Raw genomic sequence first — 72,089 nt, 5'->3', positions numbered from 1 at the left:
TGTACAGTTCCAGTGCTGGGAGGACTAAGGAGAGTGCAGCTGATTTGGAAACTTGGGACTCTTCAAGTGTGGAGCCGCAGGCTGGGAGCTTGGCCCAAAGCACAGAGTCTGAGAGCCGGTGGAGACTGCAGGGTCCAGTAGCAGAGAAAGTACAGAGCACTGCAAGCAAAAAGAGTTTTTCTTTGAAGACACTGATGTGCCCCTGGAAACTCAAGGAAAATCTGGGGGAGACTTTGCAGGGGGCATAAGTCCCAGCTGAGTAGATGCGGGGACGCTGAATCATGGAAACTTGTTTAAACGGTAAAGGGGTCACATGTGACCTCCCCAGGCTAGACAGGCCTGGGAACATTTAAACTACATCTGAAATTAAAATGTGACTCAATAAGAAAATACATTTTTTTTGTAGATAAATAGTAAGGTCTGATTAAACAGAAATGTGGGAGTATAGATGTTTATATGAAGCTCTTACTGTAATAGATACAGATGTGTACTTTTGTCTTTAAGTAAGAAGCAAAGTTAGAATTTTTAAAAAATACTCCCTACTACAGCTACTACCTTTCTCTGAATAAAACTAAAACTCATCTTGTCATTCTCGCCTTTTCTACACCCTACTATAATGGGCACGCATACACACACACACACACACACACACACACACACACCCATGGTAGCCTCTGGTACGCTCCTTCGACACACCTGGGAGTTCACATTCCACCTCCCACGGTCCACATCGCCCCACTTCCCTCTCTAGAGTCTTCAGGGGCACAGGTCCAGAAAAACAAAATCACCATGTCACACTCCTTTCCTGTTCCCTCTCATCCAGAGGCCACTTCTTCCTCCTTTGAATCCCCATGCTGTTCCATCTGTACCTCTCATGGGGTTTATGGCTTTCTGGCTTGTGTTATCATTGTTTACGTGTATTAGACATCACAGTCCAGTGGAAAGAACGACTGTCGGCTTTCGAGTCAATCCGTCTGCAGATGGATCCCAGGTCCATCCCTCACTAGGTGGGTGGTCTTGGGAAAATTCCAAAGTCTTGGGAGCCTCCTTGTTTTGTGTTTTTTTGGCAAGTATATATAAATGATATTGTCACTCCTAATTGTTTCAAAGGGTGGAGACAACATACGTAAAACACAGGGCTCAGTAAAATATCAAAAAAGCCCATCATCATTATTATTATCCTCATTTATGATATTATTTTTGTGATTTCTTAGGTCCCCTTTGGAGTATTTATTTATCCACACATTCAACAGATATTTATGGAGGACAAACTCTGTGTCAGGGGATACACAGAGAAAAGGCCAGAAGGTTTGGGGCTGGGGGTGGGTAAAGACAGTGAATAAACAAGCAGACGAATAAATGCAGAGACCGTTGCCGATGAACATAGTGCTGTGAAGAAAACAAAACAACATATACAACAGAGAGTGACAGAAGCAGGGGGAAATAAGCAAAGGCCACGCTGGGAAGAGAGCTACTGGACTAAGAGCAGGATAAGACGCAAGGACCTACAAGAAGTCCCAAAGCCAGAGCTTTTCAGGAGGGGACCGTGAATGTGAAGCCTCTGAGTGGGGACCGACCTGGTAGCAGAGTGAGCAAAGGAAAGCATGGTAGAGAGTGGACAGGAAGAGACAGGAGACGCCAGTCTGGTGGGACCTGTTGGCTCTGATTAAAGAACATGGATTTTATTCCCAGTGGGATTGGAACCTCCCTGAAGACATGGTTCACTGGCTTGAACTCAGTGTTACATCTGCCACTGGAGAGCTGTTTGTCTCCTGGAGAGCTGTTCCCCAGCGACCAGTCCACAGATGTTTGCAAAAGGTAGAGATGAAAGGAAGGAAGGAAGACAGGAGGGGAGAGAAAGGAGGAGGAAGAGAAGACCACAGTAGACGTCCATACAGACGAATCTGATCATTCTCACCATTGTCAGGGATTCAAGGACAGGCTGAGGCCAGCCTTGGTGGGTGGAGAAATTTTCCATCCTCCCATGAACATTTGGTGTCACACTGGTGTCTTTGCTCGGGTGGTCCCAGATGGTGGTTGGGGCTGGGGAGCTGGGAGGTCTGCGAGAAGAACAGCTCATCGCTGCCTCTGGCTCTCATCTCTGGCAGTTCTGTCTCTCAGGTCGCAGATAACAACTGTCAGATGGTCTTACTGTGAAGCAATGAGCTTCCCCAAAACAAAGAGGCCGGCCCTGCTCCAGAAAAGCTGCAGCCTGGACAAAACACACAAGCCTGGAAAAAATTAAAAGTTCATGAACAACTTGAACAAAGCACCACGGGGAGATGCAAGGGGTTAAACACAAGCACACAATGTTCCCGACGCCCTTGAATGCACAGGCAGAAAAATAATCGCACATCCTTGGTAAAGAGAAAAAAACCGTGTGAGCAACAAGTCAGGGCTTCCCTATGAGAACTAAAAATAATGCCAGGAAGGTTGGCCCAACCCAAAAATGGAGGGAAAGGAAAATGAAAGGCAGTAAGAGAAAGAAAGAAACAAGATAAGAAGAGGGGCCGGGGAACGGAGCTGCTGAGCACAGCCTACCTCCTGTTTTCCAGAGATGACTCCCAAACGGCATCAGGGTGTCTGACCTGCCTTGGCCAGGTCGGGGTCCCCTGGACACCCTCCTCTCTAAGAGCGTTATGGTGACGAGAAGCTAGACTGCTCATGAAGGAGAAACCACAGCCTCCTCTTAAATATTTTTTAAAATTAATTTTGGTTTTTCATATAAAAAGAATTGAACCCAAGTTTGGCCAACCCCACTGGCCAAATGGTGCCGGGGCGATTTGCTAACAGACGCACATCTGCAAAAGAAGGCTGTGGCTGAAACAAAACAGCAGCATTTGGAAAAGCAAGAAGTGTGAGAGTGTGAGATTCGGGGACCATATCTGAATCCAACTTGAAGGTTACCAAGCCTGGATTGGATGAGAGTTGCGAGTCTCGGCTCATATCTTGAGGAAAGTAATGCAGTAGTTGAAATTCAAGGTAGAACTAGCTAATATAGTCATCATTCTTAACGACCAGTTCCTTCATGGGTGCCAATTCTATGCTCAGAAAGCTGCACGAGTGTCTTTCTGAGAAGTGGTGCCATGATGGCAGAATTCCCTCTGTGGCTTCATCATAAAGATTTCTAGGGACACAGGCCTATTTCACCAGAGAGATCGGTGGGAGACTTCAAGTGAGGAAGGACTCCTTGTGTCTAAGGCCTTTTAAACTTCTCATTTGTAAAAAGGTAAACCAACCAGTTTGAGCACGAAGGAACAGATTTTGCCCCAAAGTTGTAAAGATGTTTAGAGTTTAAATTACCGTACTATGTCTACCATGCACAGGGCGCCAGCTTTGGGCAAAGCACTATTGCAAATGCTGTGCATATGACAGACGGCCTTTAGTGCCGACCAAACCGCTGCCAAGTAAATATCGCCATCCCCCTCGTTACACATGGTAAAACTATGGCTCTGAGAAGTGAAGCAGTTTTCCCATGGTCTCCTAGCTAGTAAATGGGATGTCCAGGTTGGCCTAGGACTGTCTAATTCCAATACTAGAATAAAAACTCACGACCACAATAGGAAAAATTATATAGCAGGTTTTAACTGCCTGGCCATCCTGGGTGAAAATCTTTTCTCGTTAATTCTTTTCATTGGGGTAGGGGCCCAACATTTTTATGGAACCAGCGCAGTGGGCATATAGTCTTCTCACCTGAAAGACTGTAGTGTAGTTTCTGAGAGAAGAAATTTTGAGTTTAGAATCTCCGAAGAGAAATGCTCTTTTTAGATTTTTGGCTGGAGGTGTCTTTGTGTCATAGAGAGCAACTCCATTGCTGGGCACGGAAGAGTAAAAATAGATTTCCCATCAGTAGCAACAAGTAGGAGTTGTTTGTCAGCCAGAAGGAAATTCCTTCATTCTTTTCCTGCTTTAGTTCTTTGTCTGCCAACAATTAAGCCAGGTTCGTTGTGGAGTGGGAAAGAGCCCACTTCACGTATGAGTGGAGGAGGAGGTCACCTACAAAAGATAATTTTAGAGAGGTGAGGAGAAGCGGGGCAGAACCCGGTCAGGATTGAGAGCACCAGCCAAGCAGGGACCCTACCCCCCAAAACAAAGGAGAAAATAAGTTTAGCTTTGCTGAACATATTCAGAAAATCTAGAAAAAAGTGTTTTAATTTATTAAACATACAAGTTTTATGCCACTGTTAAAGTTTTGTTTTTAATTACATCTAAGGGAAAGAGACCACCATATCATACTCCTTTTTAAGACTTAGTGCCTACAAAGTGTTCAATCTGCCCCAACCAAACTAAACATCTCCCCACATGGAAGATTTTTACCAGTAAGTTCCGGTTTGCAAAAGTGTTCTCTTCCTTCTGGGTAGGTTTTCTTTTTTGAGGCAAATGCCCTGAGAGCTAATACTCTAATTTCATATAGCTCTGGGGAAAAAGAGTTTATCAGATGTGTTTTCTCCGCTCCAGAAAAATCCTGGGTCCCATGAAAGCATCTGGCAAAGGCCAATACCTAACCTCAACTAATGTGTAGAAAAGTTGGGACAAAGCTTGCTGACCTAATGTTTTGGCCCTAGGCCATTCTCTAATTCTATAAAATTTGCTCTTAAATCATAAAAATTGTGAAATTCTATTACTGTAAGAAGTCATCTCTGCTTTGAACCTTTGGTCGATCCACTGGAAGTCACAGTCCCTTCTCCCTGGGGGGGTAGGGGGGTGGAGGAAGGGGAAATGCACACAACCATACCCACGAAAAACACTGCATTAGATTTTAGTGTTGTCAAACTTCTGAACCCCAGGTTCAGATCAGATGACCCTCGTATTTTATAAACAAAGAAGCAGAGGGCCAGAGAGGAGTGCTTTGCTCAAAGTCAGTCAGTCAGTGACAAGGCAGATGAGAACTGAAGTATTCACACGATCATTCAAAGAAATACCCACCATCAGATCCCATCTGTCAAACATTTCAGCAAACACCAATAGTAGGGTTACTCTATTCAGGAAGAAGTTTGTTTAGCTCAGCCAAACTTATTTTATTTTTCAACAGTTGAAGTAAACCAGACTCAAAACTCTACATATTTTTCACATAGGGGGGGCATGGGACGCTGCTAACTGGAATAGTTAGTGTGTGCTGGGGATGAGAGGAGGATGCAAAATTAAATGAACAATTTGAATTTAACCCAGAAACGTGCTGCTGATGTGAAAAATAAGTTGGCTGTTTTAGATGCATCATTAACATTTCCTCCCTGAATTCTGTGTGCACGGGGTGTGTGGTGTGGTTGCAAATATGTACGGGTGTGCGTGTGTGTCTGTGTGTATGGGTGGTGTGGTGTGTGTGTGTGCGTGTCTGTGTGTATGGGTGGTGTGGTGTGTGTGCGTCCGTGTCTGTGTGTATGGGTGGTGTGGTGTGTGTGCGTGTGTATCTGTGTGTATGGGTGGTGTGTGTGCGTGCGTGTCTGTGTGTATGGGTGGTGTGGTGTGTGTGTGTGTGTGTGTATGGATGGTGTGGTGTCTGTGTATGTGTGTGGGGGTTGGTGGTATGGTGTGCATTGTGCATATGTATGTGTGGTATGCACGTATGTGTGTGTACATGTAGCATGGTGTGTGTGTACGTGTATGAGTGTGTGTATGGGCGGTGTGGTGTGGATGTACATGTGTGTATGTGTGTGTATTTGGCTGCCATCTTCTGTGAAAAGCAAATGGGAAGTTGCATTTACCCAAGTGAGGAAAAGCCCTTGAGGAAAAGCCCTTAATTAGCAGTTGAGCTTCAATGAGACAGCCCAGCAGTCTTTTCACCAGCTTCCCAAGAAGTTCTCAGAAGCACCAGAGAAGGAAGTTGGACTGGGGAGGTGCCCACAGGGGAGGGGGTACAGCTGGTGTCAGGAGTATTGAAACTGCAAATCAAGAACTTTCACTGGCATTTCCTGACAACCCAGAGCCATAAATGTATATCAGCATTTCAAAGAACAGGGATTTTTTTTCCAGTTTGCATGTCTTTCCATTATTGAAACTTCCAAAGTAAAGCTCTGGAGTTTGATGGAACTGAGTTGAAATCCCCGATGTACATGGACCCACCGAGTGACTTTAGACAAGTTCCCTTTTAGGCCTTAGTTTATTTTACTGTCAAATGGTGTTATAGGTAGTATATACAAACCTTTGGGATGAAGGGTTATATGGGCACAAGAGCTGATCCGTGACCAGTGAGGGGGCACCTAGCAAAACAGTTGATAAACGTGAGCTGTGGATATTACTTGGGTCTTCACCATACCTGGTCCAGGAGGAGTTCTGAACTTATCGGCAGGATACTGGGGACCTTGGTTTCTTGACTTTACCAGAAAATGAGAAGATGTATCAGATGATAAATAAAGGTTTCCACCCTGCAGTAATCCTTTGCGATTCTACAATCTTTTCTGGCCTCTTTGGAAGTCTACTGGGGGAGCCTTCTCCCTGCTGCCTGCCCCGATTCTCCTCATTCCAACCTTCTGGCCCTTCTTGTTGTCCCTTTTCAGCACTCTTCCTGTCCCCCACTCTCCACCTAGCTGGCTATCCAGGTTGACCTCAGCAATCCTCTGGGACATGACTTCCCAAATTTGTGCAGCAGCTTCACACACTAAATACGGGCCCATGATGATAGCACACCAACAGTCACTGGGAGGGGAGCACTAAAGCACTTCCGGAACCCATTTTAATCCAACTGGTCTAAACAGGATTTTCAAACAGTCTCATTAAACAGGGGTGGAACTGAAATCCAATTTCCTTATATACAAGCGGTCCAGACAAGTCGAGATCCGAGATGACTTCCAGAACTGATATGAGAGCTGCAAGGGGCAGGTGCTGTCATTGTGCCACATCCCCACACGTAGCATGTTATGTCTCCTCCATGATATTGAGGGTATGATGGATAAATACATGTTGGGACATGAGTTTAGAAAACAAGGAACTGACTCCCTATCTAATGATTCAATTTATAACAATGTTGTGTGTGTGTGTGTGTGTGTGTGTGTGTGTGTGTTTAAATCCAATAATCCTCAAATATTTTATCTTCGTCTCATAGGGTACCATGAGGTATTATCTTCCTGACCTGAATTCATGCTCTTGGCACTGATTTCCATTCTCAGAACTGCAAGTTTATTCACATCGGTCATTCTCAGAGGACAAGCTAGAAGAGAAGACTGGAGAAGGATGCCCGCTAATTGTTTCTGCTCAACCAGTGGGTCTGGTTGAGGTCCCACTGTTCTGGATACCTCAATCTACTTTGAACTTCCTCTGCAATTTCTTGAGGAAACCCAACCTCCATAGGAAAAAGACAACCTTGAACTGATTCCTACTACTTTTTTTTTTTTTGGCTTTTAATCTAGAAAAACTGAGGCACTGAGAAGAAAGTATCATCCTAGACCTAGTGCTCTAATTCAGCCCTATGTGCCTAACTAAAAGTATTTTAGTGTTTATAGACAAAACTGAAGTCCTTTTAGCACTTCAGCAATCAACTGCATAGGGATTAAGAGACGATGTTAAAATCTGACAGCACGATAATGGTGGCAACAGAGCTCAAAGATGTTCCTTTGGCAGGTCCAGCAGAATGTCAGAAGCCCAAGGCATGGAACTTTGCCTCCTTTCCAATTCTTTCTTAGAAAGACATCTATCATTTGGGTCAGCAAACATTTCCTATAAAGGAACGGGTAATAAGCATTTTCCTCCTGGGGCCATTTGGTCTTTGCTACAACTACTCAGCCCTGCTGTTGTAGTGCCATAGGCAACACCTAAATGTATTATTAGCTAGGTCGTGTCCCAATAAAACTTTATTTACAAAAACAGGCAACAGGGCTGGATTTGGATCACAGGCCATAGTTGCCAAAACCCTGAATTTTTGATCATGGACTTGTGTGATATAGGGTAATACAAATATGTGGGGATTCACTAAGATTCTCATCCAACCCCGTTGGTATGTGTGATTTATATATATATATATAGTATTTTGTTTTCTTTCTCATTGTGGGAATGACATGATCATTGTAAAAAGTTACAGAAAAATAGAACAGATGAAAATCATTCATAATGCCATCAGACATACTACTTAATATTTAGAGATGTTTTGTTTTGTTTGGTTTGGTATTTTTTTGTTGTTGTTTTATAGGATCAGGATAATGCTGTATACTATATAAAAATTACCTAATTCCCTTATTTTTATGTTATTTCCTACGTAAGTTTAGACTTAATTTTACTAATTTCTAGTATAGAGATTATTTGCTTTGTGTTTTCAGGAGCAGGGAGGAACTTCAGCAATATCAGTTCTTTTCTCACATTTCCAGTTATGGTACTTGAGGTCTGGAGCAACTTACACAGAGAGGGAGCAGAAATACTGCCCAGTGAACTTCACTAACATGTTCCTCCAAGGTCAGGGTGTAGAATAACCCTGGAGAGAAGGGGTGTGTGTGTGTGTGTGTGTGTGTGTGTGTGTGTGTGTATACAACTCGTTACTAATATTGTTTCTGATGCCCATGTTAAACACCATCAGGAAATTGGGTATAGGTAGTAAACAGCCCAAGCTTTGAGAAGCACGTGGGTTTCATGGGGTTCTGGAAAGGCTACACCAAAGTATGGCACCTTGGCTTTTGAATATTTTCAGCTGAAGGAATTTGAGAAAACAGCAGAAGCAGGAAGGTCGCTCTGACCTTCTCCCCGTCCTTCTCCCAGAAACAGGTCATAAAACCCTCCTGTGAGAGCCGCCCTCCCTACACCCAGAGGAAACGAGCATCTTATCTCCATCCTTATCTCCAAGGACGAAGAAAAGCCGAGAAGAATCTGAACAAACAACAAGCAGGACTTGCTAAGTTCCCCCCCAGCTGACCACACTAACCTCACACCCCTGAATCTGTCATATTCCTCCCCAAGTCTCCACCCTTCATCAAACTTAGCACAGAAACACTTAGTCTAACTAAGTCTTCTGGTCTTCATTTCATCGTGAGGGCTTCCGTGTCATGGAAAATTTATGTTCAATACATTTATATGCTTTCCTCCTGTTAATCTGTTTGTCAGTTGAAATTTCAGACCCAGACAGGGATCTTAAGACTAACAGTCAACTTTTTCCTCCCCTACAGGGTAGTATATCAGAGAAAGGGTTCCGATATCGGGGGAGCTTCAACCATCCTTTCATTTCGGGTGAGGACTCATTCTCCAATCCAGAACATACTCAGGCATCTGCCTCTCCTACATTTTTGCCGTTGCCCATCGTGGTTATTTATCTAATCATTTGTATCTCAAGAATGTAAGTTCTGATGTCCAAAAGTTTACAGGAGATACGTTAAAACCTGATGCCTAAAAACAGAGGCATTTGGATTTTGTGTGGCTTTCATATTTCACCCACTGCCCTGTGTGTTCCTAAAACAAAACTGAATCTTTCAATTCCGTTGCTCAAAAGAGTTGCACTTATTGAGAAAAACAATAGGGACCCAGAACAGGATTTCTGACTTGAATGGACTAAGGTAGACACAAAATTAAAGAATGGAAATAAATGTAATAAGGCCTTGTTACTTGTAGGATGTTATAAATTGGACAGCGATGTATTCTCAGGCTCATGTCAGACCATATTTGCTCAGCAAATGAGTAACACAAGGCAGCTGGAGTTATACTGTTTTTAATGCATGGAACATTATTTTTTTTTAAGTACTTAGAAACCAGAGATTTGTAGTGGTGCCTGTGAGAATACAAACTTGGCCACAAACATACATACCCCCTTTTTGCACATTTGGGAAATAGGAATGATGGGTGGCTGGAAGGATAAATGAAATAATTGATATAAATCCTGGTGGCTAACCAAGAATGAATGCAGAAGGAATGTTGCCATTGTTTATTATAGAGGCAGTGAGGTAATTACCATTCTCGGTGACTATTACATTCTCACAGACCTTTTATTGCATTTTACTTGCTATAGTTTGTTTATATGGGTAAAGGTAATAAGACAATTATGTTATAAATCACACCATTAATTCATTTCAACTAGACTGCCCTCAAGTGACTACTAATTAGTGATGTTTATGTGTTGTTTCCATAGAGGTTAGAGTGATGTTTGATTTGCAATACGACCAGGAAGGGAAAATCACTTGGGTTTTTTTGGGTTTTGTTTTTGAATAAATGAAGGAAGCTGAAATACAATGAAGATGAAATAATGACTTCAAGCATTATTCAATCACACTGTGTGCTCCTGAAAATATCATATATAATGCCAGGCAGAAAGAAAAATCCCTCCAGCCTGAAGCACCAAACTAGGATGGAAAAGAGAGTAGAGTATCATGCTCATCAAAAAGTCAAGTTAAAAAAAAAATCTTGGATCTGTTTTCAAGTGTTCAATCATTTGAGTTTACCTGAATGACTTAGGACACATCTATCACCAATTTTAAATTGTTTAAGAAAATAAAGCTCAATTTGGGAGGGGTAGGGGAGTTGGCTGCCCCTATACTGCTACCATGACTTAGTATTTTCAAAACTTGTAGATACCCTACCCCTTCTAGAGGTGAGACGATCCAAAAGGCTCCCCTTGTACAGAAATCAGCATTTCCCTAACTTGTCAACCACAAGTCACCTGTTGAAACACACGTTTCCAGATAGCTCCAGGGAATCAGAATTTCTAATCAGTCCCTGTAGTAATCGGTTGTGGGCAACCCTTCCCAGCAGTGGTTCTCAGCCCTGACCATGTACTGGAATCTTCTAGAGGGTGCAAAACGCAGCAGCAACAACTACTGAAGCCCAGGCCCCACCCCAGACAAGTGCGTCAGAATCTCTGGAGTTGGCCTGCCCACTGAGTTTCCTAAAAGCTACCCAGGTGATGCCAATGGGTAGCCAGGGCTGAGAAATGCCATGTTCTTCCCGTGCTACTCAGTGCCATCAGCAGACCAGGGCAAGTGGCCCTGGGCCCCTGGGAGTCGGTTAGAAACAAAGAATCTCAGGCCCTGCCCCAGATCCCTCAGGGCCAATCTGCATTTGAACAGCTCTTCCAGGATCTCTGTGTACACTGAAGGTTGGCAAGGCTGTTCCAATGCCAACAGAATACGTGTCTTTCTACCCCCTCTCCCTCCTGCCACTGTACCACCAGCAACAAAGTAGCTTAAAATATTTTCAGACATCTTTCTCTTTCTACTCTTGGCCATTGAAAACCAGCTGAAGTGGGGTAGGGTGATGAAATCAACCTATCTGTCCCCAAATCACTTATTAACGTACGTTAAGCCATATATACTGCTCTTACCCAATCAAATGCCCCAGCAAATTTTAATTGGCGGTTTCTGTTTTTCATGTCCCATCACCAAAGACATTAAGGATCACTAGCATTCACATCTGTAAATTCATTTAGACAGTTTTCTTTAATTAACGATGAAGACACTACAGTGCTAAGTACCAGACAGAATCAGGGAGGGAGGAGAAAACTGAAAATAAGCATAACACTATAAGAAAACTTGGAAAGTGAAACACTTCTAAATAAAATATATACCTGGCCTGGTACCTGTTACATATATACATATACATATGTATACACATATATACAGTAAATGTTTTGGTTAGCGATACAGACCATGCATTGGTCCTTTGTACACAGATGAAGTAGCACCGTGAGCAGCAACACCGTCTTAAGATGAGAAACCAAACTGCACATACATTAAATGAAAAAATATATATGTATTTAATTTGGCCCACCCTGTAGCCAAGAGGTGTAAGGAAGGAGCTTTGTAAGAAAAATTGTTCTGGGAACTACATTCTTAAGCCAATAGCAAATTTCTAAAAAGAAAAAATATATATATATATAAAACAGCACTGAAAATGTCTATACAAATACAGACAAGCGTTCCTGTTTACTGAATTTGTCCTGTCATGTGGCATATTGGTTAATACTGGGGAAATTCACCACAGAAGCAGAGAGATGGAAATGCCAGGTGAATGGCAAAAGTCTAAAATACGGATCTCTTGGTGTAGACATCACAAATGCCAAGTCATCAACAAACCAGGAAAGAAAGACAACTCTCCAGCTGAGTCACACGCTTTCTAATCTTATTAGTTGATTGAAAGCTCTTTATTACTGATAAATTCCTTAAGAGTTGGGTCAAGTATTACAACTGCAATGTCCCTCTACCTCTTTTCCCAGCACCTACCTTGATGCTCTCGTTGCAAGGCGCGAGGGATACCCCAACGTGCCATCTGACCCACCACGTTCTTGCCCTGCACTTACGGGGCAATGGAAGGACCTCCAAGGTTCTCTCTGGCTTGGCTTTGGGAATGACCAATGCTTACCCCTTGATGTCCTACTGACTCTGAGAAGGTTGTTTTTGCTCTCCACCGCTCAGCTCACAGACTAGAGGTCTTTCTCTTAGTATTGACAAAGTCGTATTTTTTCTATCCCTAGAAGTGCATTACTTCTTCCTTTCCAGTTTCTCAGCAGTGTGTATGAATGCAGCATTACCGCCAACTAACGCTCACGGTGTCCTAGGAACACTAACTCCCCTGTCAAGTCGTTGCAAAGAAGAGATTGCGTATTTGGCTTCCATCCATTCTCCTTCACATGCCGTCCAAAGAGTTCTGTCTCTCCCGAATCAAGGTCTTAATTCCCAGTGTCTGGGGTTTCAACGCCTCCTTGTGTGATGAAGTGACCTACAGAGCTCTGCCAAAGCAGTTGGAGCACGTCACATCTATCCCATTTTTCATGGCTCTATTTGTCAGTGGACAATGAGTTCCCTTCCCCCATTTTAAACCACTTTTTGTAAATAAAATTAAAGTTTTCCACTACATGGCATATTGCATTCAGGATGCAAGATCGAACAAAACAGGGCTTCAGGATTGTAAAATACTGTTTCTTATGGTATAGTCAAGTTGTTTCTTAATACTTTCAGATTTAAAAGACAGCTAGGAGACGAGTCAGGGAAAGAAAGGTTAAAAATCTCTACTCTTCTGGCTAGATGAATTTTAGTAAATCACTTTTTTGCAGTCAACCTAGATTAGTCAAGAGAGTCCCTGACCTTTGAAAGTAGCGAGAAATAGCCACAAATGTAACATCGGTACTGATTGGTCATTACTGACTCAGGCAGTTGATCATTAATGGATTCTCTTCACTTCTAGCTGGTTCTAGGACCTTTTTTTTCTTTTTTTTTTTTTCTTTTCCCCAGAATGAAGACTATCCTGGAGTCACGAAAACATATTGTTCTTTCCACAAAGGAGAATTTTAAACCTCTGCCTAAGTCTCTAAGAAAGAACACTGTGAAAGGTTGCTCTCATGAAGAAAAAGCCACTAACTTATAGGTTAACTGGAGGCCACTAGAAGCTCCATTAACGTAAGCCCTTGGCTGGCCTACAAACACTTTGAAATGGATAAAAGCCAACTCTCCTCAATAGAAAATGAACACAAGGGCTTAGCCACTGATGTTGCTCCAGATAACCCCTCACGCAGCCAAGAGTGTGAGTTTTTTGCCTTAAATACCAGCAACTTCCAGTTTTCGGTCAGTGAAGTTTGATACCACCATGAAAAAACCCAGCTCAGGGACCGGTAGCAGCTTCAAGAAGCATTTCTACCCTTATGCTATTTGCCTGAACAAAAACGTCAGAGAAATAGGGACCAAGAGATGGATTTTTCTAGTCTGTTCGTTCTGTTCTCACCCCAAATACACTGATAATTCCACATGCAGAGGTATCTTGGTAATAAAAACTCAAAGTTTAGGTTCTTTGAGAATAACCAGCTTTACAGGAAAACGGTTGGGGCTTTGTTCACTGCTTTCTCTTCAAGTACTGTTCTCAGGGGAAGAGAGCAGAACAGCTTGCTTTCCTCCTGCACTACTAGTAAGAGGATGAGTCAGAATACTTGAAAAATGAAAGTTACTTTGACCAATAAAGTCGTTTTCATAAAAGAGTAAAAAAAAAAAACAACTTTCATATCAGATTTTTAAAACTGGTAGTGTTCTCTCCTGGTAGGAAATGATGTAATTCAGCAAGTTCCTTGAAAAAACAATGGATTCTTATGACGACAGACCTATTCATCTTAGAAATTGAGGAGCATGCAAATGATTAGACTCCGCAACAATGAACATTGTACAACAGTCTGTGAGGTACATGCCACCCGGTTGAATTAACAGTACCACAGGCCTCAAGAGGCTGAAGGGCTCCATTTATCTCCACGCCCTTTGAAACAGAGCAGGGGTCCCTGGCAGGTGACGAGGGGCAGCAGCCGCTGCTATGACCCCCAACCTGGCCCCCTCCTTGTGGCCCCACCCCCACCCAGGGAGCACTACCCTTCAGAGAATAAAATGTTGTTCCTCTCAACAGTAGGGCTGGGAATTTCTGATAACTCCGAGGAAGCCTGATATTGGCATTAATTCACCTAACCTTTAGAAAGTTTCCTGGTAAAAGGTTTTAAAAATTCCGTAGGCAATATCTATAAGTATGTCCATCGCCATTTCTTTTTCACTAGGAAAAATACAAGATGTGTGTACTTTCCAAAGAAGAAAAGGATTAGCATATTCACTGCTGGCTAGATGTTTCCAAGAGCAGGTCATTGAGCTTCCGTGGGCTCTCTGTACACTGGGTTTTATTAACTAATCACTAAGAGGCTAGTACCCACCAGGGCAAACGGGCCAAATTACATTCAGTTCAATAATGTAACACTGGAAGGTTTCAGAAAAACATGAGATAAGGTCTTCAAGAAAGTGACATGTATCCCTGGTCATGATAAAAAGCATTTTCTGGAATTTTAATTCTGGTTAGAAATTAAAGACAAATGCTCACTTGTCTCACCATCTTTCTCGAGACCATGCAGGAAATGAAATATCCTAATGTGTGCACTGAAGAAAATGGTGGCAATGGGGCAGGAAGCTTACAGAAGTGGGGGGAGGGGAGAAGAAAAGATCAACAGTCTAGTTTATTGTGAATAGAAAGAAATTTCAGAATTTACAAACACCCACATTGTTCATTCCAAGACCTTTTGACTTGAAGGAATCGCCCATGTCTCCTTCTCTTTACAGTATGTACAATGGAAGACTTTGATTTTCTTTTCTTGTAATTTGCTTCCATTAAATTGCCAATTTTAAGCTGACCCTTGAAAATAACCAATAGAATATATCCTTCAGTTTAATTAACATGGCCTATTGCCTTACAGGAAAAATACAAAATTAAGATCATTTCTTGTAAGGATCTCAGCTCAACATCAGGGCTATATTACAAGAGATAGTATCAGCAAATGTAACTATACAATTGAAAACCATCTATGGCACTATGATTCTTATATTATTTTTCTGAATTACAATCTTAAAACAAGGGTCGTACCCCATTCTACTCTTGTTAGCCTTGTTTTAAGCATTTGCTCCACTCTTTACAACAGAACATTGTATACCTCATGTCCACATCCAAAAAAAAGATGTGTACTGTAAGAAAAGTTACATTTTAATTAAAAAATTACACATATAAATCAAAACCTATGTTAAATATTTAATACTCTCTCCACCCAACGTGAACCATTTTGCGTGAAATAATTTACAAAGACGCTTTGTCGCACAGTTTCAGCAGCAGATGAAATGTGTCATGTAGATGCAATGAGAGTAAACCCATTCTCTCGTGGCATGGTGGGCACATCAGCTCATGTGGCCAGCCAAGTCCTTACGGCTGAAGATGAAGTTTATGCAGACTCATTGTTCTGGTGTCACAGTGCTTTTTTTTTTTTTTCCTTTTTTTTTTTTTTGCTTGGCACAATATAGAACGTGCAGTTCAGTCAACGAACTCCTGAGGATTGTATAAAGTAAACAAACTGAAATGGATGCATCGTACCATCTACCGAGGAGGAAGATGTGAGGTCCTGGTTGTGAATCATGAAATATTCAGAGTCTGGGTACCCATGAGTTAAAAGAGGATTTGCTGAGGTCATTTAGGTCTTCATTCTGCAAAGGAAAATGAAGGAATCGGTCACCACAGGCATCTCAAAAGGCACGTTCAATCACTTTGTTAGGGTTGTGCTTTAAAAAAGGAGGCATATCTGATACACTGAAGTTACAGGCACAAACAGCGCTGTGTGCTTAAATAAAATCAACAAACTATATTTAACTTCTTTTTTTTCTTTCAAAATGCAAGTCTAAAGCAATCACAAACTCAAAACAGTCAATATTATGTCAGTAAACAAATCAATGTGATTTGGAGGTTTCAGAGGCTTAGCAACACAAAAATACACAGTGCTTTGATGTTCCTACAATCAAAACAAAAATGTACATTATGGTTATTGTGCAAAGTCACTACAAAATATGGTAAGCAGGTTATAGTCAGGCTATGCTGAATCTTCTTTTGGTTAAAAGTCAACTGCAAGTTCAGAATTTGATGTTGCAAGGCTTAACATTACAAAATCTAAAATCAGTTTTTAACGTGACATTGTTTGACATGTAAATTTTAGATACAAAAGGAGACCAAAGCAAGACAGACCTAGTTAATCATTAAATTTAAAAAAAAAAAAAAAAAAGGATCCTGATTGAGGTCTAACAAAATTACATTTTTCTGGTAGAAGCACAACATTTCTTCTATGCAATTCAAGAAGGCAGACGTCAAGGGGCATTATCCGTTCACCTCCAAAGAGGAGACACCTTTTGAAACCTCATCAAGCCTCTTTTGCTCTCACGCATCAACATGAGAGAGTCCTTCTGAGGTCCATAATTTCATGCATTCAAAAGTTTTCTATAAATATCAGTATTTACAGAATATACTGAACAGAGTAGTTGATCAATAAATACTTGTTGCATGAGTAAAATGGTTGCATTAAGTACTATGGAGGATACAAAGCTGAATTCAGCTACAGGCTCTGCTTTCTAGAAATTCTGGAAAGGAAGGTTAAGCTCCAGTCATAAATAGACAGAATGCAGAGTAGACAGGAGTGAACTCCATGAGAGGTGCACAGGAAGAAAGCTTTAGATGCATGGAAGAGGGAAAGAATCCTTCCGGCCAGGAATGCAAGGGCTGACACACAGGCTTGGTTTGGAAGGAGGAAAAAGACTGGGGCCGTGCAAACTAGGAATGTGTCTGTTGCTTCACCTTTGCATCCATCTCCAGAGCTTAGCACAAGGGCTGGCCCATAGCAGGTACTCACTGGATGTGAGCTGCATGAATGATAGGGACAAAGTACATTTCCCATGGAGGGCACGGGATAAAACAAGGCCCAGGGGGATGCTCAGCCATGGGCAGGCCAAGTGAAGACTGAAGCTTCTCCGGAGCCTCAGGCATCTGGAAAAGGGGCAGAAGGAGTGAGTCCACAAACACAGGCTGGGCTAGATGCTGAAGATCCTTCAATGTCAGGCCAAGACACCTTTATCTAAGTATAGGGACAACAAGGGCATGCTTTGTGATGTTACCAAAGTGCAGCAGTAATAATCCATGTCAGCTACAAGGACAGCAAAGGATTCTCAAATCTGCACAATGAGAATGTTGAGCAATAGAACTGTTTTTATTTTCTCTCTCTCTCCTCTTGAAACAGAATATGGCCAGGATCATCAGCATTCATTATTTACATAATGGCTTTCAGGTAAGTTGAAATTTAGCAAACGAGGACTCCAGTTATAGGAGGAGATTTCTGTTTATTTTAAAATATTCACTCTGCCCCTAAACAACAGGTGAACAGTCTATTTTTCTACTTATTCATAAACACTTGACGTGAAGATACCCATGTTAAAACAAGAAGCACACCAGGTATATCCCTTTAATTGCCAGAGATACGAGATTTATTTTGTGTGGTTTGTACAAGTGAAAGGCAAACCCATCCTTTCAAAACCTTAGAGAACAGGTCTATGGATCTCTTATTTAGTTTCAAGTTTCTCCCAAACTCATGTTGTGATCTATCAGAGGATCTAGATACAGCTTAACACAGCTTCACAGCCCTAGACGTAAAATTAGGTAGGAAAGCCATACTTTATAAAGGGCTGAGACAAACAAACTGCCAAATGTAAAACGGGGGAACAGTAAAGGTCACATGTGTTTTTCATTGTATATCTGGCTCTCCTCCAGAATGGCTCCACAAACAGCTTAGCACAGGGACAAACTGTATCCACTGTTGTCATCGCATGTGCCAACCTGCATGGATGCAGAAACGTGGAGACTGGGAGCCCTAAGAGTTGAGAAACATATATAGCTTCACCCAGTGTTGAAATCTATTGCTTTGGGACACTCTGAAGCCATCCCTGTAATTTTCCACAAGTATGTAGGCTCCAAGAGCAGGAAATAAAAAGAGGTATCAGTTCCATCCTATACCTTCCTCCAAAGCCTTAGCAAAGTCTCAGTCACTAATGGTACCTATTGATGCCATCAACTCAGGAGTCTATAAAAGAGTGCAGGCAAATGGGAGGTAATGCAGATGGAGGGGGTGGGGTGGAAGGCTATAAACAGGCAAGAGAGGCTGGAAAGATTTCAAAGGGCATGTCTGAAGTTCCCATCTGCTTATCTTTGGGCGAGAGAGAAAGAGAAAAGAGAGAGAAAAGAGAGAGAGAGAGAGAGAGAGAGAGAGAGAGAGAGAGAGAGAACTTTAGCTACAGAGTGATGACATGGATTTTTAACAGACATCCCTCAGTGAGAACTGTCCTTCATTCAGCCACCGTGGGGTCTGCATACTTATTCTAATCAAGGGGCCATTGTTTGAACATTTTTGGAATGCCTTCTCATGTTCCCATTCTTTTTGCGACTGCTTTCTCAGCCTTGGGTATATTCTTTTGAATGGTCTCTAGAGCAGCCAGTCTTGGCCCTTGGAGGGCCCATTTGATCTTGGAGACAGCCAAAAAGCTCTGAGAGACATTTATGGCGAATAAAGGGGCTGATTAAGCTAGGTAATGGTTCCCAGAGTGGTATTATCTAAAGCCAAAGAATTCCAAAACTGAAGTTCCGGAAACAGAGCTGTTCACAACTCCTCTGATAAGTTTCCTTGGAAAGAACTCTCATAACCTTACAGACAGACCACAGTGTATGCTTCGTGGACTTAAGTTCATCTGACTATATGTATCCTTGCCTCTAAGAGCTTGTCGTCAAGGGCTGAGCTTGCATAAAGCAACTAACTTCAAGAGAGACAAACATGTAGATCATGCATTTTTGTAATTTCAGAAATTGGGTTGTTGTTTTTTTTTTTTAAGCAATTGAATGACCAGGCACTCAGTCATTCAAATCAACAAACATCTATTGAGTGACAAAAATGCAATGATAGGGCCAGTGGCTCAGGGGGTTGGAGCTCCGTGCTCCTAACCCCAAAGGCTGCCGGTTCGATTCCCACATGGGCCAGTGTACTCTCAAATACAAGGTTGCCTCGAGTCCCACAAGGGATGATGGGCAGCGCCCCCTGCAACTAAGATTGAACACGGCACCTTGAGCTGAGCTGCCGCTAAGCTCCTGGATGGCTCAGTTGGTTGGAGCACATTCTCTCAACCACAACATTGCCGGTTCAACTCCCGCAAGGGATGGTGTGCTGCGCCCCCTGCAACTAGCAACAGCAACTGGACCTGGAGCTGAGCTGCGCCCTCCACAACTAAGACTGAAAGGACAACAACTTGAAGCTGAACGGCACCCTCCACAACTAAGATTGAAAGGACAACAACTTGACTTGGAAAAAGTCCTAGAAGTACACACTGTTCCCCAATAAAGTCCTGTTCCCCCTCCCCAATAAAATCTTAAAAAAAAAAAAAAAAAAAGGAAAAGAAAATGCCATGCTGAAGTCTACCACAAGCACTGAAAAGGAAGACATGGGTATTTGTTTAGTGCACTTTATGTACACAACCCCAACTGACTCACACCCCCGTGCAAGGCAAATATTGCTCCGATGTTTTATACGTACAAAAATTCATTTGCAGCACACATAAACTAGACACAAAACAGCAAAATGTTTCCTTGGGGACGAGCTGTGCCAATATCAAACGGGGATGCTCCTGTGACGTGCGTCCTCATGTTACAGCTTTGGGGAAGAACTTCTGAACCCAGAAATACGATGCACCTGTCACTGAGTTTAACAACAGGAAATTACATTTTGACCAAATTTCATCATCACATCAGCATCTACTGTCGCCTTTCGTGTGTCTTCTCATGAGATAAAACCCACCTAATCCTGTTCCCAGTAATGAAAAATGTAATTTTCAAAGAATTATCAAATAAGTCAACACTGAGCGATGCTACTTGAGACCTATGGATTATTGCATTATTGCATCCAGTAAGAATTTACATCTTCTGGACTCAACCCACTTAAACCATGCCTACCAGAGCTGAAAAACAAATAAAGGTCCTACTGCCTTTCACACGGCCAGCCTACTGAGGAGTCTGCACCGTGAAAAGCAGCTGAAAGTAGCACGAGGTTAGGACAGAAGATCAACAGAGGGATCTGTACCCTCTCAGCACTGTGTTTTTAGTCAAACCCATTGATTAAAAGTTTTTCCTCTTGTATTGAAATGCCTTGAAATTTCTTGCCCGTTTGTTGAATCAAGTGCAACATAGTTGTAAGTATCTGGGTAGAGCATTGTTTTTCCTAAGAAAATAGGAATAAAATATTATCATCAAACTATGCTGGAAAAAAATCACGACATAATGACTGTTCTTCAATGGAGAGCATTGCTTGAAATCTTATACTGTTGATTTGACTACAAAACTTTGTATAAATTCCTCGTTAAAGAAATGGGTCAAAACAGCATATTTCTCTTTCTCTTAACATAAACAGCGATGACTTAAAAACCCTTCATTAGTAATACAGAACAATTCCTGAGTACAATATATGAAACTATTTAAATGGGAGAGGGAAAATGATGTTTTGATCATATTTAAATCTTTCCCATTCTTGAAAACAAAATCTCTGGTGAGAACACATGCGACATGTTAACCGACTTGTTAAACCTTCTAGGTATGCTCGCCCTTCCCTGTCCTCTCAATTCACTCTGTAGGGGAGAAGTATGGCAGTTTCACAACAGAAAAAGCCTCTGGCTTACTGACTTTGGTTTCCAAAAGGCTAACTCCTAAAGGGACTGGCACAGGCAAAGTATTTGGAGGAACCAGGAGAGGAGAATCATTCCTCTCAGAGCAGAAAGAGACTCCCAATCCTCTGAGAACCCTAGAGGGAGAAAGGGTGAGACAAATGCATAAGGAGAGGTGGGTGGGTGGCCATGGCCCTTGAAGGATGCCGAACATGGCACCTGTGACACCTCTCTATATCTTATCTTCCCAGGTCTGCTTATTTTCTTTTTCACATAATTATATTCAACTGCATGCCAGTCCCACAACCAAAATCCACTTCTTCAGGTACCTCCTTGAGGCTGGTGCAATTAATTCATGGTACCACTAATGTAGAGCCAATCAAGCCTTCTGGAATGCTTCTGCATTAATGAAACAAAACACCTTACAAAACACGGCAAAAGGACTGGTTTTAAGCATATCTGAAATCTGGTAAATGGGCCTACTAAGTTTTTTTTAATCATCCATCTCAAATATATGTATAGTTCTGGTAATGTATAGCACGCCTCATTTTCACGTTCACGCCATGTAAAGATGGATAAAGGAGACCACTGATTCTCGGGAGGGACTGTGAAACCCCTTATTAAAGGAATTTCCTGGCTTAGAGCTGGGGTCCCACCATGCAGGTTCGCAGGCAGCATCTGGGGAGGAAGCAGCAATATCAGCCCAGCTCTACTAGCTATGGAAATCATCCCAGGAAAAAGGAAAGCTAAATCCACAGAGCTTCAAGTCTGGGACTGGGGAAACGTCTGTGCTTTTCACAATGCACAGCTGGGAAGTGTGGCGGAAAAGCATTCTGTTTTAAAAGCCTTCAGACCATAACCACCAAAAACAATGTACAAATAAAATCTCAAGTTAGGATTGAAAGTTAGAGGTAAGACGAAGATGTTTGCTACTGCATGTTGCAAGGAGAAAGCCATTTTCGCGAAAGAAAGGAAACCAACATCTTTTAAAACAGGCCAGAATTGAGCTGGAAAGACTTGGTTTCATGGTCTTAAATGGCAAAGGGCGACGGACCAGCCAAGCCAGCTTTGCTGCTTAAATAGCACTTTTGCCTGGCGCAAGTCACATGGGACAGGGCTGGTGGAAATAACAAGGTTGCTGGCCAACCCTTCTAGTGTGCGGGGTTGCCAAGGAAGAAAACTCAGGGCGAGCTGCCAACATGTGAGAGGCCATCTCGCTCCAGTTCCCTTTCTGTCCCAGTGAAAGACCTTCTGGCAAAGCTGGTGACTTCAGGAGACCACCAATGAAGAAAGGCACACGTAGTATGAAAAGGAAAGAAGAGAGGGAGTGACCGAGGACAGACCATCAAGCCTGTGTGCTCCCGCTGTGGTCCGCTGGGGTGAATTCTGTCAGCACTGTGACTTTCTCCTTCCCCAGCAACCAAGCACAGGAGGAGGGTCTGGAAACTTTTCAAGAGAGTTAGGGACTGATGGAGAAGATAGATTAAAAGAGCAACAATAAGAACATATGGTTCTCAACAATTAAATGTATTCTGTCATTGATGTATTAAGGAACTCTGAATAAACATCCAGAAATACTTTAAGCCAAAGAATATTCACTTTAGTGATTTCCCACTCTTTTAATGAACAGGGAGCATGCTGAGAAAGCAAAAGATAATTAAAAGATAAAATCCAAATGGGGATCAACACCATAACATCCCCCCTTTCAAAGGTAAACCAAAATGTCTCTAAATCTCTCTTCTACCAAAAGTGTAGTATAGTATGTCCCCATATATATGGCAGTCAAGGTAGAGGCACTCAGAAAAACAATTCCCCACATTTCAAGTCAGACCACATGTGCTATGGGACAGGAAGCTTTACTTTTAACAGGGCTAAACCAAAATAAACCTGTTATTCAAAGACACAAAGGTAATTTGATACCATCTTCCCTACCTGAGCAAGAAAGTCTTGAAAGTCAGTCCATTTTCTGCTTTCATGGGAGCTATTTCTACAGTATATTCTTCCTCATAGGAATTATATTCCACGTTTAAGGTTTACATTGAAATTTCACATCAGGTTTTTGTGTGTGTGTGATGTTCAGAAATAAAGGATATAGGTTTTATCAGTATGTCTTTGACATAAACCAGTACACTTAAAATCACAGCTTCATTTACAATGTGGTGCAAAGGTGGTAAAAAGTGTTGGCAATTAATACCGTTTCTGTAATCAGGCAAAAGGAAATCAAGCAGGCCTACTCCCCTTGCATTTACTTTTTCAGTGAAACACTAAATAGATTTTGCATTCTTTGCCTACTCCCTGGAGTTGTGTCACAAACTGCTTCAAGAAAACAAGTGCCTGACTTTACATTTGAGTAATTAATTGTCTGGCTACCCAGTTGTTTCTTATCACCCATCATCAGCTTTCCAAGACAGCACACGACCCAGAGGCTAGCACAGGTCTGCAGACAGCCCTGGGTCTGCAGTAGGCTGAGGTCAGGATCATTAAGACCACTGACATCACTTTTGGCAGCTGGAGAAAAGGGAAAACCTATGTTTAATCTATTTCCTACTCACCACAAGTTTTAGTCGGAGTCCCTGATAATATGGGTTGTGGTTGACTTTATGGAAGAAGTTGGTAATGCAAGAAAAATGTACTGAACTGAACAAGCATCTTTACCGGGAACCACGAGGTACTTCAGCTGTGTGGTCCTGATCGCCTTCCTGTAGGTGCTTTTGGCCTTAACCTGGCCTAACGGAGGACAGAACCATTCCCAACTCTGCCTAGGAAGTTCAAGCTCAGTAGAAGACTTTCCCTAGGACACACACCTAATTAACGTCTCCTGGGAACCATGACCATAAATCACAAACAAACAGATTTTAGCCTAAATGCCTTCTTGCGTTGAGAATACCAAGGGGAGAACGTTGGGTAGAATTTAATCCGGGATTCTTTGAAGTTAAGTGAGCTGTTATTTCATTTTTTTTTTTTTGAAATGGTCTAAATAATGAAAGAACACTCTCTGAAACCAATTGAAACTGGTCATAAATACATAAGTAGATGGCAGCATAGTTCAAATCTATTCAATCCCCAATTCTCATTCGTTTTATCTTAAGAATTCTTGTTAAAGAAATGCAAGTCATAAAGATTTCTGGGCTAGGAGAGCAATTCTTAAACAAAAGTCAGTGTAAAGGAGGATGGAAAACTGTACCATCCGTCTTCGATTACAGAGGGCCACAGGTGGAACCTCCGTTTAACTGGGACATGTTAAAGAAAGCGTAACGTTGCTTGCAACAAAGTAATACAACAAATGGACTTCCCCTGTGTTGCCTCAATCTGAGTGATACACGAGTAACCTGTGTGCAACTTTGCATTCTAACATGTAATTTAGGAAACTCAATCCAAAAAAAAGTTATTTTGAGAATGAAGATGGAGCTGTTTTGCTTTCGATCAATCAATTTTAACTCAAAACTTATTTCCAAAAGCAAAAATTTAAAAGGAGACTAAAACAACTTAGTGTTAGGTCAGCTACGGGCACGGTCAAAGCGGCCAGGAGCCACGTCAGACCCCTCCTCGCATGACGGAAACTGGGGCCCCTGGTGTTTCCCCGAAGAGGCAGCGGACCTTTGGTGCGATAAACAACTCCGGATGCAGCCACTCGCGCCTGATCTGCGCTGGGGGGGCCTGCTCATCTGCCACCTCACTCAGCCAACCCCCACCCCAAAAACCGCATATATGCCTCCCTCACTCTGCCCTGGGCGCGACGTCACCGGCCCCGTCTGTGGACCCGTGAACCTCGCCCGGGAGCGCAGAATAAAGCACTCACCTTTCTCAACCCTCCTGATCTCTTAGCCTCATTATCTAGCCACAAGCCTTACACTTAGATTCTCTCTTCTCTCACTGTTTTCTCTATGATTTGGGGCATGTTCCTAACCCTCCTAAATCTCCATGTTTTCAGCTGTAACTTGGGGGTCACGGTACCCATTTCATAGGGTTACCAGAGGTTAAATGAGATAATACATGAAAAATTCTTATCATCGTGCTTGGTACATAGTAAGTCCTCCAACCTCAGCTCTGACTGAAACTACTCTTATTTAAGAACAAGAAATCCTTGGAACTCACATCTTCTCTGGATACCTGAACACATACCAACCAAAAATGCCCCGGTGGAACTAGCAAGCAAGAATGAATCCACAGAGCAGATAACAGCCAAGGGCTGAAGCTGAAGCCAAGATTAGAATGTGTCTTGGGAAGAGAGACAAAGTTATTTCAGACTGGAAGTAGGTATGGGGAAAATGCCAGAAAAAAAGAAAAAGCAGTGGGAGTAAAGCTAAAATATGACTGACAGGATTTCAGACCAAGACCTACCTACCTACCAACAGAACAGCATGAGTTAAATATTAGGACACATAGCATTAGCGTATCTCTGAGCAGATCTTAAATGAATTCTAACTATAGAATCACCGCTGAAAGGCCTTTCCCAGAAGACATTAGAAGCTTGAAGCCCCCCACCTTTTCTAAGTAGTTAACAAAAAGACTTATGCGACATGAAAGAATTTACAAAAAATCCCGATGAACAGGCTTCAATGGGTGTTCAGTGAGGGTCCTGTGTACTATTTCCAGGTTCAAAAGCATGTTTCTAATTGTTGGGGGAGGAATTGGATGGCTTTTGTTTCCGAATTCTTTTCCCCAATCTCTCATCTGAAGAAACGGAACAGGAGCGTGACACAGCCAGTCAATGCTGCCTGAGTGAGAAACTTGACGAAAACCTGAAATTGCTGCCAGATGCACACAACTAATCGCTGGCAGCTGGAAGGGGAAGGGGAAAAATCGGAAAGATAATCTGAAATAATTGATAATATACACACTGCTTGCATCTCTAAGGTCTTTGAAACAGACAATGGTGTGGATTGCTAAGTAACTGCAAATACTTCTTTAAGGAAGCAAAATTCTTCCAGTTGACAAAGAGGTGCTGGCCTTTGACCCACCGACCCAAACCCCTGGTCCTCTGTTTTCATCTCTCAAGTCACACTTTCACTTTGCTCTTGTTCCCTCTCTTCTCCATTATCTGACATCTCAGCCCTTTTCTTTTTGATTTGGAAAGTGGCCTTTGCTGCAAATTTCCCTGATAGCATGCTGAATTCAACGGCATCATGTCAGTGGGGTGCTGAGCAGGTTGCCTGCAAGGCTGACCCAGAAGCATCCTGAGGACAGTTGTGCCAAATTTTTCATGAAGAAGTGGTGACAGCTCTCAACTAAGGGATCCTTATGAAGAATACTTATCACTGACCCTGAGGGGATCACAGTCCCCATGGAGAGAAATGGGGTCTGTGAAGGTGACCCTCAGGCCCACTGCAGCCAGCTGGACTTTGGCTTCAACACGCTCACCTAGCCTCCAAGTGTTTCACTAAATCTCCAGAGAAGTAGTTCTCAATTTGCGTGGGTAGGAATAATGTCTCCCCTCAAAGCAGTGCCTGGAAACATTTCAGTTGTCACAACTGGGGCTGGGGTGAGGTGGGTGACTGGCTATTGGCATCCAGTGGGGAGCGGCCAGAAACACCGCTACACCCTACAGTGCACCAGGAAGCCACCCGCAACCAGGAGTGATCTGGCCCCAAATGTCAACAGTGCTGAGGCTGAGAAACCATGTTCCAGAGCTACTCCCGTTAGCTGAGGAAATGTAAGAAGCCCCTGAACATGCTTGTCAACTGCTTCTGGGTTCCACGTCAGTTCCAGCGAAGAGTGAGAGGGAAGGGGCATTCCTGTTCTGAGGCCTTCATTGATTACTGACTGCCACCCATGGTTTCAGGTTCCCTGTGGGTGAATCCCCATGCTCACAGCCTTTCCCAACTCACCACAGATGACGGAAGCCTAACCCCTGCTGTGTCCTGTTCCCTCACCACCTTCTACTATATAGAAGACAGCTAGTTAACCAGAGTCACCAGTCCGGGCCCATGTTTTCACATGGTCCTTCTCTCTAGGAAAACAGGAACCTTCTGGACGGAACGCAAAAGCAATGGCGAGCGAGGCGAGAATATCGGGCATCACAGAGGCCAAAGCAACACAGCTGGAGGAAGGGTAGCAGCGTGCGAGCAGCTCCACCTATTGTGACCGTGAAAAAGAGAGCGACCCCGCGGGGAAATACATGTTACCGCTCCCCGGCTTGTATCTCCGCCCAATTTAGCCAGTATTTTCTATAATACCGTGTTTCCCCCAAAATAAGACCTAGCCGGACAATCAGCTCTAATGCGTCTTTTGGAGCAAAAATTAATATAAGACCCAGTATTGTATTGTATTGTATTATATTATATTATATTATATTATATATTATATTATATTAACCCGTTCTTATAGTAAAATAACACCGGGGTCTTATATTAATTTTTGCTCCAAAAGACGCATTAGAGCTGATTGTCCGGCTAGGTCTTATTTTCGGGGAAACACGGTATATGGTCTTGGACAAGTCATCTGACCTCACTTGCCTTCACAATTTAATAAAATGAAGAAAATGCCTAGTCCTCAAGATTATTTGCAAAACTCAGTGAGCTAACAAGAGAAGGGCATTATGCACAAGAAGACACACTCTCCTGATGCTACTTGTGACTACTAGTCATGCTCACTGCCCTCAAATATCTGGGAGTTAAAAAAAAAAGAAAAGAAAATTAAGGATGAGGTCCTTTCTGTTCCAGAATTAGTTGAATTTTAAAAATTAATCCACTAACTTTGCTTTCTAAGAGGTTACTCCTAAGTCAGAATACTGTTTCCTAGATGTGTTTTTGTTTTGGTTTTGTTTGTACTTTAGGAAATAAATACTCACTTTGGAAGATGACTTATTAAAAAAAAAAAAAGTCAAAGACAGAGAAAGAAATTCCAGTTGCTGTTTCTAAGATGTCTTCCCAGGAGGGCACTTTTAGGTCTGTTCACCCTAAACTTAAACTTGAAAACAAACAGCAGAGTGGAGGGAAGAACACGTACGCACACCATCACCAATGAGAGTGCATAGGGTTCAAATTTTTGAAAATCAGACACAATGAATGAAAGAACAAGTTGATTTCTGGGTGGTTCAACACAAACTTTCAGATTGAATCCTAAGGTAACAGCAATAAGAACAGATCCTATTTAAATATAGCCACAGGAGCTGTTGTGGACCCAAACTACACAAAGAAAACAATAGCTTCTATTCCTTCTAGACCACAGCCTGAGACGCTGACAAAATGCTTTCAAAATAAAACCCAACCATGCAATTTTGCCATTACTATCAAACAGCGACAGGCTATAATTAGGACTTAATTAACAGTCCTATGATGAGCTTGGCTTAATTGGGCTCAAAAATTGCCTTAAATTTTTCCTGTGAAACCATGTCACAAATGGGCAATGGCTTATCTGTTCATTCTGTTTCTCCATTCTCTCCTGCAGTAACAATATAAGGAAGAGCGTGACTGTGGAAATGTCCATGTCAAGCCTTACTTCTTCTGAGATGCTCCTCTTTCGTCCTGTCCCCCAACTCTGATCACTCCCAAACCATCAGCGGTAGCCAATAGGGCCCATAAACATGGCCGCTGACTTGCCACAAATCATCGCTTCTTGGATCCTCCCTAGAGAACTTCCAGTAGAAACAAAGGGCTTCCTAGAGTCTTTCAAACAGAGGTGTGAGGACTGACAGCAACCAGATCCTGGCTCATTTCCCATTCTAATGCAGAGCTAGAGAAAGTCAGTGGCTTGAGGACCATTTGGCTTGAGAACCATTTGACGTAAGTAAATAAGCCAGGACTCTTCACTGCTGTGGCCTCTGCCCCTGCCTTTGGTCATTTAGTGGATTCCTAGCATTTCTTCCGGGGATAGATTCAAGAAATAAAAGGAGCCTGCAACCAAAATTCAACACAGCAAGTTTTTCCCACCTGAGAGTCCTATGAAAGTGGTAAGGAGGGTGGTACAATGACTAATCAAAATATGCATCTGGAGGATAATTATTTTAATTTTTGTTTTAGATGCTCCACTCCCATTTCTATACATAACTTCTGCTACATGACCAAGTCACCATGTACATGAGTAAATATGAACAGAGCAATCAAAGCAGTTCCCGGCCTGGTATGATAAGAACTTCCTTGAACATACACAGTTAGCATCATCATTAAATGAGTTGTCCGAGCTCATGAAGCTGGTTGGTAGCAGCATGGAGGTGAGACTTGGGGTCTTCTCACCCCAAAGCAGTATACTTTCTAACCATGACTTATTACAATCTTAATAGCCCAACTATTTAGAAAAGCAAAATGATCCTAATAGAGGAAAAACAGGGTGGTATTCAGTATAAATGCAAAGCAAGATTCCTAGCAGCCAACTTAACCACAAAATGGGGACTTCTCTAGGTGACAGGGGTAACCATATAGCAGAAAAAGACCAAAAAAGTCTCTGCAGCCTGCAAGTTTATTGTAAATAAAGAACAGACATCAATTTACAGTTGAGCCTTGAACAACCTGGGAGTTAGGGGCACGGACCCCCCTGTGCAGTCAAAAATCCACATACAACTTTTGACTCTCCAAAAACTTAACTTTTAATAGCCTACTGTGGACCCGAAGCCTTACCAAGAACACAAACAGTTGATTAACACATATTCTGTATGTTATACGTATTATATACTGTATTCTTACAATAAAGTAAGCTAAAGGAAAGAAAATCTTATTGAGAAAATCCTAAGGAAGAGAAAATACATTGACAGTATTTATCGAAAAAAGTCCGTGTGTAAGTGGATCTGTTCAGTTCACACCCATGTTGTTCAAGGGTCAACAGTAGTTTGAAATATTTTAACCTCATGGGTATTAAATTAACAGGAATTTGAGATAGATAAATATTTCCACTACGCTTGGTACTATCCAAGCCATCATCATAACAGTAACATGTCTAGCTTTGGTCTTCACTGTTACGACACACTAGAGAAAAGTACAGAGAAAATAACAACCAAATTATGAAAGGACAAAATAAAGCAGTGCTTCTCAAACTTTCATGTGCTTAGGATCTCTTGGAGATTTCCTTGCAGATTGTGACACACTAGGTTTGGGGTGGGGCCCAAGAGTCTGCATTTCTAACCAGCTTCCAAAGGACCCCAGCGCTACTGGTCTGAAGACCCTACGTTTAGTAGCAAAGGACTAAAAATCCTAAAAAGAAAGGAAATGTACCATTTCATTTATATAAAAGAATAATAAGAGGGCTTAACTGGGGACTTATAAGGAGGGCTACCCTATAAGCCATCTGTTCTCCATTTCCACAGGGAAAATGTGCTTAAATTGCAGAAACAGCTTTGAATTGAAACATGAAAAAAAAATTTCCAGGTGGAAAAGGTTCTAAAAGAGTTAATGGCAGAAGAATGGGAAACCTCTGCCTCGGGGTAAGAAAATGATCTGGATGATTGCAAAGAAGGTACTGGGGACAACAACAGAATTCCTTAAAAGACTCCACACTGATGGGTTTTTACTCTACTTAGTGTTCAGGCTAAGGGAGACTTTGACTACTGAATTGAGAAACTATGACCCAAAATGTTTTTATCTTTAAAAAAATCGATGCAGATTATTCTGATGTCTGGCGGTTTCGGTCAAGAGGAACTGAGTAGGGCCATGTGAGTCAGTTCACAGAGGACTGAACCCACATAAACAGGCACTCCCCAAAACTCAACGGAATGCTTGCACCCTGCCCTCTCGCCATCTTTTACCAAATAAACTACAAGGCGAAAACCGGAGGTTAGTTCCCAACTCCACATCTTTGTTATTGGAGGGGACCAGTAGATAGTAAAAGCCACCAAACTGCCAAGTCATACGAAGCTCATCTCAAGTAAATGAGTGGAATCAACATAATCAAATGATTATAATTAATCTGCGACACCTTCAACTTTAAAATATCAAAAGCATGATATTGAAATATGCTCCCATTTTCCCATTGAGCATTAATTCATCCTCCACAATCTTTCTTAAGAACAAGGATGATCCCACGTGCAGACATCTCATCCCCAGAAACACAGCTGTGTGCACAGGAAGATCCAGAAGTAGCACATTCTGTAACACCAGGGGAAGCAGGAAAGCTACAGTGACTCAAAGATACCAAATTTGGAAGAGACTAAAAGATAAGCAGAGAAGGATACTATGTGTGTGCTAACAACTTCCACTCCTGTCAACAGACAGTAGTAAAGTGGTCCCCATTTCTACAGGAAGGCAAATAGCCAAAGTCAAGAGTATGTTCTCCAGTCCCATTTATTAGAAAGTCAATTACAAGAGTGCGTCTTCCCCATCAATAAAGTTTTACGGCAGTGCACGGGTCTTCATTATTTGACGGTGATTTCATTCACGAGGCCTGGCCCTATGCTCTGACCAGGAGCTGCAGCTTTAAGGGTCTGGAAGAGAAGCCCAGGCAAGGCAAGCATAGATTGCTAACAGCTTTAGGAAATGGAAGGAAAACGATGAGGTGGCCAGAGATAGTCCCCAAGAGCTAATTCCATACCCGCCATTGGGCAGTGCAATTCACAACAGCTGCTTTCCTAACCAGTTGGGACAGAGTGAGAACACATTTCACCAAGGGCTTTGGGATACAGCAGCAATGGAAGTCACTGCAAAGACTTACTGTGGGACCCATATGGCCGACTATGTTGAGAACCCAGTTCCTCCAGCACCACTTACTGGCACTCAGGCAGTTTGATCAACCTCCGGGAGCTGCAGTTTCCTGGTAAAATGGTGCTACAAGTGTCTAACTCATTGGGTTATTGTGGGGGATTAAATGAGATGGTGACTCATGTGGCAAGACCCCCAACAATTGCAATTATACAACAATTAATTCATGGTATCCAGTAGCAAGAAGTCACCAGAAACAATAATAGGAGGGGACAGGCTGAAAGAAGAACTGAAAGGGAAAGGAAGGTACTTGATACTAAAACTCTCTACTTTGCAAGACATGTTTGCAGAAAGGAGCACCTCAAAAACTCGTGTCATTGAAACCTCAATAATTACACTTATCGTGTGATACCAGAGGTTTGAAATAAGGAATTCTGTCCAAGCTATAACTATTTTATCACTGGATATGAAGGTGCTTCCTATTTGGCTTTGAACTTACAATTTTTAATAGTTGATCCATTATTTAAATTGGATTGCCCTAAGCAATTATAAAGCACCCTACAGTTCTGTAACCTGAATTTTTAAACTTCATTACCTGAAAGGTAAAATTGTATCTAGGCATCGTAGAATCATACCATAGTCCAAATATGCCATGAAATTTCTGAGACTGTGAATAAACTTCCCTTTGATTAATATCCCTTACTAAATTGTTCCTGAAGTTTCTCATCTCTAATTCTCTACTTGATATAGCAGTGTTTTATACATACTTGGCATTCAATAAATAACTGTTTAGACTGTCTAAAAAAGTGTCTATATGAAAATCACATATACTCACATACATATTCAAAGGTCCATATGACTTAAGGATAATTTCAGCCAAAGAAAAAATGGGCTCTTAAGTTTTTGTGACGTTTCTCTAGCATTTGGCAGAGGTTTGCTAACCTTTTAAAAGTGTTGTCCCCTCCTTTTGATAAATATAAATTTTAGTGCTACAAATTAAATATCACCACTAACAAAGCAATTTTAATATTGATTATAATTGTTTTCGAATTATACTTGTGTCCTTCACCCTCCCTGAATATTCAAGAAAACCACTCCTGGGGTAAACACAACACACACACACACATACACACACGCATACACTCTTAGACTCTCCATCAACAATAAAGCCAACATTCGTTACATGTCAGGGGCACTATTCAGGCATTAATGTGCATTATTTCATTTAATTCTCACAACCATCCTGAGATTTTATTAGTATTCCTGTTTTAAAGATGAAGAAACTGAGGTGAGGAAAGGATGGGTAAATTCTGCAAGATTTCAAAGCTAGTAAATGTGGCAATTGGGATTCAAAATCCATGCTGTTGACCACAATTTTATAGACAATGCTATAAAAAGCCTGGGTAGAAGTGTTGTCAAGCCTCTCATCTAAAGAGTCCATTGGAATGTACAAAGTTATTTTTACAAAAGGAAACAGGGGGCCATCTTCATGTTTACAAAGAGTAATGAGAAATTACACAGTGAAATGTCATTGTGATAAATCTAAACTAACTCAGCTACAACATTTCATATAATAGGCACCTGGATATCAGAAATACCTTCACTTCTGGAAAACAGGTCTGCAAACGAGATTGCTATCTGAAAAGCATACCTTTGTCCCTTATTATGCGCCCTCCTATAAAAACACTCAATATAAAATCTCTCATTCCTTGAAGAATCTAGACAGTAGTAGACACAAGCAACTGGGTGTAACTAACCGATTCTGACAAACACACACCAACAGAACCGAAAGGTAAAGCAAGAGGGAGGCCTGGCATTTACTGGCGTCATAAACTAGAAACCCTTTCCCTCTATGGACTGTAGCTGCCCTGGCCCATGGCTTCCAGTGCAAGTTCTAGTACACTTCAGGATATTTTTACCCGGCAACTTTTCCTTCAGTCCTTCTGTCCTTTATTTAGAAAGCCAAAATAAACCTTGAAAAAGTACACTAGTAGAGTCATAAGCCATGCACTATAATAGGTAAAGAAAAGCCCTTTGACCTTAAAAGCCCTGAAAGAACAGAAGATTAAAATAAAAGTCAGCCATACACAGCGGCATCTCCCCTCCCAAGTGTTTACATTCTTAGACATCCACTTTTTAAAAATATTCCCTCTGTAGATCAAAACAGTCTGTACTTGGAGAAGGGAAAAACAATGACGTTAGCTTTAAGATATTATACAGTTTACATATCAACAGAGCTGAGTTATGCACATTATTCTAGTTGGAGGCAACTGACTGAATGGCTCAGATGTAATTGTGTTCATTATCTCGCTGCACAGAAAACTCAGCGACACAGACCTAACCTTCAGCAGGTATCTAGCTTGAGTGTATGTTCCCTATTGTAAGGTACAGGATACAACTGGTTTAACAGATCAAAATAATCCAAAAAGGCTTTCTTCCAGTTGAATTTGGGTGGCCTAGACCTGGAAGATACCTGGATGCAATTACGGGGGGGGGGGCACTCTGTCCCTTCATCCCCTGCTTCCCTCTTCTCCCCCCAACTCTCTTTCCTTTTCCTGAATACCTTCTCCCTATCAATTAGTGCCACCCATAAATACTTTCCAGTACGATTATTGATACTCAGGCTTAGAAAACTAAGTGGCCCCATACCAATAACCGTTTATTTCGACGGTTGCCTTCAAACGTTAAAACACGAATCCAACAAAAAAACTAACCTTAAGAGCATGGATCTCCCTCTCCCAACATCATAATGTGGTTAAACTTTGATGCAATATAGAAATAACTGCAATGAATCAGACTACCGTGTTTCTCTGAAAATAAGACCGGGTCTTACATGAAGTTTTGCTCCAAAAGACACATTAGGGCTTATGTTCAGGGGACGTCCTCCTGAAAAACCCTGCTAGGGCTTATTTTCCGGTTAGATCTTATTTTCAGGGAAACACGGGTATTCCTTTGATTCCTTTCCTGGTTTCCAAAAGGCAGTGATGATATACAATATTGTCTAAGATATCTTTTTGTACATAAATTATATACTGCCAGAAATACAGAAATGAAACATCAAGAGTATATTTATAGGGTGTAAAAAAAAAAAAATGTGCCAGGGAAGGGATGAAGTTAAATTATCAGATGCAAATGGTAACCACCTCATAATTAGCCAGCTAGGACACAATCCAATCCTATATTCCTAAAATATCCAAGGAAGTGAAATTTTTGAGCCTCTACTGATAGACACATGGATTGTCTTGGAAGATATTTTTGCAAATTCCTTTAGCAAAGATGTTCAGTGCACAATACAAATTATTTTATCCAGTAATTGTGAATGAAGAGAGGCTGTGCAATTATACATTCACTTCTGTTTATGCCCACAATATGACTCACAGAGGCCCAATGGGGAATAATGAAGAAATAAACCCTAATGTCCAGATCTGCCTGTTTCGGGGGTTTAAAGAATACTCCACAAGGCTCAAAGCACAAATAAATGTCACAACTACCAAGTGATATTTATTAGGCACCCATGTGGTTTTGAAAGCCAAATCCAAATGCTTATTTATAAATGGGAGATACAGTTGCTGTGTTTTTACAATGCCATGTTGGTAAATGAAAAAGTTCTTTACAAAGCAAAACATTTTGTCTTAGAGAAAACTCTTAACGGGGGTCTGGAGCCAATGAACTTGTAAACAGGGTACCTGCCTTTAATAAAGGGGCAAATAAGTACCAGGTTCTTGAGTCTGAAGTTACAAAGTTTGACATAGCCAGCAAACCATGGCACCTGGCAAGTGTCCTGAGCCATTAACCACCAAACGGCAGCTGAAGCAAGTGGCATTCCAGAACTCGGGGGCACTTCCTATAATATAGTAAAATGTCGATATGCAGTGAAATGAATTTTTCTTCACTGGGGCTGAACGCAGATCATTCGAGCAGAGAAGAGCTCTTGTGATCAAAGCAGATATAGACAGAGGGTGCCAAAAAATGTACATACATTTTAAGAAAGAAAAAAACTATTAAAATTTTAATACTCAATGTATACCGATAACAAAAGACAAATACAAGTCACGCTGAACTTCTGCAATTACAAGGGGTGCTCAAAGCTGTTCCCATCAGCGTAATTTCAATAGTATTTTCCTTTCTTAAAGTGTGTATACATTTGTTTGGCACCCTCTGTATTTTCGAATGTATTTAAAAACTGAATGAAAAACATCATAAAAAAACCTATTTTTTTTTTTCGTAATTCATGCAAAGACAAATAAAAACTACATTTTGGAGATAATTTAACACATGGCGCTTTCTTCACACTAGAGAAAACACAAGAGAATAAAGTCACAGTAAAACACAACTACGCCACCAGTGCCATGAATAACGAAGTCATGAAAATACACTGAAATGCTTTGTTTCCTTGAACTCTGTTAAACATGTACACAGAGTTAGTGTACACAGGCTTAGATGAGAAAGAAAAATCTCGCATAAAATAAGCCCATCCTCCAAACAAAAGTCTTTTTTTACGTATATAAATTAAATTTGGGTGGGTTTTTCTGAATTGTTTGTTTGGTCATCTTTTGCCTTAAAACAAAATTAAAAATTAATTTTAAAGCCAAGATTCAATTAGCGGCTTTACTAAAAGGTTGCCTGAAATGTCATTTCAACAAAAGGTGACAGTAAGAATCTCCTCTCTGTTCCTTGGAAAGAGTTGAAAATATCCAATTAGTTCATAAAAATATCCATAGAAGAGGACCTCCTGAATGGCAAATCTAATGGTGTCTGGCCCACACTTCCCTACAAATATACGCAGTCATACTTTTTCCCCCCTCTTAATCTGCTGTGGCTCCATTAGTAAGCCCCTAAAAATGCAACCTGGCATTTACACTCTTGTCCATCTGGAATGTCTCTACGTCAGAGGAAAACCCTCACCCCCCTGTGAAAGACGAACAAGTACACAGCTGGTAGCGATCTGAGCACGTATGAAGGAACCTACTTGTGTTCGTGCATACACCTGGCGAAATGGCTAATCCCTCCAGCACCCTCTTCTTCCCACTTTCAGATGAAGCTAGCCAGGAAGTGAGTTGCTTTGTAAAGCTGAATTCTGTACTATTATCAGACACCAAACGAGACCTTGTTGAAAAGATATTGCAAGAACAAAGCTTGAACACCGGCCATCAAAGCTGTCTGAAGTCCAAGATGCCGCCTTTGACCGTCACTAGAGGCCTTGGAAGCACAGACGCACAATGCTCAGGCCAATCTTGTGAAAGTAGCATTGTGAAAGCTGACCCTGCCACTCCCAGCTCAGAGCAGCAGACTCACACATGTGCATTTCAGCAGACTCGGGGAACTGCTGAGGTTTTCCACGCCGCTTCCATGAAAACCAATACTTCTAGGTTTCACTGCTGGCTCACGCTGGGAAGCTAAACTTAGAAATCAAGCTGGGTTCTATATCAAGCTACCCCACTTCACTCGCTATGGGCAGGAATGTGAACAGACAATTCCAATTCTGAACTCTTGGTTTTAATGAGCAAAGCAGGGCAATCAAATCCAACTGTCCAGATAATGTGACTACAACAACAATATAATGCGTTTTGGTATTGAATTTGGCTTTCGTTTTAACTGAGGTCGGACAGCACAACCACAGGGGGCGCTATTTACCCCACTCAGTGTGTGAACAGAGTCCCATGGTTGTGGATTTTACTAAGTCATTCTAAGCCAGTTACCAAGAGCTATACCTCAGGAAAAGCTGGAAAACTATCCAATTTATCCGTGATACTTTCCTGTGTCATTCTTCTCAGCTACCTTCTCCACCCTCGTCATCTGTCATTCTCAGTGACAAGGTCTTGCTTCTTTGCAGACCTTATACTGAATAAAGGCTAGCTGAGGGGTCAAAGAGCTTCCTTCTTCTCACAAAGAATCCTAGACTGTATGTAAATGACACAGGTTCTGAAATTTGAACAGAACTTCGAATTTTATAGGTACTTCAATAAACCTGAAATTCTCCAAATCCAAGAAATTTAAAGAAGACTTGTCTGATCTCATTAAGCTACAAATCATGAATCTTAAAACTTGAATGACTGTTTCATGAATGCAATCTGGAAATCATGACAGAGCCATAAGCATGGTCATGAAAAACAGAGGTTTTAAGGTTCCACCTTAAACGATAAGAAAATTAACATTTCTCATTGTTTTCAGCAAAGCCCCCTGGTTACTAGATTGCACAGGCACTTCATTCCGATTCCCAGAAAAGCAGGTAAGACCCGGCCTAAGAAGGCTCATCAGTACAGCGTGCTGATCAGTGGCCCTCCATCAAACACCGTCCTCGCTCATTACAGAAGCAGTCTCAAGACAAATTAGAAGGCTCCCTAAAGTTCACTGTCTTCCAACAACTGGCAGTCATCATTTTCCAGGAAAACAGATTCGAATTTGATTTGATTTATTAATTTAGTTATGTTACAAAACCTTTGCTATTAGGGAATATAAATGCAGTATCACCATTTGAATGTGGCATCCTGATTTAGAATCACTGCCTAGAGGTCTTTGGGAAGCCATTATATGTGTCATATTGTACTGACAATTAAAGATACACAACTCATGTCTCCTGTGATATAACCCTCTAAGATGCCATGAGACCACGGAAATATAAAAAAAGACAAAGAGCAAAAAAACCACAATATAGGTACTATCTCTATGGCAACGACTCAACTCTGCTGGAAAGTGGCTACAGACATTACATAAAGAAAGGGGCAAGGCTGTGTCCCCGTAAAGCTACAGAAACAAGTGACAGCCAGATTTGGGCTGATGGGCTCTACTTTGTTGACTCCTGATCTATGGTAAAGTGAGCAACAAACACTACTTATTTCATTGGAAATCTGGAATATGAATACAAAAGGGACTGAACATAAAAACCAAATCAGCTCAGAATAACAACCCTCCAAATAGAAAACACCTTTCTAATGCAAGGAATCAAGTAAAGAAAACAGCAAACAAGTCGTTTGCCAAAGTATAAATATGTACTTGTTATTCTTATAAAATAGTATGCCATTTTGGTCAATCAGAAGAGAACGAGGTGAACTTCAGAACATTCTGAGTCAGTCTCTTCCTTTAAATGCCTCTGTAACAAGAAATGTACAGTAATTTTCTGAACGGAAAGATAAGAGGAGGAAAAAAATCTGCTCAAACTCACCTTCAAAGTCAAGAAGGGAGGACGGTTAATGCAAGGAACAGAAGAATGCATGGCTGAGGGCCTTATTATGGAGGTTCTTGTTACTTTTAACTCACCATTCCGTAAACGTTTCCCATACCATCCTATTTTGGGTTCCTTTTTATTCAAATTACTACATTTTTTTGGTTTTTCTTTTTATACCATGTTGTGGTTTCTTCAGTCCTGAAATTATGCTAGATTCGGAGAGTCCTGCATTAAGGCTATCTGGGAAGGCTACTGTCTACATTTATGACAAAAATATTACAAACAAAATCCACAGAAAGTGCCACAGATGCCACATCTCACATCCTGGTGGTTACTCCCTTTGACTGCCAACATGAAAATGAAATGAGCAACCCAGAGAGCTTAAATTTCAAGGGTATTTTTAAAAAAGATGCCATCTGCTTTCCAAAAGCAAAACAGCAGCAGATAAGTTTTCTCCTTCTCTAGCACCGGCAATCCAAAATATTAGATCATAGCGCATTTGATTTGCAATGGCCAATGTATCAACATTTTTGTGGTCTTTTTCTCTCAGTTTCTATGATACAAGTTTTATTCCATCCAGAATTATTCATTATCCTCACAATAATTCCAAATCAACTTCAAATGCCATCCAAAAAGACCCTCTATAAATCCTCCATTCACAAAAGCTTTGACTTTTGAATCAAATTTCTCTTTAGCAAAGCTTTCTTCCTTCACTGTCAAAACCAGTAATGCATCTCAGGATAGTAATATATCCTACTTAATATGGTAATCTTTGGGCCAATCACCTACTAATCAGGGTTTCAAACCTCATTTGTACCAATGTTGTACAGTAAATGAACTCCAAATACTAATAAAATGAAAATCCCTATAAAGAACTCTAGTTCATGCCAAATGATGAAAAAATGGAGAGCATGGATAAACTTTAACAGCACACAATCCAACACCAAGTCTATTCCATCTGAAAAGGGTTATGATTTCCCCCACACCAGGTTTTCTAAATAGTTATTTTGCTTTTGCTTTTACTGCACTAATAAAAGTGTGTTCCTTTGGCAATAACAAAGGGTCACCAAAGGAGTGTGACAAAGAATCAGATTTTACAACACGGGTTTTTAAAGTTGCGAAGGAAAGTACATGAAGACCGGGGAAAAAGAGAGAATAAATGAAGATGGAGTTACAAATCCTAGAAAAGGGAGTTAAAACACATCAGTGGTGGTGATCTCAGCATCATCTCTGTAAATGAATGATACTCCCATTTCTCTGTTGGGTTGCAGTTGCCAAAGTGTTCATTCTCATCCACATGTGAGGAGATGAGAAACTGACCAACTGCCGAATTGGTTTTACTACAAAATGCAGGATGTCTGTATCAGCTGAACGCAACTGGTCCCAGAAAAAGACCACTTTAAAAAAAGAGAAAGTACAATCCACTTAGAACAGGGACCTGATTTTCATAGTAAAAAGGGGTTTAAATGGAATTTCATATTGGAAAATAAAAATATTGGAACTATTGAGACTAAAATATATGGGGGAAAAAAGCTATTTTACCTTACGTTTAACCAACTATGTCTTAGATGCTTCTCCCGGCAAAGTCTAAGAATGAACAAAGTGTGAGCAACTGTTCGTTTTTTGGATTATTTTTCTTTCATGTTCCATCCTTGACTTCTGTTTGGTTTTCATAGAATAATCATAAAAATGTTTCTACATTTCTGTAGAAACAGTCCAGGGCTTTATCAATTTCCCCAAGGGCCTCTCTTAATCATATGTTTTTATTGTGAACCTTAGAAATACTGAAGAAGACATTATATTTGGTTTCTTCAACAGTTGCTTCACCTAATTCTGCCAGATCCTTACTTGTCACTGACTACCTGTAGACCCAGGAGTCCACAACATCACTTTCACTGACTTCATGAAATCCTGCATCTTTTGCAAAATACAGTGGTACCTCGGTTTTCGAACATAATCCACTGAGTTCTGAAACATTGGAAAAAGGCCGACAGCTAGGCCTCAGGATCTTGCACTCAGTGGAAGCCGCGTGACATATTCGACTTCTGAGTCGTGCTCGAAAACCAAAGCATTTACTTCCGGTTTACGGCATTCATAAACCAAAATGTTCATCAACAGAGATGTTCGAAAACCGAGGTACTACTGTACACCTTTTCAACACTGAATTAAACTGATGGAGGAGCAGTTCCTTGTATTAAGTACAGAGAGATAATAAGCTAGGAAAGAGTTTGGAAGTGGTTAGTGCATTAGTGAATATTTTTATAGCTTCTACTTCCCTAGTAAATCCTTTTAATTGCAGGAACTCAGATAATGAAGACCACTTTCTCACCAACCCCTCCCCCAATACCCACCTAATTAGATTTTCATCAGACCATGAGAGCCAGCTGTCCAGAGCAACTCAAACCAAGAATGGTCATAGAATTAACACCTAAAAGCAAATGGCATATCAAAAACATAGCTATAAGTTACCTTGGCCAGCATTCTCCAGGAAGTAGGTAAAAACCAGTTTAAAATAAAGCAATAAAAGTCAAAGCTAACACACGCTACCTGATTGGTGCCATATGTTCCCATGATAGATTTTAAATGTCACAGAAAAAATTTTAAAATGCTCTGGAATGTAGGTGTTAGAGCTGACTAGTATCTGAGTCGTATCTAGCATGCAGGAAGATTAAAGGATTAAAATGACCTAATACTGTACTTCCTAACACATACAGACTTCCACTCAGTGCCAGCCAAGTGTTATCAGCAGGTCTAAATTTGGATCTCATAACCTAAAAACCACTTAAGATAAAAAAGAGTGCTGAAATAAATACAAGTCCTAATAGAGCCAATATAGAACAGGTCATGTCAGGTGACATGGATTCCAAAACAAAAACGACCAAATCAAGACATAGATGTGTTGGGTTAAATTATTTACAGCTGGAATGCTTGTTAGAGGCTTCAATTAAGGATCCTACCCCAGAAGGAAGGGCCTTTGCCATTCCCTATAGAAGAGATGCGATTGGCTTTAAAGAAACCAGATTAAGTATGTCTTGCAAGTAATGTGTCAGTGATCATCAGACGGTCGGCCAAGTGCCCAGACAGGCCTGAAACTAGGACTACAACGTACAACATCCAAGGGACCCAGTTTGCCCAGTGGGCATCTCAGGGGCTTGGGCCATACGCTTCTGCAGCAAGACTAAAGATGAAATCTCCTTTGGGCACCCCTGAAATATGCCTCGGTGATGCTGGAAATGAATTTATGAAAACCTAGGTCAGAGGTGGCTTTAATTTGTATCTAAGAGGTCCCAGCTGATGTGCTCAATCCAAAGTGAAGACATGAGGAGTAAGAGATTCTACGGAACTCCATGTCTCTCCAATATAAAACTTGGGAGGATGCTGGGTGGGCCTGACACACGTGCTAACTTCTTAATGGGTTTCCATCACACTGTGAATGAAATCTAAACCATTTACCAAGGTCCATCAAGCCCTCCAAGACCTGGTCCTAATAGGAGCCTCCTCTCTGCTGCTCCATATACACTGGCACAAGTCAGCATTGTTCCCATTGTAGGACTGCATCTGCTGTCTCTAGTGAGAAGTCTCTGCCGGCAGCCAGCCATCCACCTGTCCCTCACCTCATCTAGGTGTTCGCTCGAGCACCGCCTCCTTTTCTGACTCCCCTTATCAAAAACAGCCAACCCTACCCCTCCTGTTTATCACTTTACACTACTTAATTTCCTTTGTTGCTCTTCCTCTCTGAAACTATACTATATTTCTTTCACTTGGCTATCACTTGTCTCTTCCATGAGAATAATGTATACTCCATGAGAACAGAAACCTATTACTCTGCCTGATTCTACAGTCTCCGTTTTCCAAAAGGTAATCTGGGCACAGAGTAGGTACTCAACAAGTAAATGTTTGTGGAATGAATGAATGGACATATATTAATTGCATTGGCACAAATATGTCTTATGAAATAATGAATTAATAGTGAACATAATCAAAAAACCTTTGATAAGATGAAAATAACCCAAACCAAAGTGAAGGGCTAATCAAAGATGTAGACGTTTGTGTTACTGTATTATATGCCACGATTTGCCTGGTAAAACTACCTTGAGCCCTCGTCTCTGTTTGCTGACCTTAAAGTCCATGTGAAACTAAGTTCTGGTTGTTAGTCAACCAATGCGGATGACCTCAGAAATTCACTAAGATCGTGATTCTTTAAAGCCATCAGAGCTGACTGAGCCACCATCGTCGTCACCCTTCTTTGCACAACAGGACCACGTGCAGTCTATATATTTCACGTAATTACAGTCCATATATTTCAGTACTGTTCACGCGACTGCAGAGACAATGAGTTTCCAGTAAGCACTCGAATTCTCCTAATCCAACACTACCACCATCACCAACTCTCTCTGTGACCGCAAGTATGCTTCTAAAGCACAGAAGGCAAGCCAACGGCTGGCTGTACGTAATCCACTGAGCAGAGGCAGAAAAGACAAGGAAACTAAAGACAACTAAGAACAATTCAATCTGTAACACCCTGCAAACATGTGTATGTGACTATGTGACACATGTGTGTAACATACCGTGTTTCCCGAAAGTAAGACCTCGCTGGACCATCAGCTCTAATGTGTCTTTTGGAGCAAAAATTAATGTAAGACCAGATCTTATATTACATATTATATAAGACCCAGTATTATATTATATTATGTTATTATATTATACCTGGTCTGCTATAAGACCCGGTATTATATTATATTATATTAATTAATATTATATTATACCCGGTATTATATTGTACTACGGGGTCTTACATTAAGACCGGGTCTTCTATTAATTTTTACTCCAAAAGATGCATTACAGCTGATGGTCTGGCTAGGTCTTATTTTGGGGAAACACAGTATTTTATGAATATAAAATAGACAACGCATTATACACAAGCACATCTTTCTGTAGCGGAGCACGGGGGGGAACCTCAAGCTGGAGACAATACATTAGGGTTTTCTGGTGATGTTACTGTGAAGCCCCTGCTTCACCTTGAGCAAGTTAATTAGTGGCTCTGGGCCTGGGTTTATCTACAGAACAAACATCTTCAGTTTTGTCCTCTTTAAGGATACTTTCAGCCCTAATATTTTTCTTAATGAATTTAAGAGATTTATACAAGGGTTTCTATAATTCACACTACATAAAAAACAAAACAGCAATATAACTGAAATTCTAACTCCTGACCCCTGGGTAATAATACATCCCTAACTACGGTCAATGGCCATCTGTAAAACTGCCATATGAATTTACCCCTCCTCCAACCTACCCTTTTGTTCTTCTCATTTTCTATTTTCTTGATTGATGGAGCCACATGCTCTGAAATAATTCTGGAACATAAATGAGCCTAGTGAGCCATTGAAGTTATTGCTCTGGAGAGCTGGCTAATACCATACAGTTGAACTGAGGCAAGCGGACTCAGCTATAAACTCCTCTACAGCTGCACGTACCCTATCGTCATTATCCCACAAACCTGTGACCTTGACAAACATAAACCGAGAATGAGCTCACATGTAAAGACCCACTCTCCCCCATAAAAACAGGGTAAACTTTAAAATCATAACACAACTAACACCACCAAGTCATTCTAGAAAGGCAGGAGAAGATTTCGCTGGTTTGCACTCTCCAAAGCTTCCTTTCTTGGGACAAGTAAATTGCATCTGTTAGATTCTATGACCAACCTCAAAGAGTAGATCTAGTTCCCGTACTAAGTAGGGGAGTTATGCTGCTGTCTTTCCTTTACCCATCGATTCTGCCTGGCACAGCACATAACATCAGATCCCTCTGGCGAAGACTGCTGACACTCAAGAGTAGAGATATACAGCAACAAGAATTTTGTCAAAGAAAACAGTCAGTGCTACCCAGTAATACTTTCGTTTTCCATATTTAGCATATAATTAAATCCACAGGAACTATAAAATGCATGTACATACCTCCTTTTAAAATTTAATACATACATTTCAGTCTTTAATCCTGATTTATACTTACAGCTTATAAAATAATTTAGCTCATATGTAGAACTTTGTTTTTTCTATGTCAAGCTAATAAATGTAACCCAGTTTCCTAGAATGTAACCGTACAAAACTCATACTTCATGAAACAAATATCTGAACTACATGTTAAACGTCGATGCGTCTTTTCAGGCGCTCAATCACGATACACTCTTCCAGCCAAGAAATCTAGGAAGCTGACTAAATTTGAAAACTATTTTTAATAAGGAAGGGACATGAACCAAAAGCACCCTTGGGTTGTAAGGGTGCAAGGAGAGTGGTGAGACTTAACCCACCACAAAACTTAGGTTGGAAAGAAATTCATAGTAACAACTGCACTTCCATATATATTCTTTCATCTGATCCTCAGAACAACACTGTAATAGAGACTGGGAAATGTTACCACCTCCAATTTAATGGACCAGAAAATAGGTCCAAGAATGATGGATCCAGAAAGTGGCAAAATCAGACATAAAATTCACATCTTCTCTTTTCTTTCCATGCTGGTTCTAATCTATCATTTGATCTTTCATGTATTAATAGTCAGCCTTGCCTTGCATTACAATATATAGAAAATAAATACTATACGCACATATACACAATAGATAAACCAGTGGAACGAGTGATAGTACACAGTATTTCTCTTAGTTGAGCAAATACTACTGAGTGTAGGAAATGAGAGAATCTTATCAAAACAGAAAAAAATGATGCTAGTAAATTCTCTTTTCCCACCCCCCACATTGATATTTTTTTTTTTTAATTTTAATCCTCTTATAGAAGCTGAATACAAGAAATGAAATCTTGGATCAGGAAAGCACAACCAAAAGCTAAAGCTTATCATACTGATAAGAATACTTCTACAGGAAGCAATAAATTACTATGGCTTCCTGTTTTAACTATTCTTATCCGTAGGACACCATTTGTGTTTTTTTTAACCGCAGAACTTCACATTTAGGACACTTCCCAAAATAGAATCGTCTGATCTTCAGCTGTCAGCTGAACTTGTTTTATAAATAGCCCAGCATATGTACTCTGGAGGGTTACTAACACTCTAAATGCAAATATAGTCCAGTCACCCCCATTCCTTTTAGACTTAGAGGACAACCTGAAATGTGCAAAATCAAGCAGCCCCAGAAATTCTATGGAGGATACCGTAAATATCTCTGGCCCATGACCTCAAGGAACTCAGTTTGGATACTTCTGGAAATTTCGAAATTAAGGCCATTAGCAGATATATATTTCTATTTTTAATATATGGTTCACAAAAGAATGTACAATTTGTTTTAGGTCAATTAATTTTTAAACAGTTCTAAAAACAACTCTAATCCAGAGATTCATTTTGGTGAAAAAGTTTTGTATAAAGAAACCCGTGGGTCCTGTATTTTAAACAACTTTTCCGGAGGCCTTCATAGTCAGCAAGTACAAACAAACTGATTATAAGGGAATGTGTCTGAAAAATTACACATGTAACCCAAGGTTAACTATATGGAGAAAACACACATACAGAAGTATAAAAGACGCCTAGAAGTAATCTCTATGATCTAGTATGTCAGGAATTCTATTGCCAGAATTATACAACAAGCTGAGACAACTTCAGAGAGAGAGGGGGGGAAAAAAATCAATGTCTGTGTTTTTAAAGAAAAAAACAAAACAGGACTACGTGGAATGGGACGATGGAGCGTAAGTGGCTTGGGATTTTATTATTTTTACTTTGTGTCCTGATAGTTGAACAAACCATCTGTGCCTTTTTGGCCCTCTTATCACTCCTTCTTCTGATTACCTGCCCCACAGCACGTCCGCCCCAGCGGGGGTAAGAGAGCTTTCGCCTTAGTCAACAGCAACCAGCCCAGAAGAGTAGACTTAAGGTGGATTACACTCTGTATGCAGCAAATGCTCAAAAAAATGTGTTGAGCGTTGAAAAACTGTATAAATATGATCTTCAAGCCCCTCTTAGCCAATTGCTAAGTAAGCTGCCTTTTTACACACCAAAGCTGATAAGCACGGATTCATCACAGAGTGGTCCTGTATAAGCTCAGGAATAAGACCCTCCAGTCCAGTAAGGAAAGCCTGTCTCCAGACTACAAATCCAGACAGGGACGGACGTTGTGGTTGTTTTGTGTGAATCATGCTATGCCCAGACCAGGCAAACGTGTCTGGCCAGTTCCAGATTCCCATTGGACGTCCAAATTGATGACAACTAAGCTCAAGTTAATTTGATTAACTTGATTCCCTGAGACCTGGGAATCAATTATGATAAAAAAAAAATGAAGATTTTATAATGTCTATAATGAGGCCAAATTATAAAGCAAGTAAAAAAAAAAAAAAGACTACCAGTAAAAGGTTTCAAATAACTCTGTTCAAAATATCCAAATACTTAGATCCTTCAAGGAAGAGAACTTAAGAAGGCTCTTATGATCACAGTGGCTCCAAGGTGATACAAAAATCTATAATGTCCTGCTGTCACTGAACAAATAAATACTAATGGAGATAAAAATGGGGAGAATGGGGAGAAATCCGGAAACAAATCTCCAGCAGTACCCTGGGTTGGTCTGAAACAGTCTACTACAGAATGTTGGCCAATTCTGGGCAGGAAGAAGATGTAGAACTCTTTATAGGTCTGGAAAGAACCACAAAATTGATTGAAGGTAAGAGAAAGCAGAACGAGGAGTAAAACTGGAAAATGGTTAATATTAGGGAAAATGAGAGCTGACTTCACAATGGTCTTCAAACATACATAGGGAAATATCCCATAAAAGCCAATGGGCTGTATAACCAAACTGTGGTGCATCCATACAAGGGAATATTACTCAGCAATAACGAGAAAAGAGCTATCAAGCCAAAAAAAAAAAAAAAAAAAAGACGCGGAGAATCTTAAGTGCATACTGATAAGTAAAAGAGTCCTCTCAGATATTAATTGCACATATTATATGATTCTAATATCTGACATTCTGAAAGAGGCAAAACTACTGAGATAAACAGATGAGTGGTTGCCAGAGATTGGGGAGAGGGAGGGAGGGTTGAACAGGCAAGCACAGGGGATTTTTAGGGCAGTGAAACTATTTTACATGATAGAGCATTGGTAAATATACCTTAAGCATTTGTCCAAGATCCACAGAACTTTGTAAAGAGTAAAACTTAATGTATACAAAAATTTTTAAAAATCACTTAAGAGGTCAGTTACCCCAGGTGGAATGCAGAATGTGACAGAAGAATCTAAATGTATTACAAATACATGAAAAAAACCTCACTGCAAGGGGTGGAGGAATAAGGTGCTGACTTAAGTAACTTTGGAAATGAGGAGAATCTATAAGACTAAAGGAAAAGGAAACCAACCTAAGCACTATATTCTAGTTGATAAAGTTGTTTCCTATAGGGACATGAGGTAACTATTCTGACAATGTTCTCTGTGTGTGTGTGTGTACCAGGGATGCCACAAAATGTATACACATTTGAAGAGATGTTATCTATGCTCAAAGAGTAATTTGCCACAATCAGAAGTGTCTGGACACTGATGTGTAACCACTTTGAGCACCTCTTATATTTGCAGAAGTCAAACATACTTGTATTCATCTTTTGTATTGGCACATATTGAGTATAAACAATTTTAATACAGTTTTTTCCTTTCTTAAAATGTATATACATTTTTTGGCACCCTCTGTGTGAATGTATATAAATATGCGTGTGTGAGTGTGTGTGTGTGTGTGTGGTGTGTGTGTACATTTATATTATATATGGATGAAGGAGACGGTGACAGGCAGTTTCTCACTGTTGTGGCAGTGACAGAAAAGCAAGGCAAGGAGCTACAAATGATCCATATGAAAATTGATTAGAGTTAGGGGACATCCGTATGACTCATGCTTAGCTTAGTGAACAGCTAGTCACACAGAAATATTTATGCATATGTCCTATACATATGGGTTAGAAAAAACAACACATATTCTCCTGCTCTGGAAGCCGCGAGGGCAAAAAATGATCCCCCAGTTAGCACACAACACAGTCCCCTGTGAACGGAACCAGGATCTCCTTGGAGAACCAGATGACTGATTCTAGGACTGGGACAGGACATAAATCAGATATCCTGGAGCATCTTGCAACTTCAGAAAGTAAGGGAAATTCCTTTAAAAAAAAAAAAAAAAACCTACTGAGTTAAAATGAGTGATAAAAGAAGTTTAGGTAATATCATATATTCACATATTCTGCTCTCTAAATGGTTTTTAAACACACCTTTAAATCTCTTGGCCACTTTAGAGAACCCCAAACTATAAACTGTATTTGATGAATTACTGTTTTTTATTAAAAAGTTGATGATTGCAAAATTCTTTCAGAGGAAATTGACTCTGTAATTAAAATTTCAGCAATGAATATATATTATATTTGAAACCCAGAAGGTCATACTCCGATTAATTAGCATTGTCAAGTCACTTATGAAATATTTCACGTTTATGGCTATTTTCTTCTAAGAATTTCTGTTTAAATACATTTCCAGTCTTATTTCCTCTTTAGCAAACCAATTAGAAACAGCACCAAGGTTGTTGTGATTTCCTGTCTTCTGCACTTTTAAATACATCCATTGTGTTCCAGCTTTAATTTGTTTTTAGAATCTTACTGTGCCTTCCAGTAGATTTTTGATTAGAGAAATATAAATATTCTGATAAAAATATAATATATATCCTCATTTAAAAAAAATGTCACTACTACTAAAATCAGAATAAGGGAAATGCTCTCACTTGAGAATAACAGATTAAGTTAGCTATGAAGGAATTTCCTTACCATAAAAGCTGTTAAGCACTAGAAAAAGTTACCTCAAATTGTGAGATATCCTCTTGTGATGTATGGATTTAACAGGAATACGCCTGAAAATCTTTACTAGTAAAATACATAGTAATATCAATATTATAGCTTTTTAAAAGAATAGTTTCAAGATATTGCTCTTTCCTCTCAAATGTTTTGTATAAAAAATAACTGTAGAAAAAAGTAAACATATTAAATACTTTTCTAACAAAAACTTCAAACAAAATTTCAGAAAAGAAGCCTTAGTATATACACATTACCAGTTTTGTATAATAGTATCAGAAAGAAAACTCTTAACACCCAGTGAAAACTACTAATCCAACACTACAACATAAGCTATGTTTATGACACCAACACACACACGTGGCCCAGTACACTGTGGCCAGTCTTAATCTTTCCCAGGGCTTCCCAGAGATATCCTGTAACTCCTCACACCTTTCCCTAGCCTTCCCCTGTTCCAGATCTTGCCTTTCGTGTAAGGCAATCTCTCCCAAGTAGGTGCCCATCCACTTCAACTCTTACTTCCTTCTCTTTCACATCCTGCCTATTACATCAGAAAAATCTGACTTTGCTTCATTTGTTAGTGACAAGGTAACCTCAATCATGACTGATAAGCTACGGTATGAGGAGTGTTAACCGATATACCTACATCAGGCAAAAGAATGGCATGAGTCGTAAGGTGCAACTACATGTACAAATCTATGTTGTCAACTCCTCAAGTCCATAAAAGAGGCCAGAAGTCTTTGATGCTTCTCTCAGTGGGTCTCATTTGTCCCCTGGGGAAGCTGGTCCTTTACAGTCGTCTCACTCAACCTATCCTCAAGAAAGGAAGCTCTGCCATGGTCTAGATCTGTTTTCTTTACAATTGCAACTCAAGAATGTAATGAGGGGCTGGACCTGCGGCTCAGGTGATTGGAGCTCCATGCTCCTAACTCCGAAGGCTGCCGGTTCGATTCCCACATGGGCCAGTGGGCTCTCAACCACGAGGTTGCCAGTTCAACTCCTTGACTCCCACGAGGAATGGTGGGCAGCGCCCCCTGCGACTAAGATTGAACACGGCACCTTGAGCTGAGCAGCCGCTGAGCTCCCCGATGGCTCCGTTGGTTGGAGCACATCGTCTCAGCCACATGGTTGCCGGTTTCGACTCCTGCAAGGGGTGGTGGGCTGCGCCCCCTGCAACTAGCAACGGCAACTGGACCTGGAGCTGAGCTGCGTCCTCCACAACTAAGACTGAAAGGACAACATCTTGACTTAGAAAAAAGTCCTGGAAGTATACACTGTTCCCCAATAAAGCCCTGTTCCCCTTCCCCAATAAAAATCTTAAAAAAAAAAAAAAAAGAATGTAATGAATATGCCTGGAATTCAGTAGAATGCACTAACTCCGTGTTGGCATGAACTAACCAGAACAGTCTCTCAATGTCTGGTCTCCAAACATTTGCGTCTTCAGCAATTCTCCACCATTATCTTCATGATTAGTTATAATTTCTTCAAATTTCCAGGTTCAATAATTACAACAGCTTAATTAGGGAATGAATGGGAAAATTTAAGACAATAAGTACCAACCAACTGTCAGGCCGTGGTAATGTAGTTAAGAAAAACTCTGTCCTCCTGAACAAAATAGGATTCTGGTCTACAGATAAAGGAGGTGCTGGCACATTTCCCATACTTTGGTTTAAAAACATATGGTCCCACATTCATTCCCTCAGTATCTACAACAAATAGTATCTACCAAATGCCAGACTCATTGCAGTAAGCATTTGAACCTAGTCAACCATACTTGCAGAGAGAAACAGCCTCCTAGCTCAATACCAGACACATATCTATTGGAAAGCAGCATAAATGTCCCGTTTTAGAAAGTATCACAAATGTCAAATGACTATGCAGGGCCAAGAAAACTGAAGTCCTATTTAAAATAAAGCAGAACACATTTATATTACAGATCGTGGAGAGCAGTAGGGTTTTATATTAAGGTATGACAAATGTTTTGCTCTACGTAAAATTGCTTGGATCCTAAAGTTTTAGCTTGCTACTCGCAATTGCAAGCAATGTTTAAAAAGAACTGCTATATTCGCTGATAAACTAGAATACACATTCTATTACTTTGGTCATCAGACTAGCCCAGCCTCAATCAAGTATGAAAACAGAATGCTGGGGGAAAGTTTCATATCTTAGCAATTAGGTTCAATTTCCTAGACCGAGGTACCTTTTTAGTAGAGTAGCTAACAAGTGCCACACTGGAAAAATGGACTCGTTTAAATTTAATTCCTTTTCCCAGACCTTACCTACAGTTTAGCAGAGGGGCTAATTAACAACAATAAACCCAAGAGAAAGAAAAGGAAAGAGCATAGGGACAAATTAAAAGGGGCTTCTACAAATCACATACTTAATAACTGGCCTCTTTTTGAAAATAGAGGTAACTATGATACAATAATTATTTTTCAAATAATTTTCTCATTGCTTTTGATATCTTTAAACCTCAGTACAAATACTACGCTATGACCTAGATCAGTAAGCTACAATTAACATCAGAAGAACTCTATCAGTGGAATAAAAGTTGATGAACTACTGTTGAAAGCAGAGAAATAAATCTTGTCAAAACAAAGCAAAGTTTCTGTCAATCTTTACAAGAACACTTTGGGGGAACAGAGGAAGTATACAAGAATTTCAGACACAGGGATGATGCAATTGTAATTAAGTTTACCCAAGTTTTCACATCCAGTCGTTTCAGATTGCAAGGACTCCTGTAATTTTGTTTGATTATTTTTAATATGTTGTTAAGTCTGAATTTGATTTTTAAAAGAGCTGGCAAATGAAAAGATTTGAGGTACTGAAAAATATATCCATAGTATTGTTGTTACTTGAGATTTTTCTAAAGCCACCCTCTCCCCTGATCCAAGAACCCTCTCCTGAACTATTAATAAACAAGTTTTCAATCCAGCAAGCATTTTATGAGCACCCCCTCAGATACTGGAGTCATGAAATGAATAGTGAGCCTACTCTCAAATAGCTCACAATTTTTAGTAGGAAAGAGTGCCATGAAACCAGTAACCAGAGCAAGGACTGGGGTTTCCATCATCTTTCAGGAAGGGGTAAGCTTTCTGAAAGAAAGGAATGAGGCAGGGTGCTCCGGTACATGTGAGCCCTGCAAACAGAATAATCTAAACGTATTGATTTTACATTGCAAATGCAATTTTACTAACTTACAGTGCACATCCATTCTGAACACTTGAAAGCTAAGAACTCTTTAGCTATCTTCCTAAATACCTCCTGCCACTATTTTAAAAAATAATATTCCCCAAGGTCCCCCTACCCCCCATAAAAGCCTGAACTTTCCTTATCTAGTGAAAAACAATAAATCATCTCAGTTGGAGCAGGGAGGGAGCAGTGGAACTGTGGAATTGGGCTTTATTCTTAGAGAAGAGACGTTCATTGAAAATCCACCTAAAAGTAGTCAGTGAATTAGATCGAACTGGGTGGCATGGGTTTTGTTGTGTACTTGATAATGCAAAGACGCTTTTCAAGAGCCCATCTAACACAGCCTGGTGGGACGCGGGCTTTGAAGACACAATGACTTTCCTCCAGTGAGTTTCAGGCGGGAGGCAAAAAGCACCAGCCATTCACTGTTCCGTCTTGAGCCACATTCTTCACCCAGTTCAAAGGCCTGAGAAACAACACGCCTCACACTTTCTGAAGTTCGTCCCTTGTAGGGACTTGTGAGGGACCAAACGCTTGGGCTGCAAAATATTCTTGAAAGACCTAGTTTTAGGAATATAACACTTTTTATTGGGCTGTAGTTTCCATCCCCGAACCCTCCGTTCCAGCTATACACACACACACACACACACACACACACACACACAAAGTTTAGGCAAAAGAGAAAGTTTTAATTATAATCCCAACGACTTCCAGGCTTACTAGTGGAAGTAAAATATTTTCAGAAATTAAGTCATTACCCATTCTTTAAACAAATGCAATATTTATATTCCTTAATCTAACCAGAGGGGATGGGATCAGCTTTTGAAAGGAAGTTATTGTTTAGCTGTGGTTCAAAGAGGGCCCTGGAATTGGGAAGAGGGGGCAGGCGGAGAAAGCGAATAAAAATACACCACTCAGCCAGCCCCTCTAAACACGTTAGGGATCCCCCCCCTCCCTCCCCACCCACTATGACATTTTTATACGGTGCCCATGTTGTTTTGTTCTGTAACCTCAGGAACATTTAAGGCATTCAAGATTCTGGTAAAAGAAAATGTAAATACTGCCCGGTAGGAGATCTGGGGCAAAGAGTAACCAAAGTACTGCCTTGGCTTTGATTGGGATGTTTCCAACCATTTCCATTTGCTTTCCAATAATTAGCAACTCTGTATTACCAAGATCTGGATTTGTGCTCAGGCGGGGAAAACCTCTTTCAAACCACTGAAAAGTCTTTGACTCCATTTTGGCCACTGCTCCCAATCTCACCCTACAAAAAGGTCAAGTTCTCAGCCAGTCCAGCTTGTTGTATAAGTGGGAAAAGGGCGGTCTTTGTGAAGGGGAACAGGACAGCACACCATGCCTCTTGGTCTGGGTTCCCTCTGGTACCACACTTATCTCCAAGCCTGTGTGAGCCACCTGGGATGTTAGAAAGTGTCACCCTCTAGTCTAGGACAAATAGCATAAATACTGTCACCATTACAAATACAAACAACAGCCTCGGGTACTAGAAACCTCACTCGCATTTTTCTGTTTTTCTTAGAGGTGGGCTTCCAGCCCTCCCTCATCCAAGAGGCATTCTCAAGAGAGACTTCTAACTCTTCACAAAGATGCCATCCCAAGGCCCAAATCTCACCTGACCCAAGGCATGTGCAATATTAAAATATTTGTTTCCCCTTCACAAACCTGAATGACAGAACTACATTATTTACTATTTTCTCAAATCATGTCCTGCCTCCACATTTTCAGTGGCTCCTCGTTATTCTACTTCTTAACAGCCTGTTCTTCATACCACATTTCACAGTAGCACAACTCTTTTGTTTATTTTGCCTTCTCTGCCTCCTATAAGCACCCGGAGGACAGGGACGCCCATTTCCGTCTCCAGTGCACGGCTCCAAGAATCAACTCAATGAAGACTTATTGGGGGAACATAGGCGTTCATGTTTTCCAAAGAAAAATGAAGAGGAAAAAAGTGATACCACCCTAAAAGGAATGAGATCACTGATATTTCACCCCAAGCTTAGAATATTCATTATAAACATCTAAGAATAATTTTATTCTAAGCGTTCAATATGCAACTGATAGGCGACTGTTAATGAACCGTGTTTATAAATACACGTCTGTATTGTATAAATCAGGAAAAAAATGGCTTCTCCCATCAAGTAGAATCTAATTTTCTACCCCATGAAACTGGGCATGGCTTTGTGACTTGCTTTGGGCAACGGGATAGTAGCAAATGTGCTGTAAGCAGAGACTTGAAAAGTACTTGTGCATGTTTGCCTTCTCTTGCTGCTGGGAGCTCGTCCAACACCACATGAAGTTCAGGTTAGCCTACCGGGGACAGCAAGCACCAACTGACAAGCAGCAGAATTCACCAGACACGCGAGTGACGCCATCTTAGACCAGCCCTCAGCCAACCCTCCCTCCAGTGACTGCGACCACAGAAGCTACCCCACCAAGGTGAGACAGGAGAACTAACTGCCCAGCTGAACCCAGCCCAAATCAACAACCGCCACAACTGTGACCTAACAAGTGATCCGTTTTGGGATGATTTGTTACACATCAAAGCTAAATGACACATACATCTAAGAAGCTAAATAGTGTCATATATTAAATTCTTTGACAGCTTTTTGAAAAGGTCCTTCATATTAATGAATTTCGTTCCTCCTTACTCTAGATGATTTGGAAGAAAATTAATACTATCGCTTTTAGCACATTCTTATTGATAGGTCACCAAAAACGATAAAATATTGATAATTCTAATTTAAATGTTACCTGTTATCATATTCTTGAAAGCTTCTGTTTTGTCACAAGAGCTGCCCCTTTATTCGTACTTTTCCTGGACCACAACTAACAAACACATCAGGGCATCAGTCATAAATGTTTTTATACATTAGAAAGTTCCTCTTTGGTTCAAAGTAGAAATGATCTCAGTAAAAGACATATTTACCTTAGGAGACGTGATAGATTCTTTATGTTCCCCTCATTTTCTCCAAAGTATTAATAACTTTGAAGAAAATGAATGAGAGGAAATCACTAGGGTAAAGTAATTTATTTTATTACTATATGCAATATTAGGTCTAAAACAAACTGTTTCCAGAATTGGAAATGGTGAAAAACTATTCCAATAAAAAGCACTAATTCTTTTGAACTCTCAAAACTATGAAACATCAGTGTCCAGAAAGACTTCAAAAGGATCCTTAACCTTTATACTTAATCCTACTACACTATATTAAGAACTAGTTTTTCATTGGGGTGGGGGAGGACGAGGCGAGGAAGGGGGAGTCTGCCTATTACCATGAAGTGAACAGGGGAAGACAATGAAGTATCAAAGAGTTTCAATGGTAGTATTTAAAACTTAGACACCTTTTTTCCCAGGATCAGTTTGTACAAACACAACACTCAAAAGGGGCATGGAAAGGAAAGAGTACTTTTCCCTTTAACAAAGAAGCAGTGAGTCTGTTTTAAGAGGTATGTTGTGCGCTGTGTTCTGTCCATGAAGAAACTTGGGATCTGAGCATGTGCCGCCACGGAAGACTTTGAGCAGCGGGCATTTAACCAACTTTTTATTATTAAGCTTCAAAATTTACGAGAAGTTCATTTCTGGAAAGACAAACAAACAAACAAAAAAAAACAGGTGGCCTAGGAGAAGAGAATGGAGGCAACGACAGTGGGAGAGAGCCTTATTTTTCACTCTGTACTTTTAAAAAAACAAAACGTTTAACTACGTGAAACTTATGTCCATGTATGGCCCATACCAAAAAAACTAAACAAACAAACAAACAAAAATTGTGTGAATAGACTCAGCAAGCTATTATAAAACTTGGTGGTCTTAAATGCTTTTTCATGTTTCTGTAAGAAACTACTACAAACTTAAAAACAGATATGACCGCACATCATCAAAACAGAGAGAGAGAGAAAATGTGTGTGTACACTTAAGAGAGAGCAGTGACAAAATCTCAAAGGAGATTATACTTCCAGCCAGAAGCAAGCACAGGAACCAGAGGTCAGAGGGTTAGAGCCTTTCACTACTGAAAATAAAAACCACCCACCGAAAGGGGGGGATAAAAAAGTCCTTGAATAATAGAGCTTCTAAGACCAAAAGAAAAGACTTTACAATTTCTTTTGTAGCCCCCACCTTCACCCCATGCTTCCCAACGCTGACCAACCCATGACAAGTAATCGCTAAACTCCTGTACACCTAGACCCCTCTCCTGGCTGCTTCACTTGAACGGAAGATCCAAAGATATCTTTTTCTTGCTTTTTGCCAATACTATGTTTGCTAGCTGAATATCTGGAAACGGACCCCTCTCCCAAATGAGTCTCAACAGCCTTACAAACTGTTTTAGTTTGCCGGTTTGATTGTGAGGCAGGAAACTCTGGTTGGAATGATGGAGCAAAGCACAAAACGTTGAAGTAGATGGCACATTCACCCTGTACGGACATGACAAATGTTGACTCCCATGGATTGCATGTTCTGAATCTTGATTTAGCTGAATCCAGATCAATTGTGCCATGAGAAATTTGGTAAGTACTTGGATGAACTCCCCTCACTCCTGTTTTTTTCTACAAGTATCCAACCCCATCCTCTCTCAACAAAATATATGCTATTTGGAACACAATACTGTGTTTCCCTGAAAATAAGACCTAGCCAGACAATCAGCTCTAATGCGTCTTTTGGAGCAAAAATTAATATAAGTCCCGGTCTTCTTTTACTATAAGACCGGGTCTTATATAATATAATAATTAATATAATACCAGGTCTTATATTAATTTTTGCTTCAAAGGATGTATTAGAGCTGATTGTCTGCCTAGGTCTTATTTTCGGGGAAATATGGTAGGTGTTCGATGGTGTTTATTGAGAAAAGGGGAGAGAGGGGAGCAACAAGAAATAGGGGTTTAGGACCTGTTTGGCCAAGGTCGGGTCATCTATGTCGGAGCCAGGAAGTAGGTGGCCTCTAATATTGCATTGGAGATGCTGAAGTTCTGATTATTCTCACAGTCCCTAAAATTCAAGGGCTCCTATAGAGCCCTTCAAATAATTTTAAATGAACAGGGAAATGATCATTGGAGAATAGCAAGTGAATAATAGTTTGAAGACACAGTAATTAATGGAATATTGCAGAGACCTTCCACTAATGGTTATACTTTCGTAAACATCTTTTTTTTTTTAATTTTGCCTGTCTCACTTTGATCATAACCTTCTTAAAAGTAAGAATCATGACTTTCTCTACAAAATATGGTTTTCAAATATAGTGTCAAGTATAGTTTTCTCTTCAAATATAGACCCATATTTGAAGGGAAAAAAAGCATGCCTCCTTGATCCTTTCAACAAACCTAACACAGCTATCAACTTCTCAAGATTAAATGATTCTGTTCAGCAACGTGACTTAAATACGTGAAGGAGGATCAGAGAACTCACAGCAAAGTATATTTTCATCAACGGAATAAAAGGAGGGGAAAGTCTATCAGTCTTTTTCCCTTACTACAACTGGGGTTTCTCTGGTATCTTCTTCAAGCCAACCAATTAGCACCCAATGTACATGGGTTTGGCTCTAACTGGGCCAGACCAGGAGTAGAGGGGATGGTGGAAAGTGTGACCCAGAGTTGGGGGAGGGGGGGAACAGGACATGAAACAACAAGAGAAAAACAATGCATGTAACTCAGCTTACTCAATAAAACCTTCAGGGTAGGGATAATCCCATCACAAAAATCTCTTTTCCACATGAATATAGATATGATTAAAATTATAATCTGACCCACATATTCAATTCTACTGCCATCATTACTGAAAATGCAGAAAAGGAGTTGAAAAAGCAGCCTTTTCAACAGAAACACATCATTTTTAAAAGCTCTATTATTCAAAGATCAGTGACTCACTGAAGAAGCACAAATAACATTTATTCAAACCAAATTTAGTTTAACAAATAGGTTAAAGCAGAGCCTGCAGTAAGAATTTTATTAAAATGGAACATATTCCTTTGCCCATAGACGGCCGTACATTATACTTACCTAATCCATCTTTCCCCTTTTTCTGTGAATTAAGAATGGGAGAGATCATGTCCATAATGGAAGACAAGATTAGAAGTAAATAGATGATATTTACTAGCCTGTCATTTAAAAAAAGATTTACAATAACTTTTCTTGCCAACTATTTCATATTAGTTTGAAATTAATATGAAATTAGTATACTATTACACTATACTAATATTAAAATGTAATTTGGTTAAAATTCAGTGTGATGCCAACTTCTGAACATGTTTCAGTAACATTTTAAAAATTTTAAAAAGAGCTTTTAAAGTTTGCCACACAGCTATGGACTCATAAGGGAATGAAATAAATCAATTACCTAATAAATGTGGTAGAAAAGATATAGTATATTAAACACAAAAAAGTATTAGTAGGAAAAAAGTGATAGAACCTTTAGTATGCAACTGACTTCAAACTAAATTCACAAGAAGCAGTTTGCCTTGAATACAATTTTTAGTAACTCTGTAACATGAGAAAATAATTGAGGAAATGGCTTTCTTTAAAACAAAGCAAAACAAAACCTTAACATTGTGAAGTGTTCCATTATCCTAAAATTACCAACCCACCAAACTAAAAAGAAGCATTCATATCCTATCCAGCTAAGAAATATATCTGATTATAGCAGGAGGACTGGAAAAGATAAGTCAATGAAGCTCTGAATGAAAGAGTCAATAGACTATTCTAGTGATTTATGAAATCCACATGAAGATATCCAAAGGGTTGGAACTTCTGAGTACATCAGCAACTCGACAGCCACGAGAACACTGGGTCAACAAATCAGTGTAAGCTCAACTGCCTAATCAAAAATCCTAAAGCACAAAAAAGCTGGACAACACTCATTTTGCCAGCAAGAGAAACTCTGAGCTAACAGAGAAAATGAAAACTAAACAAAAAATTGTGGAAGACTTCCTACAGTCCCTAATTGGCCTCTCAGATTTCCTTTCCATTCACTCAAATGGCTACCTCACTGAAGGATTTCGGGATGATACAAATGAGAAACATTATTCATAAGCAGACTACCAGTTCAAGAAGGGGTGATTTCCAACAGAATGAACAGAATAATGTCATAGAAACAAACTGGTTGAAGCTTGACCTGTATTATAGGGTGGGTGAGATGCTTCCAACAGTTGCCCTTAGGACGCAGCAGGTGACTTGCATGACCACACACACTTAATTGTAATAAAAGGAGAGGGTGGAGCCTAATCCAGTCTAGAGAAGGTTCCAAAAATTTAGACTGGTGCAGTCAGGAGGGTTTGTCTTAAGGTCTGTTAAAACCTGAAAAATGTCCCCTCCAAACAAGAAAGGTTAAATGTAGTATTTAATCAACCCCTAAAGAGTGTCTGATCCAAAAGCGAGAAGAGGACAAAACAGAATTTTCTAATGTACTTCACACTATGAACCCATCAGCAGCTTCCTCAGAAAGAATCCTCATTACAACTGACCCATTAAAGAAAACCAGTCATTTTCTCCAAAATATTCCTATGTTTAGAGCTGCAAAGGAGGCCATTGTAATTTAGAACAAAACTCTCAAGTTACTGATGAGGAAATAGGTCCAGAGAACTTAAGTGACTTGCCCAAGGTCACTCCGCGAGTGAAGGGCACTGTTACAACACAAGATCTCTGGCTCCCAGGACCTGCTTTTTCCATTGCATCAGTCAAGATAGCATAAAGCTATTTTCCAGTAATTTTGATAAACCAAAAAAAAGGGGGGGCATGAACTTTTGAATTCCAAGTCCCTACAGTACAGCAATATTGGAAACAGTATTTATTTGGGGCAATCAGATAAATGACTACAAATACAGAATTTTTTATGGCTTTATTTTTTAATATAAAAAGCCACCTAAACAATGGCAGAAATAAGACTGTTAGATCTTATTTAACAGATCTAACTCAATGTTTTCTGGAACAACAGAGAAACTCTTCCACATCTCAGAAGCAGTATTAGGGCTAGCATTTACACCAGGGCATTGCTTCTTCCTTACATTTTTACTTATGATGTTTCTATCCGCACCTAAGGAAAAATGCTGCCTTTGGGGCTTATGATTCAAGGATACTGGCCAGCGAGAAACGCTTATTTGAGAGGGATGAGGTGGGGGGGAGGAGAAAAGTATTTCTCTTATTTTCCATATTTATTTTAGAAAAGACAAACCTGAACAAATTTTCCATCACATACAGTAATGCATCTCACATAATTTTGGTTATATGAGCGAGCAGGACACAAATCTAGCAGTCTTTCAAAATCAGTTTGCCCAGCCCGCCCTGATGGGCTTTCACTTGAGCTGTCACTGGTCAAAAAAACAAATCTATTTTTGAGAGCTCAAAAAGGCCTTTCCTCCGACCTCAGAAAGGAACCCTACCCAAGCCCTTGCAGTGAATCTCTCTATTCTCACGATTTGCAAGCATTATGCCACGTTTTCATTTCACAGTAAGCTCCCTTGGGCCTAGAAGGGTCAGTTTTTGTTGAACTTATCTAGCTCCCTGCTTTACAAACTGTAGGCACTCCATATAGCATTGACCCTAATGCAATTTCAAAGCCAAATGAGGTTTTTTTCCGATGATCCCCAAACAGTGCCAGCCACAGCACATGTATTTCCATGTCGGGATCTTTTCCCCCTCCTGCCTCCCATTAGCAAGGGGTGTAAATGTGAGAATCTTAACCTAGTCAATCCTACAACCACGTGCTGTAGCTTCCTCATGCTCCGGGAATTTTAAGACAGGAAGATGAAGAAACAGAGCACGTAGTAAACCGTAGTAAGGAGAGGAGGGAAACAAAATGGGGCACGTCACATGGTCACGGCCTGGATTTTTCTCAATTAAAAATAAGAGGAAGTGTGGGTTTCCGGCCTCTGTCAGTGGGCTGGTTGGACTTTCTCATTCTTAAGATTCTGGTCCATGCACGAATAAGGCTGAGTGCAGAACATCCTCTGGGAGGGGGTGGGAGGGATTCAAGTTTGGCTCAGTCCTGACCGCCCCAGAGGGAAAGGGTGGAGGGAGAGGGGTGGAAGAAGGCAGCCCGGAACGCCAGGCCCACGGCCACTGCCGGACCCCAGACCAAAGCCAGAGTATGCCAATGCCCCCATCCCAACCACCCCCACCCGAGGCCCCGCCGCCCCCTCCCGCCCCCCCAAGCTAGGCTGATACTCGCGCTGATTGGTTCTGGCGGGGGCCAATCAGCGCCAGTCCGCCCCGCCTGCCCAGAGCCAGTCTCCGCACCGTGCTGACCCAGGGGCTGGGGCTCACCCACCACCCGTGCAGGGGATGGGCCCAGCCACCTCAATGTCCTCAGGCCACCTGGGAAGGGCGGGTGGGAGACTTCAGAGGGCAGCCTCAGACTTGATGCAGAATCCCCAACCCCCAGCAAAAGGGGGCTAGGAGGGAGGGGGAAACCAAGTGCCAAAAAAATAGGGAGGAATGCAGGAAGCGGAGATGACCCGGGAAACGGGGAAGTGCCAGAGCCCAGAGGGTTTGCGCCAGACAAAAAGGCCACACAGTGAGGGGAAAAGGAGGGAGAGGGAGGGAGAGATGGGAGGTAGTCCTGGAGGTATGGAATCCTTGAACACAACAAGGAAATAATAGAGTGAAAGGAAGAGAAATGCACACCACCACTACCACCACCCTTTTAGGGGACTTAACAAAAATGACGAGCAAAAAAAAAAAAAAAAACCACCTAAAAAGGATGACTTGGGTCTGTGTCTTTGCCAAAGTCGGCTCTATCTGCCCAGCTGCAGTTTCAAAACAAAAAAATATGAGGTAAAGGCTGATTAAAGGTAGCTGGGCTGCTGTGTCCTTTTTGCTCTCCTTGGGCTCTCAATTTACTCTGCAGAGAGTAGGTAGGCCACAAGTACTGCGAAATTCTGAAATGGAGCAAAAAAATGGGCAATGCCAGGAACACAGAATAAGAGGTGGGAAACAAAGGGAATGAGAGGGGGAATACTGGAGAAGCAGTGTAGCAGGTCCGAACCAAGTTGGAAGAGACACACAGTGACCCCAGAAACAGAAAAGGTGGATGGACAGGAGGTGAAGCAAAGGGCAGCTGACCTAGATGCCTCACAAATGTTCTCCTTTAAGACACAGCGGGGAAAATATTAGGCAAATGGAGATGTTTACAATGAGGGACTAGGAGAAAGCCCACACTGCATCGCTCATAGTCCCTCACTGCCTTTCCTGTTTCAGGTTTCACCTGAGACGTGGGAAAGCAAGGCAAAGAAAGCAACTGCTGAGGAAGTTAGGAAAACGATGTTTTCACAAACCAACATGCTCCTTGCTAGTATAGTTGTGTGCCTCAGATTGGTTTGATTTCTTTTTGTTTCATATGATAACTGACTATCAAATCACATCTTTAAGCTAAACCGGGCAAAGGAAAGCAAGCAGAATGCAGGGTGTAAATGTGAACTGAGTAGCATTTAGTGCCTCATTTAAAAACACACACAACCCCTTCATCTCTCTCTATTTACATCTTATAAATAAACATTGTAGAAATTTCTGGCATGGTGCTGTTAAAGCATAGTCTGCTACTCCATGATTATTAGGGATATAATTATTCCAGAATATTATATTTTCCCTAAGAAAGCTAAGAATAGAAGATTGTTTTGTTTTGGTTGGTTTGTTTTTAATGTATCCTGCACATAAGGAGGATTTTAAGCCCTTTTTAAAAACAAAAACTCAATTTGGTCATCTATTTTCTTCAGAGCAAATATTATTTATTCTACTCTATAAAAAGAAATGTGTTCAAATTAAGAAAGCAGGTGAGGAAAACTTATTGTTTCTTAGTTTCTTCCTTCATCTCCTTTAAAACCAAAATGTAAGTTCTGCTGGGGTTTTTCCTTCAAATTCTCATTATTTTATACGTGAAAGACTGAATCACAAATGACTAAAGTGTTCAAGGGCTTCACATTCCCCAAACATCATTGAAATAACCAAAATTTTTACTGTTCATGTTGATAAACACAATTAAATCTCTTCTAGGGAAACACGAAAATAAATGCTGAATACCGATCAAATAAATGCTTCTTATAATACATCCTACCACCTAAAATCTTAGTTTGTTCATATACCTATATCCTGTTCTACAAAATAGAGAATGATATGGATCAAATATTGGAAACTGTTAGAATCAAGGAGGCTGTGACCACATAATAAATACCTATCAATAGGAACCCAATGCATAAATTAATTTCTGATGAATGGATATATATTAAGAAGAATAATGCTTTTAAAAGCTCATTCTGTGAAGCATATATAAAGAGAATATCACAAGACAGTTTGTCAAAATAAAGTGTTTCCAAACGCTAGAAAGTTCTGCATTGCCAACTCATCACATTATTTGCAAACTATACTCTTCTTGTCTTCCCACAATTATGACCACCAGAAAATAGGCTCAACAGAATGATGGGCAGGCTATTTTCCTATTACAAATATTTTTCATTTTTAATACAGCCTTAACCACAGAAGAGCTAAAGCCAATTTTCAACATTTACTGGGACGTCTACTCTTGAACTTAACGGCAAACAATAAATATCCTAAAAGTAAAGAGTACAAGGTTTAGCCCTTCACGTTCAATGCAAAACAAAACAAAACCCCTTCATTTCCCTAACTTAACAGTCCATCTTTCAGCATAAAAATGTTAAGTAATTTTACAGAAGATGCACAGTAGCCCCTAAATGATCTGCAGAGATGTCTCCGTGCTGGCCCTTGCAAGAACAGACAACTGTGAGGCAGACACACGGGGGTGAATTTCCATACTCCTAACTAATAATGGGTCCCAGATGCATGCAGACTTCACTGCATAGCCCGTATAAAAGCGGCCATGCCTGTGAGGTGGTAGGTCGGTGCCTGAGTATTTCCTAAGTCCTGGTTCAGGAACAAAAAGAAAGCATCCCCCATAATTACTTTTGAGAGAGTCATAGGTAGACAGGTGTTTCTCTCTCTAAACATGTAAGCCTAGAAAAGCTTACTCTTGAATCATTTTAAGGGAATGTGAATAAAAATTGATGTTTCCTACTGCTATTTATGTAGCCTTCGTACTGTGAAATCACAGAAACGATTTACCAAGAGCAACCTAAGAGCTCCGAGAAATTATCTTAAATGAAGGTTTTAGCTGCTGCTTTAGCAAATATTTTTTGTAGAAGAACAGTCCCTTCCAGGGAGTGACCTAAGTATATAGTCAAAAGTAAACTTCAATAAAGAGGTCAAGGTTCTTATATAAGAACTTCACAAACATCGGAACTGGGATTATAGATATTTTGAAACGACTACAGTGTGTACTTCACTTGGAAACCTGCAGCAGTCCTCCAGTGTGGCTGCTCCTACAGGTTGATTTGACTATCAGCCAGGTGTCACTGGGGTGAGCATCTGTATGCCCTGACCTCCCCACCTCCTCTGAAGGCACTCCCTAAAGCAGCAGTAGGGAAGAGAGGGAAGGGGCAGAGGCAAAGAGGAAGAGGATTCAAGCCCAAGGTTAAAAGCAGTTTGTCCTCTGACTTTGTCACCATGAAACGCACCTGCTGTGATGTCCAGTTGAGCTACTGGAGATCCTCTGGCTGCTTCTGGAAACTGATGCTGGCATAGGCGCTTAAATCCTCATTGGAATGGCTGGTGGAGCTGCTCTCACCGCTGCCCAGAGGCTGATGAGGAGGCGGGGGCGGGGGCGGCTGCAGTTGAGGGGGGCGCTCCTGAGGGCGCTGTTTGAAGTCCTTGACCAAATCCAGATCTATGTAGTTGAGACCGTTCTCCAAGCCCCCAGCAGCCCCACACACTTGCCCTGGCTCCTTGGGGGCTCCCCCGAGCTCCCCAGGCCTCAGCCACACGTTCTCAAAGGAAGCAGAGCTGTGGCGTTTCACATCCTCCGTGCTGCTGCTGCCACCACTGCTGCCCCCCATTGCAGCTCCCACTCCGAAGGGCACTGTGTTGCCCGCCCGGGTGGCACTCGGTGTGGAAGAGAAGGTCTCGGAGCTATGCCTCCTCCGGCACCCTTGCGGGTCTGCACGGATCACTTTGGCACTCTGGTTGCAGCTGGGGCTGAGGTTCACCCTGGTGAAGGCGCTCATGCCCCCAGGTCCCTGTGCGCCCCCCAGCAGGGAAGAGCGGGCTACCAGCTCCCCTGTTCCTTGAGGTGTGGTGGGGGAAGCAGAGGCTGCTGAGGATGAGGACGGAGCAGCCGCTGTGGCCCCAGGAAGGCTCGCCTCCTCCACAATGCCCGTCCGAATGTCAGCATAGCTGACAGGGGCAACTGGAGAGGTGTCCACATAGCTCTGACGGGGACAACCCATCTGCATGGTCATGTAGTCACCACGGCTGCTAGGCACTGCCCGGGTAGGCCTGCACACGCCAGCAGTCCCCGGAGGTGCAGGGCCCCCCCTGCCAGCCTGGACCCCAGGGCTCTCTTGCCAGGTGGCCCTCCGGCCTGGCCCCAGGTCCATGTTCATGTACTCTTCCGTGCCAGTCTCTTCCTCTCTGGGAGCTGGCTGGAGCTGGGACGGACACCTGACAGAAGGTGAGCTGTGGGATGCCATTGGGCCAGACAAGTAGCCCGGCTGATCACTCCCAAATTCGATATTCACATATTCCCCTGGGCTCTTGGGCTCCGGAGGGTGCAGCAGGGCTGGCTGCTGCTGCTGCTGCTCTCGGGCCCGAGGTAAGGTGCTGGCCTTCGGGTCCCCCAGGGACAACCTTGTGGGCCGAGCCAGGCGGCTGTTGGTCTGTGCAGCTGTGTCCACCTTTCGAGGCAGATGAGGCTGCAGGACCTGATGGTGGAGATGATGCGGGAGGCTGGGCTCGGGCCTCGCCCCACAGTATCCCCCGCCCAGGCTGTCGCTGCTGGTGGAGGAAGAGGAATCTTCTGCTGCTGCAGCATAGAGAAGGCGACCAGAGCTGGAGGAAAGGCGGAGGTGCTGGTGCCGGGCAGTCTCCTCCAGCTCCCCGGGGCGCTGCGTGTGCTTAAAGGACCTTGGCAATGAGTAGTAGGAGAGAACTGGCTTGTGCTGGGGGTCCTCGGGGCCGTAGTAGCAGTCGGAGGGGCTGCTGGTATTGGAGTCCCCCACTGGCGACATGTTCATGTAGTCACCTGTACAGGACAAGAGCTTGCTACCACCGCTCTCCACGGGTAGTTTGGGGTGTGGCAGGATGTGAGAGTGGTGGCCCCCGACCCCATTTGTCCATAGCTTCCCATAAGTACTCCCAGAAGGGGCAGCACTGCTGCTGCTGGGCCCACCGCCAATGTCAGGGGAGCAGCTGCCGCTTGGGGACATCATCATGTAGCCATTGGGGTCCACTCTCTGGGGATGGCGTCTGATGGGGTTGATGATCTGCTGTGGGGCAGACACACTCTTGGGGCTCATGGGCATGTAGTCCCCACTGCCTTTTCGGCTGCCGGGCACTGGAGCCACCCCTGGGGACATGGGCATGTAGCCATCATCCGTGTGGAGGGTGGAGGTATCTGGGCGACTGTGGCCTCCACGACGCTCCAAGGGGTGCATTTCCAGACCCTCCTCAGGGTAGGACTGGGTGGGCACGAAGGCAGAGTGCCGGTAGCCGGGCAGTCGGCCTCCACTGCCACCTCCTGGTGGGTAGGCAGGCATCATCTCTGTATATTCCTCAATGGAAGCCACGGAGGACTGGGAGGGGGTCTTCTGGTGGGAAATGGTGGGGGAGGTGCCAGCAGAGTGAGTCCGCTTTCGGAACCGATTATCCAGATCTGCAGCACTGGCTGTTTCATCCCCAGCCAGGGCTGGGCTGGTACCCAAGCCAGCTCCTGTGATGTAGCGGTGGCCATTGCCACCCCGAGGCAAAATGTAGTGACCATTGGGAGCGGTGAGGGTGGAGGACCCCTTGCCTCCCATGCAGATGTAGTTGCTCAGCTCCTCCTCTCCGCGGGCCGGTGGGGTGTGGCCCAGGGAATCCGGGGTGACACTGCGGAAGGAACTTCGGAAATCGCAGGGACTGGAACCATACTCATCGGAAGAGATGAAACCGCCATCGCTGGGGGAACCAGACACAGAAGCACTAGATCTCCGAGGGAAGAGACAGTCAGAGGTGGAGCCGTGGCCACTGGTGCTGCTAGATGACAGACTGACAGGGCTAGTGGCTGAAGGTGAGCAGCGCGAAGAAGGCATAGGAATGGAGCGGCTGTGGTTGAGTGGGGGGTGCAGCCGGGAGCTGCCCCGATGCCGATGGGCGTGGGTCCTGTTGGTACTAGGACTCACAGGACTGCCGTCCACCGAAGCCGGGCGGGACATGGTGCCTTCACCGTCGCTGGAGGCACGGACACGGAAGGAGCCCTGCTTCCCGCCCACCATGCTAGCTGGAGAAGTGGCAGTGATGCTCTCGGTGCGTGAGCGGCGGGTCAGCCCCACCTGGCTGGGTGGGGGGTTGTTAAGATGGTGCCTGCGCAGGGGGACACTGATGGGGTTGGAACAGTTGGAAGAGGACTGGCTCTTGCTGCGAGGGCGGAACTCATCGCTCATGGCCCGCATGGCCTCCAGGATTGTCTCGTGCATGTTCTGGGCCACCACCGAGTCATCCACCTGCATCCAGAACTCTCCGGGTCCCGTCACTGCGGAACGGCCCACTTCGATGAAGAAGAAGTTCTCCGAGTGGCCACAGCGCCGGATGTTCATCAGCTGCAGTACCACAGCCGCTGCCTCTGAGTTCAGCTTCACAAAGCTGATGGTCTTGCTGGTCAGGCAGAGGCGGTAGATGCCAATCAGATTCTTTGTCTGACCCAGGCCCTTGGGTTTCAGGATCACCTGCCAGACCTCCTTGAACGCGGGTCCTGGGGGCACATCCCCGTAGCTCAAATCCTCCCCAGCCTCCCCAAGGCCAGAACTGCCGCTGCAGCTGCCCCCGCCGCCTCCCACGCCAAGGGCCGAGGCCCCGTCGTGGTGGCCCTTGGCACGGTTGTGCAGCTGCAGGAGGGCCTGGTACCAGCTGTCCTGCTCTGCTTCGCTGTCTGCCGCGATGGCAAAGTGCTCGTCCCGAGTGTAGAGGGCTACCAGGTGCTTGTTCTTGGAGTCCGCCCGCTTGTTGATGTTGAAGCAGCTCTCCAGGGGGATCGAACGTTTGGGGGCGCTCGACTTGTGCCGCCACTTCTTCTCGTTCTCGTAATACTCGAGGCGCGCCGGGCCCCCCGCCTCGCTGGCCGCCCGCAGCACGAAGAAGCGCTTGTGCATGCTCTTGGGTTTGCGCAGGTAGCCCACCTTGCGCACGTCCGAGAAGCCGTCGGTCTCCGGAGGACTCGCCATGCTGCCGCCGCCACCGCCGGCGAGCAGAGGGAGACGCAGAAAAACCACCGGGTGGGGGGCGGAGGCTCCTCGCCGCGGCCCCGCGCATACAAACAGGGCTGGAGGCGGCAGAAACCCCGACTACGAAATCCACGCCGCCCCCCCGCGCGGGGGAGGGGCGGCCGCAGCAGGACGCAGGGGCTGCGCCAAGGAGATAGCCCGGGACCGGAGTTTACGGGCGTTTCATGCCCGTGGGGGGAGGCAGTGCGTCCGGCGGGAGTGCAGCCCAGATCCGAGAGCCAAGTCTCCTCTCAACCACCACGGCCGGGAAGGGGCGTAGATGCATCTCTCGCCGCCCGGGCTGGAGTCCCGCGCACGTTGGCGGCGGCGGCCGGAGGTCCCTGCGTTGCCCCTCCAGGCGCGCGCGCCTTCCCTTCTGAGTTCCCCTCTGGAAGTAGCGATTCCCGAAGCAAATTAAATATCCTTGGGCAGGGGGAGGCGAGCTGCCAAGTCCCAGCGTTGCACGGGCTTCTCCCTCCTCCTCCTCCGCCTCCTCCCACCCCCAAACGTCCCCGCCGCCACCAGCCGCCCAAATACCAGCTCAATCGCGGAGACCGCGGCGCTGCGGCTGTTGCTGGTGCTGCCGCCTCCCGCAGAAGCGTCCTCTGCAGCCCCCATTCAGGCCCATTTCGGCGGGCGGAGAAAGTGGCTTTTCCACGCGAAACGCTACTAGGCAACCGGAGGAGCTCGGGACGGGCTGGAGGGACAGGCTCATCCCTGTCCCTCGTTCCAGTCGGCTGGGGAGGAGGGGAGAGAACGAGGGCGGGAGGCGAGGGGCTAGATTTGGGAAGGATTCGGGGAAGACGCCTCTTCCCCGGGAGGCGCTGCCGCTGCAGTTACTTCTCCGCTCCTCCCTCCTCCTCCTCGGAGAGTTGCCGAGAGCCCCAACCAAAACAAGCGGCGGCGTCTGGCTCCACGCGCCGGCCCCCTCCGACCGCGCCGCCTCTCACTCGGAGGAGAAAAACACGTGACGGAGCCTCCGCGCTCCGCAGCCCGGCCGCCGCCGCCGCCGCCGCCGCCGGGAGGCTCCCGCCCGGGTCTCTACATTCCCGGCGGAGCCCGCCCCGCGCCCGCCCCTCTCCGCCCCTCCGGCCGTGCCGCAGCGGCGCCCGCGCCCGACCTCGGCGCAGCGCTCGGCCAGCGCCCCTGCGCGGCCGCCCGCCCCGGCGCAGAGCTTTCCTCCCGGTGCGCCACCCAGGGCGCCCCCGGCCCGCAGGAATCCCCGCCGCGGGCACGGGCGGGGGTGTTTGGGTGGCTACCCGAAAGCACGAGGGGAGTCTGGGAAAACGGCGGGGGGTGGGGGCAAGCTCCGGAAGACGCAGGAGTGAGGGTGGGGGGCGGCGGGGGGGGCCACTGCGGCTACAGGGCGGAGTGGGAGGGCCCGAGTAGGAGGGGGCGCGGGAGCTGGGCTGCAGCTTACCTCACAGGTAAGATCGACCCCTCGGGAGGGAGGTTTCTAGTCAAGGCTTTTTCTCCCAGGAAATAATAAAAGCTGCATTTCAGTTTCGGGGTGAGAGGCCAGAGTGAGGAGATCTGGAGTTTTATAAGGTTTCCTGAGGGACTTCGGGACCAGCCTGAACCTTGGAATCCCCGCATTTGCTGCAAGGAGGTACCTCGAAGGAACAGAGGTACGCCCAAGGGCAGCTATTAGGGGTTCTGGTCACTCCATAACGAGAAGAGGGATCCCTGGGAAGCGTCCTACGTCCGGTGCTGTGCGGTTAGCTGCTGATCATTTAGGGACAAAATGTAAATATCACAGCTTCTCCTTCTCCCCCATCATAACGAGGGGCGGGGATTCACACCTAGGAATAAAGGCACAGAGAGAAAATGAGGTGTCCCTTACCGTATTCCGAAATCTGCTTTTTATTTTAAACAGATGTCAGGGATCTACAGAGGGTTCCTAAAGCCAAAACCCTCCTGTGTAAACATTGGCTGAAGTGTTTGTTTCACACACAGCTTCCACACCCATTGAACCACCCCATAAAGTGTTTACCCTTGACTACAAGGATAATGGGAGAAAACAAGGATGGTGCCAGCTCAACTGTACAAGAAAATCGGTACTTCACGAGAGCAGGTCAGCAGCCTGGGTCGTATCAGTCCCCACAAGCAAACGCTCCCCAAAGTTTTTGTTTGTTTGTTGGGTTGGGTTTTGTTTTTTAAAGCTGACCTATAAACAAGCAGTTTGTCCCCTACTTGCCCAGCTGGCATTAAGGGCCCTACAAAGATGACGTTTGTCACTCGGCTTAATGCTATTTTATTTTTCCACCCCTTTCCTGGCTTGTATGGAGTTTCCTCCCCCTCTGTACCCGGGAGTCCCTCGTCTGCTGCCAGCTCTCAGGCACTGCGCGATGCTGGCAGGGGAACGCAGCGCTGCAGTCGAGGCGCTGGGCATGCTCAATGGCCGGCCAGGCTGAGCCATGGAGGAGCGCGCCTGGGCCTAAAGCGAGGATGAGGGACAGGGGGAGTTTCTTGGGGAAGCCTGCTGATTGGTGGGGCTCCCTGTCTCTCAGAAACCTTGCATTGTAGGAGGGGAGGTGAGGAGTGATGGTAGGGGTACCAAGGTAGGTTGCAAAGCGTAGGGGGGGAAAAATTAAAAAGATCCGCAGGCGCCATTCAGCAGCGTGTGATAAGAGAATTTGGGGGCCTCGGCATCTGCAAAGGGGCTGCTACCCAACCGAAGCCTGGAACCTTCTCATTTCTCCTCTCACCTTTTTGTTCCCTGCCGTCATGCAGTCTCATCTAAACCTGGTTAATCTATAATTTGTGTACACACTGTTGAATTGAAAGCCCGCCCTCTCTCCTTCTGACAGCTTGGTGATGTGTGCACACGTGCCCACTACAGCAAAGCTATAAATAGCATACGAGTGTATTTGAAACTGGTAACGAGGCGTCAATAACAGTAACCGAGATCCTGGCGGTATAGCTAGTGTGCTTTATGCAGAGCAGGGGAGGCGGGCGTGCGGAGTAGGAAGCCTGAAGTTAGTAGTAAAGTGTAACTGTGTGGGGTTTTACCTTGGCAAGAGAAAAAAAAAGATAAAAGGTTGTTTACTAGTACCAATGTAATCTAAGACCAAAGAGCTTTTTACAGATTTGATGTGGAGCGCGGGGTGGAGGTTATTTCACAGTTTGTAGGAAAACAATCGAAA

The 72,089-nt window shown here is 42.7% G+C and overlaps 1 protein-coding gene across 1 annotated transcript; it reads right to left on the bottom strand.

The window, feature by feature from the left end:
- Window positions 1-14,677: 14,677 nt before the first annotated feature.
- On the bottom strand, window positions 14,678-69,032 carry IRS1 (insulin receptor substrate 1). The gene is made up of 2 exons (XM_033112204.1): window positions 65,167-69,032; window positions 14,678-15,884 (listed from the first exon to the last, which is right to left on the bottom strand). The coding sequence occupies exon 1, from the start codon at window positions 68,902-68,904 to the stop codon at window positions 65,188-65,190; it is 3,717 nt and encodes a 1,238-aa protein (XP_032968095.1). The 5' UTR covers window positions 68,905-69,032; the 3' UTR covers window positions 14,678-15,884; window positions 65,167-65,187.
- Window positions 69,033-72,089: the final 3,057 nt, after the last annotated feature.

Source organism: Rhinolophus ferrumequinum, chromosome 8 (assembly GCF_004115265.2).
Source record: "Rhinolophus ferrumequinum isolate MPI-CBG mRhiFer1 chromosome 8, mRhiFer1_v1.p, whole genome shotgun sequence".
NCBI classification, from domain to species: Eukaryota; Metazoa; Chordata; class Mammalia; order Chiroptera; family Rhinolophidae; genus Rhinolophus; species Rhinolophus ferrumequinum.
This window is presented reverse-complemented; position numbering and strand designations above follow the sequence as displayed.

Excerpts from the sequence above, each read along its gene's own strand:
- IRS1 (XM_033112204.1), bottom strand. The coding sequence starts at position 68,904 with ATGGCGAGTCCTCCGGAGACCGACGGCTTCTCGGACGTGCGCAAGGTG.